Source organism: Gastrolobium bilobum, unplaced genomic scaffold (assembly GCF_033153095.1).
Source record: "Gastrolobium bilobum isolate Gb01-03AN ecotype WA unplaced genomic scaffold, APGP_CSIRO_Gbil_v1 utg3001, whole genome shotgun sequence".
NCBI lineage: Eukaryota > Viridiplantae > Streptophyta > Magnoliopsida > Fabales > Fabaceae > Gastrolobium > Gastrolobium bilobum.
The window spans coordinates 171,186-243,274 of NW_026898188.1; the positions used below are offsets into that span (position 1 = coordinate 171,186).

General features: G+C 32.3%; 3 protein-coding genes across 3 annotated transcripts; all 3 read right to left on the reverse strand.

Annotated features, from left to right (window-relative positions):
• Positions 1-20,623: 20,623 nt before the first annotated feature.
• Positions 20,624-21,480, reverse strand: LOC133313679 (calmodulin-like protein 3). Its single transcript, XM_061515077.1, has one exon. The coding sequence runs from the start codon at positions 21,432-21,434 to the stop codon at positions 20,793-20,795; it is 642 nt and encodes a 213-aa protein (XP_061371061.1). The 5' UTR covers positions 21,435-21,480; the 3' UTR covers positions 20,624-20,792.
• A 1,619-nt stretch (positions 21,481-23,099) lies between these two features.
• On the reverse strand, positions 23,100-33,096 carry LOC133313665 (brefeldin A-inhibited guanine nucleotide-exchange protein 2-like). Its single transcript, XM_061515060.1, has 11 exons — positions 31,682-33,096; positions 29,827-30,144; positions 29,273-29,618; positions 28,754-29,176; positions 28,373-28,665; positions 27,643-27,916; positions 26,554-27,059; positions 25,645-25,966; positions 25,135-25,516; positions 24,317-24,996; positions 23,100-23,986 (listed from the first exon to the last, which is right to left on the reverse strand). The coding sequence occupies exons 1-11, from the start codon at positions 32,887-32,889 to the stop codon at positions 23,375-23,377; spliced, it is 5,364 nt and encodes a 1,787-aa protein (XP_061371044.1). The 5' UTR covers positions 32,890-33,096; the 3' UTR covers positions 23,100-23,374.
• Positions 33,097-43,247: 10,151 nt separating this feature from the next.
• Positions 43,248-47,078, reverse strand: LOC133313678 (LOB domain-containing protein 18-like). Its single transcript, XM_061515076.1, has 2 exons — positions 46,737-47,078; positions 43,248-43,640 (listed from the first exon to the last, which is right to left on the reverse strand). The coding sequence occupies exons 1-2, from the start codon at positions 47,076-47,078 to the stop codon at positions 43,248-43,250; spliced, it is 735 nt and encodes a 244-aa protein (XP_061371060.1).
• Between the last annotated feature and the right edge of the window lie 25,011 nt (positions 47,079-72,089).

A 72,089-nucleotide genomic window follows, 5' to 3' on the forward strand; every position in this document is an offset into this window, starting at 1 on the left:
AAGAAGAATATAAGTGGAAAATAATTAATGCAAAACCCTAATTATGAGAGAGAAAATGAACCATATATAACCATTTTGTCCATTATCTCGTGAGTAAGATAATACTCCACCAAAGTGTACGATGATACACTATATTGGAAGTGAGAAATCCTTTACTATGATATCAATATTTCTCACTGTAAGAGAGCGAGTAGGGGAATAACTCTTAGATGACAAGCACCAACCCATGACTTTAGTCTGTTAGGCCGGTCGAAAACAAGAGTCTAGCTTAATATAGCTCATGTAATAAAAAACCGGTAAGTCAAGAATGTTTAGATATTTGCTTTTGTTAAATAAATAAGGTTTTAGCTAGGTATTTGAAAAAAGAATTTAATCTTCACATACTATATACATATATAGGGCTTGATAAGTGTCATGTGGCATAGCATAAGAAATCGATCTTGCACATACAATAAAATAGTGAGTTATCATTGTTCCTTTTTTTTTTTAACAGTGGAGCCCATAAATTTTGTCTTTATAGCATTATATATAATTTATTCAGTAATATTATTCTTATATTTTCCATATATGTATAATACAAAATGATTTGTAATGTGACTCCATATAAGCATTGGTACAGTCACCTAAAAACTACGTTATTTTGGGTGGGATAAAGGAAAGTTCACATTCAAAATTAATTGTAGAAAATGGAAATATTATATTTATTTATATCTCTGTATAATTATGATTTCTCATATTTAATGTTTTCGCACTATAAAATAACGTAGTTTTATATGACTGCACCAATCCTTAAGTGCAGTCACTGTGCATCCGCTAAACACTATATATATATATATATATATTCAGTCTAATTAAAAAGTTTAACCATCTAACTCACTTGCTTATTTAAAAATAAATTTATTAATGTGTTTAAAATGCCTCATTTATTAACTTATTTAGAAATGAACTTGTTGGGCAGGGGCCAAGTGTGAAACTCTTATGCTTTTAAAAAAAAACAAGTCGAACCTTGAATATATTAAAGCGAAATCTTATTTAAAAAATAGGTTAGATTTAAGATAATTGTCATATACCCTTTGAATTCGGAATTAATTTTATATTTGTGCAAATCCTTTTTCTCGCTCAGGTTGTAAGAATATTCGGAGACATAATTTGCGTTAAAAATATAATTAAGATAATGAAAAAAAAAAAATAGGCATGTCCAAATTTCACCACTAATTCAAAGCTTACACTTATATAAAACAACAGAGCCAGATAATTTTATGACAAGGGTCAAAAGGATAATCACTTCGTAAAAAAAAGACAAACGACATCTTAAAATTTAAGGGGCAATAATAATCTGGGACAAACATTGTTTCATTTTTAAAACAAATATTTCAAATTGTAAGGGGATTGCCCACTCTAAGCTCAGTCCTATACTCTTATTAATTACAATGAGTCGATATATTGTTTTTTTATACAGTTTCGGGTTTGTATCTCTCCACTCTTTTTAGGAATAGAAGCTCTCAAAATTTGAACCCACTATGCGTTGGAGAGGTTAATTCAGTGATCTAATTCGGTGGTCACTACACAAACAACTCTACTCTTGGATGTCAATATATTGATTTGAACTCTTCAATAAATGGGCATTCTTTATTGCTTTTATTTATTTCACAAATAACTTAAATCTCGACAAATTCTAACTGAATTCAATAAATAATAAATACTAATTAATTATATATAACATTACTCAAAATTTTGAGTAGGAGGAGTGCCTCTCTCTACCTATGCAGGATACTGCTTGGATGGACAAATATGAAGTGATTTTTTTTTCTTTCATGAGTTCAAATGGGAAAACTTTAAATATGAAAATCAATTTGTTATTTTAGAATTAATTTCTCTCATAATATGAACTTACTATCATCTATATCCATATACGTTATTAAAATTAGATATAACATTCCAATTTTGCTTCAACTTTTTTTAATAATTCAATTATTACACATCTCCGTCAATTTTGTCAGCCCAAAACATTAAGGCATTGGGTTCATGGGTCTTTCTACTTATATACTCTTCACTTAGCTTATTACCAACCAATGTGGGACTATCACACTTGAACATCTCAACAAATTTGTGTAATTTTTTTCCCCTTGTACATAATGTATCCTCTTCAATGATCAATGATGCATGTTAGACAGCGCAGCTAATATGAGTGGGATCGAGGGATCAGCCCCACCTGATATTAGACGCAGATGTCAGGCGCCAATATTGGATGTTATCCCCACGTTATGATATTCTCACGCTAGCTTTCAACTTATGGCATATGGATGCATTATAGCATTTTGCACTTAACACAAACCCCAACTCATTTGGAAGCCTTTCCTTTTTTCTCTTCTTCTTTTGGAGCTATGATTTCAAACTTTGAGACTGAGTAAAAAGATCCATGAGAGCAAGAATTATGATTAAAAAGAAGATTAAAAATCTGAGGGAAAAATCATGGAATTAGAGGTCCAAAAACTTTTTACTAAAGTATTTCTTTCCCATACAAAACTAGAAGTTTGCACTAACTCCTCACACACTAATAGAATGAATTATAAAAAAAAATTGCCTCTTAATTTTGGTGGATCATTTTCACCTTTGTGTTGGAACTCACTTAATCTCTCAAACTCTTCACTTAATTAATGGTGGTTTTCTTTCTCTTGGAGGATTTCTCACATGCTTGTGGATTGCTTCTATTTTGTTGATGCTTATCTTCCTTCCTTATTTATAGATGGCCAATAGGCCTTTCTAAATTTTTCTGCATTTAATTAGGGGGATTTCCATGTAATGGACTTGGAAAATCTTTTTTTCCCTATGCATAAACACTGAAACCATGCATTATTCTGATGTGTAGCCAACCTAATAAATTAAGGAGAAAATGCTCAAACAAAATATTATTAATTATACAAAAAAAGTTGATCTCTCCTCTCTATTATGATTAAAGGAATCAAAATGTTAATATCTCATCATCATATCTTATTTCGTGCAATTCTGAAACTAAAACATTTGAGAGTGGATTTTCCTATGTTATAATTTCAATTACAAGGTAATGTGAAACTTTTTTGTTTATATCTCCTTTATTAACATTAAATAGGTGAGATTTAATTTAAATTTATTAAAAAAGAAATAGACATAAAAAAATTATATGACTTGGTCATATAAAATTTTAGTACGAGAGGATGAATTTTCAAAACATTTATATTTATACTTCAAGTCACGTGTAATATTTTCTTCTAATTTAACAAGGAATTCATTGGGTCATGGACAACATATCTTTTCTGTCACTTCATAGCAACCTGGCGTGACTTAAGTCTCGTTGCTTTGAATTCAATTCTTGAACATTAATATATTAACCAACTGGTGCCCGCATCGTTTGTCTTATTTGTGTTTTACTGTATTACATTAATATATTAACCAACTAATGTTACAATAGTACATTTCCATATACATAAAATGTACAATATCATTATACCAAAAAAAAAATGTACAATATCAGCATGCCAAATTCATTTGGAATGAATTACTTAAATTATTTTAAATTTAAATAAAATCATGTCTAAATTACATGCATATATAATTATGAATGCAATAATTGCTTATCAATCAGGGTCCCATATAAGTTATATTATATACTTTTAACGTGATTTTTTTATTCCATTGCCCATATCATGCCACTACTTCAAACATATTGGCCCGGTCACCACACTTAATGTTATTATTTTTAGGATTAGCCTTACAACTAATTTTCTTTATATAACTGTTTTTTTTTTTTTTTTTATAACATCTTTATATAACTGTTTTGGATTGAGCACGTGTATGGTTCCGTCTTTTTTAAAGTAGATATTGTTTTGGTGTTTAATTTGTCTAATATTAGATAAACTATTTCATACACAAGTGCCTCATATATATTATCATAAAATACAGGGTTATTGAACTCGGATAGGTGATCAACTCGAAATATTGGATTAATGGATTATTGGTTCAACGGATGGGTTATTGGTTGAACAACTTAAATTGAATTAATAATAAATAAAATAAAAGAAGAAAAATGTCTAACATGATGAAGCGGCTAAGTGCTTAGCACCCCATTCTTTGTACTATAAGTCCCAATTGAACCTGATTTTTGGAGGGTTGAACGGTTCTTAATAGCTGTTGGATATATGCTCTTTTGGTCACTAAAGTCCTATAGGGCTTCAGTGAAACTTGAGCCCATGAGGCTTAGGGTTGAGTTCTGTCTAAGACCTAAGCGTATATATTCATAGTTTTCTCCTCTTGTGCCTACAAGGTGAACAGATCATCAGAAACAAACCCCAAGAGGCAGACGACGTTCATCATCTGAACGGTTGCCCACACAACCATCTCATCCTCCTCGAGAGACAGTCTAGAAGATCTGCCACAGTCCAGCTTCAAGGAGGTTGTTCGTGCTGCGGCGCTGAGGTGAGCTGTTCGTGAAGAGGAATCCTACAAGGGAAGATTCTACACGAGACCTGCGCACCGAGAGATAATTGTGAAACAAGGATGATTCGGTAAGCATACCAATGTACTAGGTCCTAAACCGCTTCCGCATAAATCTAAGATTTCCTACAATAGCGTGAATCAGACCGGTTAGTGATCTGATTCTCAGAACAACCGGTATAACCATATGATCCAATCCAATTTTTATATTAATAATAATAAAATGATATAGCACTCGATATTCTCTTTTTTGGGTAAACAACCCTCGATACTTTTTTCTTTTCTTTTTTGTATAACCTGGAGGTATTCACATTCAACCTCTTTTGGTCACCTTGTCCTCGGAGTATGACCCTGAAAGCTACCCTCTCATTGGAACAACAGGTGCATTGAGCTTCGCTACCGGAGAAAAAATGAGACTAATTCCTCATTCGATGAGGGAGGCACATCCTCTGGCCCCCAAAGATTTTTCAATAATTTGCTTGAGGCAGGGTTTCAACCCCTGACTCAAGCAAACCCTTGGGATACTTTAAAAACACATATATAATTAGCTTTTTTATTTGTAGGTTTTTAATTTATTTATTTTTTCTAGTTTTCCCCATTTATATCCTTGCCTGTTAAGAAACACAGCTTGAACTTTATGTGTAGATTGTAAAAAGAGTGCATCTAAAATGGAGTTCATCTTGTACCTAACTAGAAGCAATCTCTAAGGATTATCTAGAGCTGCTCCACCCTTGTTGCCATCTAGTTTTCTATGAAATGCACAATAATATGAGAATATCTTTGTTATGATCAATGAGGTCAAAAATAATTAAGTATATAACCATCATGAGTTAAGCTATGGTATTAATTTTTACTCTTCATTTAGCTACTTAAATCATAATCCATCAAGAAGTTAATGAATGTAGGACAAAAAAAAAAATTGTTTTTTCTAGTTCTCCTTGTATTTATTTTATGAGATATGTTATTCTACCTACTCGTAATTTGCCAACCCCTCTCAACACAGTTAGATTACAATTTCATCCAACGGTAAAAATTTGTGAGATAAAATAAACCATTTTATCCTTTTCCCTCACTACCTCTCACCCTTTCTCTCTCCTCCCACCCTTTCTCTCTATCAACGAAGACAGAGAAGCACACAAAATCGATTAATCAAAATCCCTTGTGAGTTTGAATTGGTTTTTTGTTTACTCTATTTTATTATGACTCTTCTAAAATAGTTTTGATAAATGTGGTTGATGCCTAAGATGCTAATAGTATATATGGCAATGATTTGAATACCAAATCGCTAGCTTTCTCTCTCTTCAATGGCGCTTCAACAACTAAAATTTTACCAATGTTAATACGCTTCAACAATAGTATGACTTAGAAAAGGGCCCAATAAATTTTTGTTGGAAACAATTCATGCATTTTGCTGACAAACAAAGGTTTATTTGGAAAGTTCTAGTAACAAACATAAAACCTTATTGTGAGTTTTAATTCATCCTTCGTCGATAGAGAGAAAGGGAGGGAGACAGTGAGAGAAGAGAAAAGAGTTTATTTTATCTCGTAAATCTCCACCATTAGATGAGATTATAATCTAACAGTGTTGAGAGGGGTAGACAAAAGTAGGCAAAATAAGAATTGGTAGAATAACCTATCTCTTATTTTATAGAGTTTAAGGAATGATAATTTGTTATTTTCCAATCTCCAAAGAAAGAAATACTAGCCTTTGTTGGGCAGTTGGGATAAGAAGAGATCAAAGAGTGCTCCAATATGGTTTAGGATTTTGGTAATCAAACTAAGAGATTTGTAGAAAATGACAAACAGATTTGGTTGTAAGGTCCCTAGTGGTGCGAATAACTCCAAATCAAGGTATCAAGTCATTCAAGGTTTTGAGTTTTGTTGTTTTCTTTCTTTTCTTTTTTCTTTTGTCGAATTTGAGCCTTTGTTTTTGTTCACAAATATGTTTTATCGAAGATTACCACACACAAAAATATATATGTTTTATCGTTCTCAAATTTGATGCTTTCTTTCTAGAGTTGTTCACTCTCTTTCTCTCTTTTTTTATCGTCATTTGAACCTTAAGGAGATATCATAAAAAATTGGCATCATTGACCTACAATTTAAGGGGAACGGAAAATTGATGCAAAGGTGGATTGTCGACAAGATCTTCGAGGCGCTACTTCGTTGAAAATCTCTCATTTATCCTTTCAGTATTTGGATCTTAGCATTGGTGGAGGAATTTTATTTTTTCTTTTGTTCTTTGTATTTCACAATATTGTTTTCAAATTTTGATCAATTATCTGTCTTCCATTTTTGTATCCTTATTACTTTCATTTTAATGCGTTTGCATTAGCTGTGTTCCTAGAATTTGTTTTCTCATTCTCGATTGAATTCTTTAGTTTTATAATAAGAATTGTTTTTCATCAAAATAAATTGACGTTATTATTAATTGGAACACAGATAAGAGCTCACTAGTCATAACACCATTTCATACATAGAATTACAATTTATAAGGATAATTGGGAATAAAAACTATAGATTAAATTACAATTTTGGCGAACACTTGCTATAAATTCAATTTTTTAAAAAAAAAAAATTGTGATATCAAATTAGCTCTCTAAAGAATTAAAGTGACATCAAAATTATTTTTCATTAAATTCTGTTTGACATTAATCTGAATCATTTTGATGTCACTTAAAATCTTTAAAAACTAATTTATTGTTAAATCTTTGAAGGATCAAATCGATGTTGAAATATATTTTTTGTGAGTCAAAATTGTTGATTTAGTCTAAATAAGGTAATTACTATTATTTTTTAATATTTATATATTTATTATTACTTAATTAGCTGCAAATCACTGTGTTCTAATTGACTAACGATCATAAGAATTGAAATCATAGATAAAGATTATATTAAATAAAAACTAAAAACGATCAAAGTATCTTCAAGTAACAGAAACAACATATTAGAAAATCAAAATTCAATTTTATCATTTTAAATATAACATTGATGTTGATGTTTAATGCCATATATGAGAATAGATATATATGTTGTACCGGGGATAAAAGAAAACTCACAATCGTCAGAAAACATAAACTATTGTTTATACAAAAGAATGTTACTAGATTTTGTTAGATATATTAATCTAGTAAAGATTTTTTTTTTCTTTTTGGGATGATTAGTCTCATGAATTTCACAAATAATGTCCACACCTAAGGAGAATTGTTTTATTACTTGCTTTTATTTTAAATGTAAGCATTCCTTAATATGCATAATATATTGATTGAAGGGATGCATGACATTGATAAACATAGCAGATTGTCCCTTTCTGTTCTTACTTTATGGGAGAAAACTACAATAGCGATTGTATAATATCAACTAAAAGCACAGGATGTCCCCTGAGGTTTGTACTATAGTTTTTTGTGAAATTCTAAATACGATTCCATGAGACTTTTATTTAATATTCTCTTTCTTTTTCTTTTATTCAAATATTCAGTCCGCTCAATTCATACCAAAATAAAAAATCATTTACCATTTATAAACTATTTTCTTTTATTGTTTTTAAAACATTAGGGACAAAATCAATAATACCTATAAAGACTTATATAGCATATTAAAAATTGACAACATTTAACTTGAAAGAACAAGGTTACTAGCAACAATTTTATTTACTTAAAAATATATCTAAGATCCTGAAATAATATAAAAAATAGTTAAGTATCTAAGTATAGTAGGCTTACTTAATATTCTCTTGAGTTTTACTTTAATCTACCTTATGTGACAATTTCTTTTGTGCTTAAATCCCTTGCGGTCACCATAACAATAAAGTAAGATGGAAAAAAGTGATTTTATAATTCAAATTAGAGAATATTTATATTTACAAACTCAAAGTTTACAAATTCTTATAATTACACTATGTATTATAAGTAATACATATTACTTAAACATGTAGTAATATGTATTACTAATTAATATGCATTACTCATAGTATATAGTATAATTTATAAGAGTTTGTAAATTTTAAGTTTATAAATATAACATATCCCTTCAAATTAACGAAACCTGCTTATAACATTCAAAAACACTTCAATTATTAATCTAATCATCTATTATGTTAATGATAATATATAAGTAATAAAAGACAAGAAATAATGTTGGAAGAGCCGGCCCCCAATATGAGTTCGGACCGTGCTTTAACCGAATTAAACAGGAAAAAAATTATATTATTACCAAATGGTGGTAACTCATTTGGTGCATGAGAGCTAAGCAGGTGGGAGTGAGAGCATGTGTTCGAATTTTCCCAGTACTACCTTTGGGAAGGGTTTAAAGCCTTAATCCTGAATCCGCCCCGAATCAGATTAGTTGTGAAGCAATGAATCGATTGGAATATTTCCAAAAAAAAAAATTATATTACTCCCACTTGGATGATATGGAAGATGGAATGCTTCATGCCTAGTTGTTTGATCCTATCATAAAGATTTGACTAATTTATGATGTATACACTATATGGCTGTGTGCCGATGTTGGTAGTTGAAATCATGCAATTGAATATCATTTCTAGCTTGTGCGGCTATCCAACAATTAACAAGAAACTTGGCCTTTTCGGGTGCCAAATAGGCAAATGAATCGGTCAATCCAATGGAAAAGGCAAGAATTCAAAATGATCACTTTCTTTTCTATGTTTTTTGCTTATGCAATTTTCTTAAGGAAAACGTTGCCTTATTGGGCGTGATTATTGAATAATGAAAATGTAACAATCAACTTAAATTACATAATGATTATTTAAGAACCTAGCTAGTAGATGCTCTAGCATGTAGGAGCACAATAAATGGGGGTTGTGTTTTTTTGACTGAGTGCATCGTCTACAGTGCTGTAGTTTGAATGGCAAACCAAGGCGTGTGGGCGTGAATGAATGCAATGTGCTAGTGAGTCTGTGTTTTTTTGTGTATGTGAGAGTGTGTGTGCGCGTGTGTAGAAGCAGCAAAAGAGAAGGGTATATGCTTGGGGTGTGTGTTGTGTTGTGTGTATGTGACAAAGACTAACACCAAATAGCACGAGTGGCCTTTACGTGCGCTTAGGGGCCCAATCAAATGCCACCTTTCTGCTTCTTGTATTGTCACTTCTCATTTTCTTATTGTAGATTGCTCATAGAGAATGAGACACTCTGTGAGAGTGTCAGTGTCATCACCATCCCTACTCTGTAATCTGTATAGTGTATTTAACAAAATGCACGTACTCCCCAATTTTCTTATGTAAACTAAAAGAGACCAGTAATTGAGAAATTTTATAATTTATTAAGAAATGAACTTTGATCAAAAATTTCGTTTATTGTTTTCATTTTTTTAGGTGAGACTTTTACAACGTTGTTGTGTGAATTTATTAGAGAGTTAAGAGTTTGTATATCAATATGATTATCTAAACTGAATTAATTAAGATTTTGTTTAGTTTATTATTTTAATATAATTAATTTTAAAAATTGATATTAAAAGAATTAATTTATGGTAAAATTGATATTAAAAGAATTAATTTATGGTTTAGAATAATATTTTAAAAATTAAGTCAAAGAAATCATTTACTTGAATTGATATTAAAAAAAAATTCGTTTCAAAATAGAATTACCAAAAACACATAGTATAATTTATTTATTTTTAAAAAATGTAGGAACAGAAGTAAGAATAAAATTATAATATAATACAAAAGCTAGTGACTCTTACACCCAAATATCTCCCTAATGTCTAATATTCACCGGTATGTGTGTGCGCTAAACTGCTAATCGTATGTGGATGCAGAAGTTAATATTATCAACGTTACTAATAATTGAAATCACCCGAAAGACCAAATCATGGTACTTTGCGATGACAGAGGTTGAGCCAATTCCAAGCATCTTAAACCGAAATAGCAATCAATCACAAGTTGATTAAGCTGGATTTTATTTTTATTTTTTTTCATGTAGAATGTAGTTATATATTTATTTATGGTTTTAATGTTTCTATAGTGAATGTAGATAAGTTATCTATATTTACTTTCAAAATTACATCGTTTTGGGTTGAAAAAAAAATATAATGAAAATGATTATTATAATCCTGAAATAAATTATAATTACAAAGATACCTTGATTTTCGTTTCAAAATAACGTCGTTTTGGGTTCAGTATAAATAACTTATCTACATTTACTGTAAGACGAACCCTTTATTTATTATTATTATTATTATTATTATTATAACTTTATAAAAACTTTATTACGCTATAAAATTTTTGGATGAAAATTCAAAATAGTATCAAGAAAATTAATGATTATTTATTTTAATGCTAACCACCTGGGCTTTTTCACCCTTTTACCCCTTATTAATTAATTAATAACCATTTTGCCCCTGATTCGAAACTATTTATCAATCTGCCCCTCTTTAGTCGACTACCTTGCATTTTTAATCGACTAAATGGCCAAAACAGACAAAAAATGGCTGCTGGGAGATTTAGTCGACTAAATCTCCCTATTTAGTCGACTAAATCTTCATATTTTACAAAAAAAAATAAGTCAGTATGATTTTAATCGATTAAGTAGAGAGATTTAGTCGATTAAATCTCCCAACAACCGTTTAGTCGATTAAAAATGCAAGGTAGTCGATTAAAGAGGGACAGATTGGTAGATAGTTTCGAATAAAGGGCAAAATGATTATTAATTAATTAATAAGGGGCAAAAGGGTGAAAAATCCTAACCACCTGAGTTTGGTTTGGGGCGACAATGTAACGTGTACCCTGCAAAGTTTTCATCACAGTTCTTTATTTAATTTGGTTTAAAGATCCACTTACGAGTTTTTCAAATTTTAAAATTATCGTATTACTTTTAAAATAATAAATTAAGTAATAAAAGTTATAAATAAATAATAAATTTTATAATTTTTGTTGGTCTGTAACTTTTATTACTCAAACTATATGTTCCGGGTTTATAATTCGGATGAGTCTACCTACACATAACCTGAAATCTCATATATCATTATTCGGATAAAATAAGTCTGTGAATTATGAACTCGTCTACTCAGAGCCTAAATCGTGAGCCCTTCTCAGAATATAAAATTGGAGCTCAAAGCATGGACCCCCAATCCACGATTCTTGCCTACTATATGATGATAAGACCACGATCATTATACCTACCAAGTTAATAACTACCTCATATTCATTAATGATAACCATTAATATAACATATATAAAATGGAAGATAAAGTTCAAAAGGAGTTCAGATAAGCCATAAGCACTACTAAACCGATTTAACCTTTAATATTTACAATGAACACTATAATATTTAGAGAAAAATTATATTTACAAATTTTTTCTTTAAAAACTCTTACCAATTACATTGATCGGTCTCACCAGTCATATTTAGTATAGTTTGTAAATTTGTAAGAAATTTTTTTTGTAAATATAACATTTTCCTAATATTTAACCTAAATCGTATACTTTTTTATTTTTTTATTTTTTTTTGAAAAGAACACGATGCTCGTTAAGTTGGCCCTTAATTTAATTACCCCCATCTCAAGTTGTCTTAATATTTTCTTTTGAAATTCTGGGATATTTTCTAGACAAATCTTGTCTCAAAACAACAAAATCTAGACATCTGAACGTGTCGTAAATATTTTAGAACAATAAATAAGATAGATTTTCATATATATGGGAAAAGTACTTATCCTTTTAAATGACACAATTTATATCCTTTCACTCTCACAAAGAGGTGGGACTCACACCTTTATTTTTTTTGTCAACTTTCTCTCCTCTTTTATCTATCTCTTTCTCTCTCTTAAAATGACACAACTTTACATCATTTAAAATGACACACACTTTTTCCATATTATATATAGATATCTTGAGTTAATGACGTTAAATTTCATTTTTATTTTAATATATATCTTTGACTAATGTGATATTTCGTGATTTGATGGTAGTGTTCAAAACTTTTACACTCATGATTAATTAAATTTAAATTATATCTAAAATATAACCCCATGAGTTTAAGTAAGTATTTTGATTCGTTTGTTTTATAGTAAAAATAATAATTAAAAATTTTAAGAAATAAATTAAAAAAATAACTTTAAAAAAAATGTCTGTGTTACTAAACATAGTCAAGAAATTGAGTTAGTTAAAAGACTATGTATATATACATATATATAAAAAAAAGAGTTAGTTAAAAGAATTAATGCAATCATTTTAATGATTGATGAGGGTTGTGTCAGCAAGTACGATAAAAAAGTCTTTTGATCTTGATCTTTGCTAGTTAGCTTTTAATATTTGGTAAATTATCTATAATTCTTATGATAAGTGTTGTGTTTCCCAAATAGAATATATAACCTATCTTCTTAAACTTTTTCTCATAAGACAAGTGATATCAGATTAACATCTATATCAATAATATCTATTAAAATGTTAGAATAAAGAAAATTGAAAATCTATCTCTTGATTATGGAAATATTAAAACTGTAAAGAAACATGGATCCTTATAGTTAAATTCTTTTAGTAGTTAATGCACGTACGGAGGGGATCTAACGAAGTTCAAAGGTGCAAATCTAGGTAGATATGATTATAGCTTTGACAAATATATTTATACAATTAGGGTATAAACGTCTAGTTCAATGCTAGGTTAATATACACACTATTAAATTAGGTTAGTATTCAGATCCATGTTTAATATTAATGTCTGCTATGCTACTAGATTTGTTCTATACGTGGAAATCTGTAGTATTTATTTTCAATGATGTTACTTTCCTTTTAGAAAATAATCAGTTGTACCTTTGTTTTCTTAATTAATTGATATATTGTGAATTTCTGAAAAGTATATAATTGCAATTTATGACTGAGCTTGATAATTCTGTTGACTTGCTGATCGAGCAATTATTCATTATATAACCGCGTGAATTTTATGAATGCTTATAAATATTTTCCTATGCTAACGCCTAATATACATTTTTTTATTATTCCCTTCTTCTTCTTTTTTGAATACATATTCCCTTCTTATTTTTTTTATTTTACACATATTTTGGTAGACTGATTTCGAATCTGTAACGGTAAAAGTGACACATATTGGTGCACTCTATTATTTAGTCAAAACTCAGTGATTAATAATTTTTACTAATGATTTGTTTAAAAAAAATAATAGGTTTAAAAGAACATATTTAGATTATAACGGTTTGAAATTAAAAAGAAAAGATTATAACATTATTTTTTATATATATACATTTAGATTATAACGTCTAATTTCAAGTTGGTTATAATAATCTAATTATTCTCAAATTCATTAAAACTGACACTGTTAATCTCAAGAAGACTAAATAAATTGTCCATGTGTACCACAATCTAGTGAACGCATGATATAAATATTATGCAAACACGCAGCTTTCAAATTTCTAAGGACAGCATATATACATGACCCTTCTTGTTCTAACCTTCTCTTGACGACAATGATGAGTTTATCATTTTAGAGAGCTATTTTCAACTCCATTAATCAAACAAAAAACAAAAAAAGATGAGAAGAAGATGATGAAGAAGAATAAAGAAACAATTTAAAGAGCTAGGGTTTGGTGATTGGTTGAAGAAGAATCTAATTTATTTAATGGTTTTTCCCGGAAGTACCGGTCCGTTTTCTTCTCCCTCTTCATGTTACTTTTCGTCCTTCTCATTATATTATCAATCTCTCTCTTCTTGATAAGAAGACAAGTTGAAAAGAACCTTACCATTAGAAAATTAGTGTGATAATACATCAAACCACCCCATCTCTTTCTCAAGAAACAAACAAACGATATATAAAATTAAATGGCAAGATTAAAATAATAACACAACAAAAAGCATCGCTTTCGAACTTCTAGTCAACGATTCCTTCACCAACTCACTTCCTAGGTTCTAAACACCAAATTTCTTCACCACCAATATATATTATACACAGTGGAAGACCCAATATTTTTTATTGTGGGGCGAAAATAAAATAAAGTTACAAGTATTTTATACAAATATTTTTGAAGGAGTGGTTAATTATTAACACTAATAATCTATTATTATTATTATTATTATTATAAAAATATCATTTTATATAGATATAAAAAAAAATTAAAAAAAAAAACCCAACTCTCGCCCCTCCCTTAGGTCTTCCCTGATTATACAACCCTCCACTTCTAATGTCTCATCAAGTTCATCTCCACCCATCAATTGGTTAATCATGCATGCCCCTTTAACGTCTATTCACTCTCAAACTTTGGCTTATTTTAACAGTCATATACTCACCACTTACCTCAAAAAGACAAATTAATCAAAGAATAGAACTGCACTATATATACTCAATGAACTTGCTTTGGCCAATTCACGCAGTTATTGAATTTGATTGACAAGGATATATAATTAGGTAATTTAGGCTGATGAATGAAATTACCTATCGCTTTGGTGGTTTGTATTGACTATGAAATAACTCTATATTATATTTCTAAGTTTTAATAAACGACACATAAACTATGTTAATTAGTTCAGTTGAGCTGAAGAACCTTTCATATGTGTGGACCACTACGGTCATGTATATTATATAATAATAATGAAAGGAAAAGAACTTACCATCTTGCATTTATAGGTATGATGTGAGAGGCATTTCATTAATTTTGGTTTTTATATTATTTGATTCATGTTTAGGGAATTTACATTAATAATATCTAGTTCAAAAAGTTTATTCTCTTGTTTAGTAAGAGTTCCACTATAACTGGTTATTGAAACAATCCCCAGCTTTTCATATATATATAGGCTTTTACACCAATGAAGCAACTTAAAGTTAAATATCAACAAAATTCCAACTTTATTATAACATTTGCCATCTACAGAGATAAATAAAAAGGCTTATATATGAAGAATAAGTATTCATAAAACTGAAATGAACTCTCTCTTTTTTTCTCTCTCTCTAACTTTCCTTCTTTCTCACTTTCTCCATTGCTTAATATCAATTATCTCTGAGTACTTGACAAATGTTGCTATAGCTTCAGTCATTGACCCTCATAGTCTATCATAAACCAAGTTCAAACAACGTTTGGTTCACGGATTTAGCTAAAATACAAACCGTGTGCGTGTATGTGTGTATGTGTTTTGAATTTTGTGAATGATATGAAGTCCTCGAGAAAGACATAGTCATCCCTTTGGAGATAAGAAGAAATGAATGAATGTGTCCATAGATAAAACCTGTGGCAAAGTCATGGTACTAGTGCAATAGCAATATATAATTAATTAATATGATGCTTATCTTAATCAACTCTTTAAACTAAACAAATTGGAACCCACTATCTAATCTAATTAAACAATTGCTAGTAAAGTTAATCCATAGAGTATGGACCACTTCCAAAGAAAAAAATTTAAACTATCAATTCCATGTGAATGGCACCTATTGCATCGAACCTAGCACGATGGTGCATGTTCTCACTCTTTCACAAGCCGCTTTCCACTCAAAGTGGGTTGAGATTGTTGCACTCACGTCTCTTGCCAATCCAAAGCTTTCAAACTTATGTTAATTAATTCAAATCCCATTGAGCACCCTATTATTTTAAGGGCTAAACAGCCGACCAAACTGAAGCTTTCATGTGACGGATTATGATAGATTTGGAACCTTTCTTGTCATCTATGCACCTGCTAGCTCCTTCAACCTTTTTTCAAATGAAATTTCACAAACAATTGGTAGCATAATGTCAACGATTTTGCTTCAATTTGATTGGTGAGTGCATGGTCCTTAGTGCCAATCTTAAAGTGTTCCCATTATGTACTTTGAATTTGAATACATTTGAGTTTATATATGGACTAAGGTCACATTTATTTACTGTTGGGTCAACATTATTAATGAGCCGTGAAGATCAAAACCTCACCCTCGTTTAAGATTTAAATTTGGTGAATCCTGTAGAATTTTGAGGTCAATTCCTGGGTCCTGCATGCTATACTAATGTGTCATATATAGAAATATACTTTCATGTGATAACAGAAATTTTTTTTTTTTTAAATAAAAATAAAAATGGATCCTCTCAGTGTAAGCCTTAATGTAATGGGTTCGCCTGTAATTTACAAAAAGGAGTGATATCTTATCTATTGTGAAACTTATAATTCATTGGATAAAAACATAAAGCAAAAAAAAAAAAAAAAAAAAAGAACTCCGTACTAGGTTTCTTGTACCTTAGTTTAGAAAAAGGAGTGGTGATAAAAACATTATTCATTTGAAAATGAATTTTTATATATAGATATGTACTCTTATTTATATATATAAATATTATTAATATAGGCTGATACACCTAGGGGAAGAAAAAAAAAGGAAACAGCGAGGGTTAAAGAACTTAGTTCCAACATATTTGGAAGTGCATGCATGCAATTATAGTTTAGAAACTTCTGTGGCAAATTTTAAAAGTTTTCTAGTAATAAATTTGAACTTTGCTGGAGCTTAGAGAGGTTACAATAAACATATTAAAATAAAAGAGCACTTCCATGACACATTGGTGTTTGATATCTATGAGATAAGGAATTGTCTTTAAAAAAAATGCACTTGAAAGAATGATAACTTAGAAACATGACTTGTGAGGGTTCTTTAATTTAATACATTGTTGTTTAAGTTATCAACGAAAAGCGTTTTTCTTTTCACTCATTATTTTTTTCGCCATTAAAATTTCTATTTGAAAGGAATGATTGTTGGCAGAAGCTAAACAATTCAATAGACTCATGTCTAAGATACTAGTCACACGTATCTGCTTTAGGTAATTACTTAAAAAGGATGAAGATTAATAAGCCACTTGAGATATATAAAAAAAAAAAAAACACATGTTAATATAGTATGTTTAATTGGTTTTCTTATTCTTTAATTTAGTATCTCATAGATTGTGGGGAAGATATAGTCCTTTAATATATAATTCTTGTCCTTCGCTGTCCTATCAAAGCAACTCAAAATGGTAAAATTAAGGGTTATTTTAGTTAGTTAGTTATTATTACAATAATATTGTATGAAATAAAGCTCTTGCATGTCAGGATTGAGATGTATCTGAATGTAACTATTATTTCATTTATATATATAGAAGAAACTGTAGTTAATCATATAAAGTTTTTTTTACTTGTGCACGGTGGTTTAGGCTTTCATATAAACAATTTACCCACTTCAGGGAATTCGAAAGAGATAGTTAATTAAGTTTTTTGACCAACCCATCACTTATCTATCATGGACATCGACAACGATTGTTGGTATGTTTACAGGTATATAGAGCAAACGTTTTGCTACAACCTTTCAAATATTCAAACCCTAGCTCCAACACATGTTTGTATTAAATTATATATATTCATAACAACTTATAATTAGAACTTTATAAAAAAATTAAAAATATAAAAATATCTTTCTTTCAAAATATTAAACATGCACATAATTTTTTTTTAAAATTTATCTAAGAGTTTAAAATATAAATTTATATTTTTTAAAAATGGAATTTTAATAAAATTGTTATAATTCATTAAAATATTCAGAATTAATTGAAAAATAAAATAAAATAAAATTTGAATTAATTTAATTGAGGGACTAGCATCACTAATAATGCTAAAGACTTTTCCAAATAGGCCCACGGCCCTTCTACTTATCTCCTACCTTCAGTATCAATGATCCATTTGTCCAAATGATGACTGTCAGTTGGGTTAATTTTTTAAATGAACAACATGGAATTTAAGTTGTAGGCCCAATGAAAGTAAGTCATCTAAAATGAAATAAAAAAAACAAGGTTGGCCCATATTTTGATATGTATAATGCTTTGAGTTTATCTAGTTTTTAAAATTTAATTTATCAATTTTTTGTTTGTGGAGACAATTCATCAATTTTAATAGTGCATATGTTTTGTAGACGTGTTATAAGGGGGCGTTTGGTACGCGGAATTTTGAGGGATTCCCGGAAAACTGAATTTTTCTAAATTTTAAATTTTCAGGTATCATCGTAAACTGAACGTGAAAATCATATTTTTGAAAATTGAGATTCCCCGACAAATAAAAATTTCTCCTGTACGAAACGCCCCCTAAGAGTTAAATTTTTAGGCGTTTCCTTTCTAGGGTCAGTTTGTTTATTTATTTTTTCGGGAAAAAATTATAAAAAAAAAATGTTTGAATTTTTTTTTCATAATTATTAGATGAGTTTTTTTTTTTGGAAGTTTTATGATTTTTCTCAAAAGATAGAAATAGTAACATCTGAAAAAAAATCTATAAAGATATCATAAAAAGTACCCTTTTTTCAGTTTTTCCAAACGCACAACTAAACTTGATGGATGTCAATCAACACAAGGACTGTTATTTGCTAAAATTTCCTGATGTATAAAGTTAAATCTTATCCGTCTAAATTTAGGCCCCCTTTTTTTCTTTTGAAAAATCTTCGTTTTAAATTATCCTTTTAATTTTTCACTGATGTCAAAAAATATCCCTATTTGACAATTAATGTTAAGAATAAAGAAGATACAAAACTAAAGATACTGCACACTAATACACTGAAAAAAATAATAGTATGAACAATGTATATGTTAGCAATTCTTTTAATTATTTGTGTGTTAAAGATTATATCGATGTAATAGTAATCTAGAAAGACAGTGTTATAGACCAAAGTTTTACAATGGAGTTATGATGAGTAAGTCTCCTGCAAAAGGCCGAAAATCCGAGTGTGTGTTGTGAGGAGAACATCTTTTATATAACTGTAATAGATAACTCTTTCATTGAGTAATTAATATTTAGATAAAAAAAAAATATTTTTCTCTCTTATATATACAAATATCACAGCTATTCATTTCTATTGGCAAACAAATGGTGCGAAAATAATTATTATTAGATAGTTTCGTGTGTGAGGGCACTATGACTTTGTGTGACAGGTGTATTCCGACAAAATAATAACTTAATGAGTATGTAAATATGACTCCTCATTGAAAAAAAATTTCACATATATAAGAAAGTAAGTCATAGTTGTTTTCCTGTTGTGGCCCCACTATTATATAATATGCGCCCCAAATAATATATACAATGGAGAAAAAATACCGAATCTTAGTATTAATTTTTATCTTATATTTTTAGATAATAAATTATGTTGGTCCACTAAATATCTCAAGTCCAGTCTCTATTAATCGGATAGGAATAAAATTCTGCTAAAAAGAAAGTGTCTTGAAATGCGTTGTTTGTAATGATCTGTAATGAAGACGATAGGTTTCACTATGAAAAGGATGTTCTTTTACTCGGAATAAGACCAAAGATTAAATGATTGACATCAGGGCTCAAAAATAAATAAATAAATAAAAGTTATTGTTACAGTGAATGAACAATTTTTAAGCAAATAATAGAATACATTCACGAAAGAGAAGAAAAAGACAACCCTGATAAAAACTCATTCTCATTTCTTTGCAATTGAACTATTAGTGAGGGCTCCACTAAACCCCATGTTACCTTGGCATTCCGTGAAAAGTGTGGTACCTAACTAATATGACTTATTCTTACTCTATCAAGAAAAAAGGACAAAAAGATAACTATCACCATAGCTCAGGTTAATCTTCCTTTGTTAGATCAAATCATAGAGTATAGAGACAGTAAGCTTGCAAGCGACATAAATCATTTTTTTTTTTTTTCATACCGTCTCTTAATTATTTCTTTGAAGCTAGTCGGTCTTTAATAATTCCCACAAACTTCAAATTTTTAGAGCCAGCTATAGAATTAAAGCTCATCGTCTTTTTAGAAAATGTATTTGGTGAAAATCGAATCTAGATTTTTTTTCACCTAATGAGCTACACCATTGGCTAGAGACAAAAAGTCTAAACCCATTTGATTGCATCCACTTGATCATAATGAATCCCAAGAAAAGAGTGGACCCTGAACAGTGATAAGAAATGTGTTTTTGATTTCCTTTGTATCTGTGTACTGAATGTCACACTATATCTTTTCCTTGCTCAAAGGGTATTACTATCTATCTGACCATAATTTTGCTTAGAAAATCGTCTCCTAAACAGAATATAAAACAATTCTCCTCCTCTACTTAACCAGAAGGAAATAGTGTTGTTTAATCTCTCATCTCCTCCCATTTGAGACTCCTATGGAGTATGAACAGATAACATGTGAGTGAAGTGATCATAAAAAGGATAAAAGTATTATTTACATTCATAACCCGAATAGATTTTCTCATGTTTTATTTTAATATGACCATATAAGACAGTTATGCATAGAATAACAGTCACTAAAATATTGACCGGGAATTAATCTATGAATGACTATGATTTTTCACATAACACAATAATATTAACAATAATGTTAACGCATGAGAGAATCAATTCAAAAAAAACACAAACCCATATCAAACTCTAGTTGGCAAGTCCTGTTTTCATCATGGATCGAAATTCTTCAAAATCCACAAACCCATCTCCATTCTTATCAACCCCTTTGATCATACGCTTGCATTCTCTGAGACTACAATTATCACATCCTAGATTGAGAAGAACTCTCCTTAGTTCCTTAGCAGAGATTAGGCCATTCTTGTCAGTGTCAAAAACAAGAAAAGCATCCATGAGGTAGTCATCATCATCATCTTTCTCCTTGCCACAGACAACTTTTCCTTCTTCTTTTATGCCATTCATGACAACCATGAACTCGTCCAAGTCTACAAACCCATCTCCATTGAAGTCCAAAGCTCTTACCATGCCTTCAGCTTCTTTAGCAGCTGTGCACTTATTGTATCCTAGGCATGAAAGTACTTCACTGAGCTCATTTGTTGATATCTTTCCATCCCCATTAGTGTCAATAAGCTTGAAAACTTGTTGAAACTGGCTAGCCACCTCCATGTGAACGAAAGAAGAGATTGACAAGTCAGAACTTGAAGAGAATCTTTTGTTGGGTCGTCTTCTCCAGCACCATACATTCATTATGTGCATGCTTCTTTGCTGGTTGAGGAGGAAATTGATCTCCCTATGAAGAAAGGTGAAGCAAGAAGTGAAAGGTTGCAACATAATTGAGTGAGACTTAAGAACAGTGGTGGTAGAGTTTGACTATACAAATGATATAGGATCAGAGAATATAAAAGGAAATTGGTTGCGTATGGAGTTGATATTTGTATGAGGATATGAGCTGTGTGTGTAGCTTTATGAGAAGCCCTTTTTGTCACCTAGTAATAATTCTCCAAGCTTTACGAGGTCTCAACTTTCAAGACTCTGCACAAGGGTGAACCTTTTTGTCATTTTCAGTCTTCCTTATAGCAAGATCTTGAAGTTCTGTCCATTAAATCACATACACAAGCAGATAAGGATGAGTTTAGAGTGACCGAATCCTTTGGAAGATTGAACAAAGTGCCACTCTTTGATAAATTTTTTACCAAATGTCACACGAACAGAATTTTTTATAAGACCGTCATGCGTCGAAATTCGCTATCACTGATAGCAAACTTCATCACTAATAATTTTGTGACATGTAACACACTTTTTGCAGGAAAAGTTGACTAGATCAAATTTGGTAACAAATTTAGTCCGCTACGTGACACACGAATAATGTCACGTGTCACGAAATTATTAGCGACAAAGTTTGCTACCAATGGTAGCAAATTTTAACCGTGCTGTTCCTGTGACATTTGTATAAAAAAATTTAACACTTTAATTACTGTTTCGAATCCTTTTAAGTTTGATTAAAGTCTTGATTGGTGGGTGGTGGAAAAGTCATAAAAATCACCCATACAATGTGCTGGCATATTTCACTTTCACAGGCCTGCAATTATTTTCGTTCTCTACCTGTTGTGGTCTCCGCAGGACTGCAACTGGATCAACGACAAAGCAATTTATCTTGGTGGCTGTATTTGGATTTTTTTTTATTTTTTTTTTGTCCCTAACTATTTCAACGAGACTAATTCTTTGTGGCATAGAGGTTTTTGTCACTAACCTTAAATTGTTTTGCTCAGAAACCTCTTGCTTCGCCCAAAATTCCACCCATAAACCTTTGGGTCCCATCAGTTTGCTCTTATTTCTCTTGGTGGCTGTATTTGGATTTTGTGAACAAGAGCCATCTTAATGGGGAACTCGTGTTCCATTATTAATCAACGTAAAGGTCAATTTATACAATAGAGTTGGATACCAAAGGTGTTTTAACAGTGGATCTATCTAACTGCATTAGTCTCCTATTTTCTGACTTATAACTTCTTTGTTGGATTATATAGCTCTACAATCAATTTATAGCCACCAACGAAGCAGACAATAACATAATCGAACCCTGGTAATGCTACTTTTACATACAATGAAAGCAAACTATAAAGACTGCAGTCAAAATACCAAGCCAAATTAACGATTAACCATTTTAAACAGGTAAACATCAGCCAAAACTCAATTGAACTTACCAGTTTAACTCGTTAAATCAACCGATTATAAAATTATTACTCAGTATTTTTCATGTGTTATAAAAGTTTTTACATATTTTATAGTATATCATGTAACCAACCAGTTGAAGTTGAACCATAAATATCCCCAATCTGGTTTTAACAACATTGCAAACGAGGTATAGTGATCACTCCATAAAATTAAAAGTAACCGTTTTGGGTTGGAATCAAGCATCTTTCCACACGAAAGCTTAAAAGTACAAAATAAGCCATTTAATTGCAGAAACTAATGTATAATAATTTAGAAAAACCACATCTCTTGGTAAAATGAGTAAAATATAAAAAATACAACATTAAGCCTCTTGGTAATTCATATCAATTCTGACTGGAAAAGCTAGGCTTCTAAAATACAGACTTAGGACGGTGTAGCTAACACAAATCACTACTAACTTTTCATACACCTGTAAAGTATATTATTGACAAGTAATCCAAGGCAAAAGGCAAAGGAGAGCGGAGGAAATTATAAACAAAAAGACTTGAAACAAAAATATCCTACATCTCAAAATGCAGGGTTAGTCTTTACCTAAATGATCAACATGATTGTAGCAAAACAGGACCAACTGATAAACTAAGCATATCACTGAGAGCAACCTGGACTTCGCTTGACCCATGTTCACAACTTACCAAGCTTGAGAGAAGAGGGAAAAAATGAGACAGGTTCTTCTCAAAAGATATATCTCCCAAACTACAAATAGCCTGAAGAGTAGCCACAACAAGAGGTGAACGTGCAGCCAATTCTCTCCGCTTCCCGGAGCCTAAAGGAATTAACCAATGCGGCTTTCTACCATGAGAAGATTCAGATTTTTGTCCAGAACCTGCAACTTCAATATAAAGCTCCAAAACCTCCTGACAAAGCCGAACAAGATGAGATTCAACCTCAGCCTCATCATAACTAGGAGGCCTGTCGACAATAAGGTTCTGTAAAAATGTAAGGCATATTTGGTACGACTCATTCTCAAGGCGTAACAGCGGAGGGTCTTGCATTTGGGTCATTGAACCAAACTCTTGAAGCTTTGAACGTAATATAGTATTGCTGTTAATCGTGTGAGCATGTAATGCTATATCATGCAAAGCATCAAACAGGACTAGCATGGTTTTTGGTGAAAGATGAGAACGATACATGTTATAGATCTCCATCACCGCCTGCCAATTTCAGTAAGAGAGTTGACGTCATTTATCAAAAACCATGTGCATCTATTTTGGCTGGGACATGCATAATAATTCACATAGCTATTGAAAGGAAAATATATATTTCCTTCCATCTGGTGCACAATGCCAAGACTATCCACAATTTTAGTAGCGCTAAAATATTAAGAATCTAACGGTAACATCAATAATAAAAGATCGTGATCAAGCAGTCTCTGACTCCCTGAATAGACTAAATGCCACTTAAGCGACAACTCTTGGGCTCCTTTAAATTTTCTTCCTACGAGGCATTTTAACAAATTTTGGAGGGAAAGAATAAGAATTTACCTGAATCAATAAAAGCTGAACAGCAGCTCGGCATTTTGCATCAGTTAAATAAGCATGAAGACGACGAATCATCAGGCTTTCCAAACTATCCCGTGAGCCAGACTCAGTAAGATCTCTGTCATCTTCAGCTGTTGAAGCATATTCAGGATTTCTAGTCACACTGTCTTCACTTTCGAGGAATGAAAAGTTAGGGAGTGTTGCAGTTGCTGCTTCTTTTAGTGATGAAACCACTTCTAACCACTTTTCATCAGAAAATAGCTCTCCAGCATTACTCATCAAACGAACAAATGCAGCAATACCAATGCCCGCAAGGCTTTGATGAGGGCGCTTTATAAAGCTTACCAGGAGCATCAGGACTTTTCTTAAAAGTGGATTGACAGTGTTGTAAAAGTTCACAAAAAGATCTACAACCAATTGGAGGGCCAATGTGCATGTCTCATAAAGCCAAGCATCTTGATCAAGCTCACCATCAATCTCAACTTCATTGACCGGTGAACTACTCCCTGAAGGATCAATAGCATGTCGAACATAATCAAATATTGGAAATAGGACAGACTCAAATATTCTTTCCCATAAAGGCAGTGAAAAGAGATGGCCATGGTTGCGTAAGGTTTCAAACAGAACTTCCAAGGCACTCTTCCTAATCTCAGGCCTTGGGTCAAAGCTAAGCTCAGATAGACCTGCAGAAAACAGATAACAAATAAGTACATCTGCAACATGCTAACCAATTACAAATCATTCGACAAAGTTAAGAAACATAAATTCATTACTTTTAGCCTAATTCACGTGTATAGTTAAACTTAATATAATGTCCTCACCTGCCAATAAAGGAAACCAGAAATAGAGATGATCATCCTTGTCGGTCACCTCTCCATTATCTTGTTTCCCCTCTTTTCCTGTTCGAGGTGAAGGTGAGGAAATCTTTCCAGAAACTTCCTTATCCTTATTCCTTGATGATGAGCCAAGGTCTCCTTCTGCTAGTTTTGTTGCACAGAACCGAAGAAAAGCAATGGCATTTAGGCTAATCTCTTTGTTAAATCTACTATTGGTGAATGCAATTAGACAATTCACACAGTCTGTGAAGGTGGTGGTTTCAGTCTCAGTTATGTATGGAAAGTAATCTCGAATAATCTTCTCAGTAATTTCGAAAGCCAAGAGTACAATGTTTTTGTGGTCATCGTACGCTGCTGTTGTGAATACCTGAAATCAAAGTCTATGAGCAATAAGTGGAAGTGGGGGACCCAAAAAAATAAACCTCAACAGACAAAATCAAAACTGAATGTGTTAATTGGAGCTCTCTACAGACAACAAGAGTCAATCAGATTTACCATGAACATGCTCTTCCATCCCGATTTGACATTGTTGACACGAGATAGAACCATTTGGGAGACACATCTGATAATTAGTTCTCTAATTTCAACAGCATTACTCTTCCGCATAACAATGACAAAGGGCTTCATAAATTCATTTTGAAAATTATAATTAGCCAACTCTTCCCGCTCCAGAAATTTCATTGACAACTGACGCAAGGAATCCATAGCAAAAATTGCAATTGAAAGGTTTGCAGAACAGCCAATGGTTACAAAGAAATCAGAGAGAACATGCCAGATGCTTGACCACACAAGCCTTATACGGTTCATATTATAGTGCCTGTTACACAATAAACATTTCAAATAATATAATTTAGACAGCAGCGTATGAACATCAATCAATCATGAAACATAAATAATATGCTTGATGCTCAGCCCCAACTTCTGTCTTTCCAATCAATTACACTTACACCTTCCCACCTTGATCTTTGGGTGCACTTGTAATGTTTCCCTCATCAATAAAATAAAAGTAAGCACTTTTGTCCATTGTTTTAGCATCAGAAATGGGGAGTTAAAGTAACAAGCGGCCTCTTCACATTCAACCCCGTATAATATTTACCATAATTGGACAGGAAAAATAGTTCCATCAACCAATTTGCCCAAACTAAAAGAATTGGGCATGAGATTTGGGGATTTAGAAAGGGCAATCAACAAAACAAGGGAAAACCAGGGTGGCAAAGTGCTAATTTTATAAACAAGAAAGCATATATTGTAATGGCCTGAAAGATCAGGGCGCCAAGTGCCATTAACTTTGCTGCTTTTGTAATAACCCACGAACCCCAAGAGCCATGAGAAAAAACTTAAAAAAAGTTTCAGAGGGACATCATAGAGGTAGCATGCTAGAAGTAGTAGGTGAGTAATACATACGCAATCTCAACCATCTTTGTAAGGCTGAAAACTCGTGGATCAGATGGAGATCTCAGTTCCTCCATGGAGACTTTACATAGAGCCTTAACAAAATCTATTATGGCCTCACTGTTCAACTTCTGACTCCGAGTGAATATGCGGTTCATTTCAGAGCTTCCAACTTGTTCCAACATATTCAGATTAGAAACTAGATTGTTCACCTGCTCTGATGTGACTGCTCCAGAAACATTACTGCCAATTCCAGCACTATCATATGAGCCCCGCATTAATGTGGCAGCTGCATACTGCATCCTCCCAGGTCCTTTCTTCTTCAAAACAGGAAGAATGGTTGACTTTGCTTGCTTTGTTTTTTCTGAATCATTCTGAGGAAAGGCAAAGAATGTGGCATCTGGTGGAGCCCCCTCTCCGAGAAGATGTAGATGCTCAAACCGGGAAACACAAGTCAAGATATGCTCCCATGCTTCTTGTAAGTAATTTCCATCCTCATCAGCAATAGTAACTATTGCCTATCAACAATGCAGGTGGCAAATCCAATGTCATATCAAGTTTGTTAATGGAAAATCCAAAGTCATATGAAGTTATCAACAAAAGCTTAACGTTGGGTTTAGGTACCAAGAATACATTACCACAAACATATAAGATACAACATATAACGACTATAATATGTCTTCAGATATTGTTCCAAGAATTATTTTCAGCAAATGCAGCAAAACTCCACAGAAAAAACTACATTAATTTGGTAATTATCACATTTGCAGAAGGGAAGTCCAAACTCTTTTTTGTTTTTATTGGTATGTATGTAGCAATGAAAGCACTTGCAGAGAGTTTAGAATTAGATACAATTAAAACATAGACGATAACAAAAATTGAAGACAACATCCATTACAGAAAACAAGTAAACACAGACTTGAAATGATAAAAGATGCCATGGGAGTGCAATGAATACACTAAAACAATTGTGCATTTGAAAGGGGGCACTAACACCGTTAGTAGGAAGTAACATAACACACAAGAATTGCTAATTGTTAATGACTTTGGTTTATTACATTGTTCATAAGCCTGCTAGAAGTGAAGTTCAATTTCACCAACCTTAATTGCATCTACATTTTTCTGCTTAATATCCGCAGGAGAATGTAATGAGGTAAACTTTGCTAATGAAGTCACAAAAGCATCTCTATGAGTCTTCATGTACATCACAGAAGTAACATGAATAGCATAGCGGAAGCCTTCAAGACACAGAGATATTACAACCTCATCATCACTTTGATCAAGAGGAACACTGAAGGCAGCTAACATCGGTGCCCAACACACCTCAATCATGAATCTGAGGATTACAACATCTGTTGCTGCATAATAGACGGACCTACAAATTGCAAGCAAATATATATCAAGAAAAAAAAATCTAGGAACTGATTTTTCCCAAAAATTATGAAAGAAACTGCAATATAAAAGAATAAATTTCTATAAACAGAAGAATAAATCAACTTCAAAAAATTCCAAACAGGTGTATATTTCTTCTAGTCCCAAACAAGTGTATATTTGGTTTTAAAAGATTAATGAAAAATGAAGGGGGGGAAAAAACTACATTGAGCATTACAGATTGATACACACCACGCTTCAGACAAACACGGATCATGTAAAAAGCAGATAAATACTACTAGGTAGGATCCATAAACAGCCTGAAGTAGAATGAACAATTGTAACAAAAGATTCTTCATGCCAAAAGCAGCACCAGATTAAATGTTGTGATCATCTTGAGAAAAAATTTGAAAAGTAAATAATCTCTTCTAGAGAAAGGGAAAAATAAGGGCAAACATACTCGGTTCTGCGAGCTTTTTCTTTGAATTGTTGTTGCATATGGCGGATATAATCATCACTGGTCTCCATATGACTGTCTTCCTCACGCTTACGGATCACAATATTCAATATACTATCCAAACCTAAAAGTCTATTATGGTTCACAGCCTGTCTTTGTTGGGGAGCCATTTCATTTTCTTTCATTTTGATCTCATTTCTGGATATTCTCTCAAACAAGGACCTCAAGTATTCCTCAGGCAGATCTTTTCCATCATCAATGCCACGATTATTTCTTATGAAATCATCAGCAGACATCTGCATCATTCAACAACCAAAAAGAAAATAAGCCATCTTGTCTATCGTAATTATTTGAACATCAGTTTAGAAAGTTATCTGAGCATACCTTGTTCTTCACCATAGGATTGTGAGCATCCGTATTGAGCATTATCACAGAATAAGCAAGGACATATGCTGTGTCAGCGCTAGAAAAGACCTTTGCATTACATTTGCAATAACGTTCAGCAAACTTTTCCATGATCCGATCAATTTTCTGTGCCTCACCGGGCAGTCTAAAGCCTTGAAGAAAGACCCTGATTGCCTCATCAAACTCCATCCCTTGAAAGTTGAAGGAATCCACATAGGCATGCATTACCTTCAAGGATAATTCTTCCCTTTCTCCCAGATAATCACCAATCAAAGTCTTGTTCAATCCAGATGCATCTTTAAGAAAAGCAGCTATATCCTCTGGTGAATCACCCACTTTGTTGGCATTGATGAGGAACTCAATTCCTTTCTTAGGCTTTCTATTAAAAAGTGATATACCTTCCTGCCATAAACTTGCATATGCATTAGCTTCATTAATAAACAGCTAAAGCAAGAACAAAGATATACTAGCTTCTCAAAACCTTAATAATTTGCTTACCTGAAGTTCCAGTTTATAAGCCCGACGTTGCTCAATAGTTGAAACATCAGATGCATCATTAGAGATTTCAGAATGAGAGTCAGACCCTTCAACTGAGTCTTCTCCATTCCCATTTACCATGGTGAAACCTCCAGCTTCAGAGCTGGTATCCGGAGCCTCAACTTTCTTGGCTGAATGAGGATCTGGAATGCGCAATTGTCTGTTCATCCAGTCTCCCATTGATTTTAGAACAGCAACCAAGCTTTTCATGGCTTCAAGTTTTAGTGTTGCTTCTTGAGGTGGCAAAAGTGTGGTAGCTACACCAGGAGGGACACCTTGAGCAGTTTTAAGAAGTCCATTTACCATCCTAGGAGGAACATAACAATTATATATAAAATATACAGAGTATAATAAGTGACAATCAAGACAACCACAGCCACCCCAGCATGAATCGTGTGTGGAAACAATCCAAGAACATGAAGATGCTATAAAACTTAAGATCCATAAAACATGAAATTACACATTATTCCTAAAGTAAGTCAAATAAAATAAGTACCAAAAAACACATAGCACACCTCTCAAATATGTTTGATGAATTGACATCACAGTCATAGTTGATAAATATGTCAACCAATATCTGTGAATCAACACAAAGCTTCTCTAGAAATCGAAGCACTATCATCTTCTGCTGAAAATTAGGTTGAGAAACATTTTCTAGGACCCTGAGAACAATCATAGGGAAAAACACGCCAATTTCTGCTTTCAATCCAGCTCTAAATCTTGATACCAGACTGATGAAGATGGAGCATGATAGCTGAAAAACAATCAAAAGAGTTGAAGCACTATTCTTCAACAATGATAAACACAAGTACTGCTTGATGGCACCTAAAAACCTGCTCAATCAGAATCAAATGCAACCATCAGTAGTATTTTTTATCATCCAGGAGAGTTATATAATTAAATAGACAAGAGAATAATGCCTCAGAATAATGCTTAATATGCTGGAAGTTCCAAAATCAAGACATACATAGCATAAACTATTGAGCAGGGAAACAAAATCATGGCAAATTTATATAACATCATTATCAAAAATTGCAATAAATCGTTAGGTAAAAGCAAAACCAAGATTACCAGAAGCTAGTTTCCACAGTAGGTATTTCAAGTAGCTTGTAAATTTCCAACAGATACATTCTTCATATTAAATATGTCAATTAATCCCAAATACCTAGGAAAGACAAACAATCTTGATTACAATATATGCTTAACTGCCTCACTGCAGTTGGAGATTGAAAATAAATATTTATTACAATGTCAGTGCACACTAATTGCATCTACCTGAAAGCTCCGTAAATTCCACATTACTTGTTTCTAAAGGCACAAGTAGAAGGGAAATGGACAACAGTCTAAAAACAATTTTATCTACAGCTGAATCCAGGAATTGCATAAAATGGAAAACACCGAATTTAAAAAACAACGCCCCCATTTTTACTTCAAGAATGACATTCGTATTCACTCCAATTGGGATAAAAAAACTAAAAGAGAATACCAGTGGCAACTCTTTTATCTGAATCAAAAGGGAAAAAGAAAAAAACTGAACAAAAATTTTCACCATGGAACAGAATCTTAAATATCATAATGTAGCTTGTGTTGAGATCCATATTATAATCTCTAAAGATGTCTACAGCAACAAAGAGCACTATTACACTGTAATGCAAACACCAAATCACTTCAATTTTTATACTGGAGAATGACCACCACCACCCTTACTGATGACCATGAACTTTAGATATAGCTGAACACCTGGCAAACATAATATTTTTTCCCCAAAATTAACTCTCAAAAGAGAAGCTCCATTCTAGTAGAAACCATAAAATGTCCTGCTTAATGGAATTGCTGAAACTAGAAGGATTTTATAGTTAAGAATATCCTCAGAGCTAGTGAAGACTAATATAATCTTGTAATCCCCAAAAAGCATTTCTCAGACACAACACTATGATACTGACATACTTCTCTTTAGAATATCTCATAGATGATAATATATATATATAGATATAGATATCTGTTGACGATGATGTAATTAATTTCATTCTTACTTCTTACACCAATAAAAATGGTTTTCATAGGATGAGTACTTTATAAAATCCACCATTAGATTGAATAGAAAGTATAATCCCCACATATCATCCTCAGAAAGTCAACAGATCCTAAATTCCTAAACATATATTGTGCAAGTGATACGTATGAGTTATTGACCTGACAGAACTTCCAGACAATGTAGTCATGTTTAGCAACTTCACTACTATGTTTAATGTAGAAACTACACCTTCTTGTTTACCAGCAAAATTAAAGAAAGACATATCATCTCCCTAGCTGACAAAAAAGCCAACGTTTAAACTAAGTCCTAAAAGCAACTACAGTAAAATGAGATACCTTTCACTAGTCCTGAAGACAGCTCCAGCGTTCTCCAGCAAAATCTTCAACAACTCTAAAGCCACAATCTTCCCCTTCATCAACTGCGGATCCGTAGACGCCTCCTTAGGAGGAGTCTTCATAGACAATTTACAAAGCGCCCTGAACACCAAGAAAGCATCCCTCCTCAACTTGTTTCCAATCTGAACTTCCAAATCATCATCCCTCTCTAAAATCTCCCCATCCACCAGCTCCCCTTTCCTTCCCTCTAACGCTGTCTTATACATACTGATCTCCCAATACTTGGCATCCAACATGTCCTTATCAGTAGAATCCAACAAATCCGTGGGGTTTGTGGTCTCCACCGTGGTGGTCTCAAATGCACCATCATGCCCACCTAACAAAGAAACCTTACCACTAGGGGTCACGGGGTTCAAAACCCCATCAATGTCCTGCATGATCTTCGTTATAAACCCTTGCACAAACTGCGTCATGGAATTATCCACATCAGATTTTTCAACAGGCTCCATCAACTCAGCCACTACAATCGGCTGAATCGGCACAGTGGATGAATCCGCTTCCATTCTCCTAAACACGATCACTAACATCTGAATCAACGACGCCTTCGCCGTCGTCTGATTCACCACATTTTTACTCACGAGATATATATCGTAACACGTTCTCACAATCAGAAGCAAGCAATCACCGTGAATTCGCAGCGAAATGGACGTTACCGCGGACAAGAGAGTCTTAAGCACCAGCAATTCCATCGCATCGTCGCCCAAATCGTGGCATTTGCAAACCGATTCGATCAAATTCGAGAGCAATTTCGCCTCGGCGGCTGCGCCGCTGGGATCCACCTCGCCACGGAGGTAGCCGTGGGCGATGAGCTTCTGGATGGCGTCGACGGCGGGATCAGCGATCTTCAAGATACCGGAACTGGCGGCATTGATGAGAGGGCTGAGAATCGATTCACACTCGGCGAGGGAGTACTCGACCGGACCTCCGTCGTGGAGCGGACCGGGCGCTGTGTTTTCCGACTCGGTATCGGAGGGAGAACCGGGAGGTAACTGCTGATTCTGCGGCCAGGTGAGATTGAGCCTCTCGACGATGGATTTGCACTCGTGAGCGAGCTTCGCGTGCTTTCGCCATGAAGCGTTCTTGATGATCTTCTCGAGTGCCGGAACGACGACCTGACTCAGGCGGGAATCGGCTTCCGAAGAAGCCATTCCCGAGTTCGGAACGAGTTTTAACTCGGCGACGCCGCGAAGCCTGTGATCTTCTGGAGAGAGAGAATGAGAGCAATTTTCTGCTAGGATCTTGTCACCATGAGCTGCGAGAGTGAGTTGGTGGAGCTCGAGGATGGTTCGAAAATGGCAGCGGGTCGACTCAGTGAGTTGAGAGAGAAGGAAGAAGCTAGCGAGTGAGCAGGGTTCCGGGATCTGAATCGCGAAGAAGGTTACTGGATTTTGAGTCCTGAGAATCGCGTTTTTGGGTTTGCTTACTTTAAACCTGAATTGACGTAAGAGCCCTTTCGTTCGTTATGAATGGATTATGTTACTAGATGTAATAAAGTGGATAATGTAGGGGTAGTCATGGATTTTAAAATAACGCAGATCGCCGGAGAAATGGAAACGTCATGTTCTTTATTTTTTATTTTCGAATAATATTTTAAAATATATATATGCAGATAATATGTTGTTGCATCGTGAATAAATGCAAATATAATATTTTATGAAAAAATTGTGTGTCATGTTAAAGGAGAAAAAGTTGTGTCATTTTAAGAGAGAGAAAAAGATAGATAGAGGAGGAGAGAGAGTTGACAAAAAAAATAAAAGTGTGGGTCTCACTTCTTTGTGAGAGAGGGAAAGGATATAAGTTGTGTCATTTAAAAGGATAAAAAATTTTCCCATATTTTATAGGATAGGATATTGTAACAATCAATTAGTGTTATTATCAATGTTACTACCAATTAATTTTATCGTTAGATCAATTATGTTGATTCAACGATTATATTTCTTTTCATCTTTGTATGGTTATGATTTCTCATATTTAATGTGAGATAACCATATAAATATGAAAATAAATATAAAATATTAAATATAGAAAATCATAACTATACAAAGAAATAAATAAATATAACCGCTGGATCCATATAATCGATCTAACGATGAAATTGATTAGTAATAACATTGATAGTAACACTAATTAATTGTTACGATATCTTTTCCAATATTTTATTAAGCATACAAGGAATAGATCATATAATATTGTTATTTTTTCTCGTTCATTAATTATTTGATTGATTTAACTTATAAGAATTATTGGCCTTGTACAAAAGAATAGATAACTTACCCAATAGGTGCAGCTCAGTTGGTAACTTGGCGCTGAGTTAGTGGGGTTGGACATGTGTTCGATTCCTGCTGAATGCATTCTTGGGGAGGGGGCTGAACCTTTAGCCATCACTGATCCCCCGCACTCCGGATTAGTCCCATAACCGGCTCAAAGAGTCGAAGCTCGTGGGGATACCGGAGGGAGCCAACTCGCCTCAAAGAGGTAATTAGGGTTGGGTAACTCCAAAAAAAAAAATAGATAACTCTGCTAAAATCATTTTTTCTATTTCAAAAATTTGAACAGACTTTTATTTAATGAGAATAAATTATTTACCACTTCAATCAATGATGGTTTACAATAACATATAATTTTATTAAAATTAATTAAGTTGCATTTTGTTATAAGATGGGTTAGTAATGATGGCCTTAACTCTGTTTTAAAACACAATAATATTTTAATTTTAAAAATAAAATAAAATTAGGCTTAACATCGTTACAAAAAAGTGGATACAATGTAATAGTTTGATAACACAAATATAGGGACACGTGGAAGCACAAAAGAATAGTTACAAACAAAAGCTACATGATTCTTTACAATTACATTGAAAATTTGAAATGAGTGAAAGTAAGTAAATTCCGTTTCTAAAGTTAGAGATATGTTACATAGTAAAAAACTTTAAAATGATGTTATCAAAAAAAAAAAAAAAAACTTTAAAATGAGTTTTCTTCATGAAAGCATGCATGTTACGAGAGTAGACCCCAGAGTTTTCTTTTTTTCTTTTTTTAAACAAAAGGCCTAAAGGAAAGAACAAAAACTACACTACTCCAATAGAGTAAACCTAAAGTTTTAGCTTTTCGTATTTGCAATGATTGCTAAATCTATCATGCATAATAAACAAGAGAGTCACGATTGGGCACTTTTTATCTTCTACCATTGAAGCATACACAATCGTGGCATTGAGCCTCTAGTTTTGCATAATTTTTGGGTTTTTATATAAGGGTATTATTTTTTTTTGTTATATGAGTGAGAAATCCTATGATACATACACAAAGCGCAATGTGGATTTTATTTTGTATTTTTCTCTCTCCTCTATTTAGTGGAACTCATATTGCATTTTGTTTGTGTATGAGAGAATTTCTTTCTCATTAATATTAGAAAAATAATACTCGTTATCTAATGTATCCGGGGTTCATCTTAGAATGACCCAAATTTGACAGTTCTTTTATAATTGATCTTTGAGAAAGATTGGTGCATGTTTTTTTTTTTAAGATTTCGAGGTCATTTTTATAAAAAAAAATAATTATTTTCTATTTAATTATTATATTTTATTTTCGTATGAATAGTTTCATAAATGAATCTTAATTTATATAGTTATTTTTTATTAAATAAAAATACTATTATAAGTTACAATTACTTGAATCATAATTCTTTTATGTTTAGCCAATTCATATATGTTTCAGCATTATTATCTTATCAGAATCAGTTTTATTAGGCTGACCACGATGAACTTCCTCTACAATTGACTTGATGAAGCTTTAACTCATGTCTTCACTGAAATAAGGTGAGAGTGTCCCTGCAAGAAACTTCGACGCTAAAGTCAAATTTTGTGCAAGCAGGTTTATTCATATAGAAGAATATGTATATCTTGTATTTAGCACACTTATATTTATAGTGAAGGGATGCCAAGCTTTGGGGATGCCCCTGCAAGTGGTGAGGCAATAAAGTGTCCCTATTGGTTCTTGTGTATGTGGCTTGAGATGGTTTTTGTAGAAGAATTATACAAGTAACATGACAAAAGTATAGGACAACCTTTGTTGATTTCAGGAACCTTTTAGAAGATGTCTTCCTTCATGGTGAAGGGCTTTAATATATCATTCCAGATCATTATCGTTCATAAAATCATAATTACATAGCTTGGGCTAGAAATATCAAGCAGCATATAGTTGATCGTAATCACTAAAAAATTAAAATTTGATATACATCTTGTTTTTTGGCCTTTTGAGCATAGGTGCCTACAAGTCAGTTGTGTCTACATGTTGGATGTTTGTTTGCTTTTGGGTTTACTTTTATTAATTCTCAGACTATATTCTTAGTGAGTGAATTTAATTTAAGTTTTAATTATTCAAGTTTAATTTTTCTAATGCTTAGGATTTGATTTTCTAATTATAGAATACAATGGAAACAATAAATGAAAAATAAAAGAAAATTATCCCACCAACACCTAGAGAGGTCAGCTCTCTCCCAGTACTCAAAAATATCCAAATTTCTCGATATATTATGGAATCTCGTACCTAGCAAAGTGAGGGATCTTGCTGACAGTGGTGATTGTAACTTGTTAAGGAAAAATGAGGGTTTAAGGGAAGAGGAGCAGGAAGAAGGGATTGGCCCAGAGTGAGGGATCTTACTGACGGTGAGTTTGCTACTTCTAAGGAAGAAATGAGGTTTTTTTTTTTAATTCTTAGAGTATATTCTTAGACAATGAATTTGGTTTGGCGAGATTAAGGTTTAATTATTCAATTTTAAGTTTTCCAATGCTCAAGACTAAGAGTATACTCTAAGAATTAAGAATATCCTCCTTAGAAATAGCAAAATCATTGATAAAAATATCCATATTCAATTCATCTATGTTTTGGTTTAATATAAATGAAGGCTTTGGCTTCCGTATTATTTGATAAAAATGAGGGTTTTGGCTTTCATATTATCTCGAAAGATACGTTGGTAAATTTGTGAAGGAGGTATATGAATAGCAAATATTTTGGTTCAAATGGAATATTGCCGCCAAGTATGAAGTCTTATAAGGCAAATGAGCCTCTGCATAGGTCTAATTCTCTTAGAATATGTAGAGGGAAGTTGTTGCTCCTCTTGGTTTTTGGCTTTGTTTCTATAGGGAGTATTTGGTTTATCTTGAGTTTCAATAGTAAGTATTTGATGAGCAAGACAAAAGAAACAGCTTGTGGAGATAGAGAAAAAATCTTGCTACAACGTTACAATGTCAGTGGGAAGCAACTTCGCACTTTGACTTCCTCATTTCCTGGATCAGATCAGGTGACCTTCACTCTAGGCCATTCTTTCAATTTTATTGATTCTTAGCTTCATATTTTGATCGTTATGCCAACTATTCTTTCCGTTGAGTGTTGTTTTCATTTAACAAACTAATTCTTGTTGTTATAACTTTGTGATGAAGTAAAAAATGTTAAATAATGAGAACCAAGAGATTGCCTTAAATGAAAGTGTATAAACTATGCACTTATGATGCTTTTTCCACAGGGTTTCTCTATGATTACTATATGTTGTACTTTGATTGCTAAAAAAATTAAGAGATTTAATCATTCTCAATATAATGAACTCTAATTTAATATATAAGAATGGATTAATAATTTTTTTTAAAAAAAGTTTTTAGACATTGGGACGGGTTGAGTCAACCTAAAATGTTTTCCAATATTCTAATCCTAACCTAAAACTATACATATTCGATTATATAGAATTCAATCTCGACCTAATTAATTTTGAGTCAAGTCAGGTTATCGAGCTTAACTTATGCAAATTTCATTCTCTTGCATAAACTTTCCTTCTCTTGTGCAAGAGTGAAATATTTCATATATTCCATATATGAAATTGTGGTTTTGTAAATATACAACAGCGAAAAAGCATGCTCTTCTAGAATAATTGATATCGAAAGCGTATAGAAAATGTGGCTAAACTGAAATTTGAGAATTCATAAAAGAGTAACCCACCGGTTCTCAATTTCTATTAACAAAATAATAAAATTCAACTCCTAGAATAAGGATCATAAACACCCTTTTATAGACTACTTACAAATTGATCCAATATTCAAAAATCTAAAATCCTAAAAGTATAGAAAATTCCTAACATAAATATAATGCTAACTAACTTCCAAAAATAAATAAATAATTGCAATCTAATCATTCAAAACACGTCCCCCATCTTAGATCTCAAATCGTGTCAAATGTGTGTTTTTTTCAAACAAGTCATAATCATATCTACTACTATATTGGAACTTGGATTTGATCATAATTTGGTATATTTCAAATCACTCCTTCTTTAAATAATTGGGCCAAACTTATTGAGCCACAATTCAGGTTGACGTTGAGCTTCTTGAATCAATGGTTATGTCATGTGCACTGAGTCAATTGTAAATGCATCAATAATTATTTGAAACCAACGTTCAAGATTCTAAAAATTGATTTGAAGATGCTGAAAATATTATTTCAAACATTAAGCAAAGCCATGTATTCACTTTATTATAATCATAAGCTATCAATATATCCACGAGTGTACAATATCTCTTGGGCTCAATAATTATCAGATAACATACCTTAAACAGCAGTTACGTCCCAATGTAAAGATTCTAATATGAAGTTCCACGTGTAATCAATTACTTAGCCTTAGTTAAGTTTGTTTGTTAAAATAGTTTTTCCCTCCTTTTTCTTATATTAGCTAATGTGTAACAGTTCATTTATATAAAGGATTGTGACTTCAATGTAAACTTAGTTCTTTGTATAATCTCTTCTAATAATAAGAGAAACAATGTTACTTTCTCTCTGATAAGATGGTATCAGATTTGCAAAATTTTCTTTACTAATCTTCAAGATTTCAAGTTCTTCCGATGTTCTTTCTCATGGCGAATTATGCTGATTTTTTCACCAATTCAGGAAATCCTTACTCAATATCTCACACTAACACAGGTAACCCAAAATATCCTCCCACTTCTATTTTGTCTTATAATTCATGTTCACCCTCATATACCTAGTTTTGTTGTAATGTCACTGCCAATCTGGAACCAAAAACTTATACTCAAGCTGCCAAATTGCCACAATGGCAATAGGCTATGAAAACTGAGCTTGATGCTCTTGAATTAAATCACACACGGTCAATTGTTGAATTACCTGCAGGGAAGAAACCCATCAGTTGCAAATGGGTTTACAAAATAAAGTATCATTCGGATGGAAGTATAGAAAGATACAAGGCCAGGCTTGTGGCCAAAGGGTACACCCAACTTGAAGGGATTGATTATTTTGACACTTTTAGTCTAGTTGCAAAACAAACAACAATTTCAGTTTTGTTATCCATTGCAGCTTCTAAAAACTGATTTCTTGAACAATTAGATGTAAACAATGCTTTCTTACATGGTGACTTGAACGAGGAGGTTTCTATGGAGCTTCCGTCGGGTCTCTCAAGCTTCAAATCTAATCAAGTGTATAAATTGCAGAAAAGCTTGTATGGATTAAAACAGGAAAGCAGACAATGGAATGCAAAATTGTCTTCGACTCATATATCCCTTGGGTATGTTCAATCATCAGCAAATCACTCATTTTTCACCCTTAACAATGCATCTTCATTCACTGCCTTACTAGTGTATGTAGATGACATTGTCTTAGCTTGAAACAACGGTGACAAAATAAAAAGAATCAAACCCTATCTAGACAACAAATTTCAAATTCTTGGATCCCTACGATTTTTTCTTGGTCTTGAAATATCACGAGCCAAAGTTGGCATCATGTTAAACCAGCGCAAATATGCACTAGAAATTTTTTCTGATTGTGAGCAGCTTGCAGCTAAACCAGCCACTACACCAATGGATCCTAACACAAATTTGAATCGTGATCAAGGAACTCATCTTTCTGATTTTCCTTCGTATCGAAGATTGATTGGCAGACTTTTATACTTGACCACAACTTCTCCTGATCTCTCCTTATCTGTTCAACAACTAAGCCAGTACGTTTCTCAACCTACTGACTTACATCAAACAACAGCTATTTGTATTCTTCGCTATCTCAAGGTTTCACTAGCAGCTGGTCTCTTTTTCTCTTCAGCATCATCAATTCAGCCCCCTGGTTTTGCTAATTCAGACTGGGCATGTTGCTTAGACACCTGAAAATCAGTAACAAGTTATTGTGTTTCTATGGGCTCCTCTTTGATTTCTTGGATATCGAAGAAACAAACAACAGTTTCAAAGTCCTCAACTGAAGCTGAATATCGGGCATTAGCAAGTCTCTCTTGTGAAATACAATGGCTACATTATCTACTGAAGGATTTTCAAATACTTCACACCAAAGTTGCGTCTGTGTATTGTGATAATGCTTCAGCTATATATCTAGCTCATAACCATTCATTTCATTGGAGAACAAAACATATTGAAATAGATTGTCACGTTACACGTGAACGGATAAAATCTCGACTTATTCATCTTCTACCCGCGACTTCTACCAATAAACTAGCTGATTTTTTTACTAAGGCTTTACATGTGAACGTCTAAACTACATTTATCACCAAGCTCGGCCTTCGGGATATCCACTGGCCAGCTTGTGGGGGGTATCGGATAACATACCTTCAATAGCAGCTGTGTCTCCATGTAAAGATTCTAATGTGAAGTTCCACGTGTAATCAGTTACTTAATCTTAGTTAAGTTTGTTTGTTAAAACAGTTTTTTCCTCCTTTTTCTTATCTTAGCTAATGTGTAACAGTTCCTTTATATAAAGGACTGTGACTTCAATGTAAAGTTAGTTCTTTGTATAATCTCTTCTGGTAATAAGAGAAACAATGTTACTTTCTCTCTGATAAGAATAATCAAGTGCCCAACCCAAGACTACGCAGTACACTAGAATTACCTATCTCTTAGCTAACCCAACATCCTTTAATGAGATTCTCTAGCTATTTTTACCAAAAAAAATACTTTTACGATGTAATTCTTTTATTTATTTATTTTAAAAAGTTATTAATTGCAAGAATTGGTATTTAACTTCATGTTAAATTGCATCAAAATCAGGTCTTTACATGAGAATTTTCACAAATGTTTTTCCCAATTGTTTTATGTTTCTACCTAACAAAAAAAACCCCTAAATATTACAAATTGGAAGAAAACCTTGTTAAAAATTAGAACTTTTGGTACAGTTAAAATCTGTATAATTTGTCTATTGAAAATCACATAAGAAATGCTTGATAAAAAAACCTTAAAAATGTGTTGGAACATTGCTTGGAAGGTCCTCCTATGGTGTTGGAAATGGGTCAATCCGCCACAGGAAGAAGATAGAGATTATACCTCTTTGATCCACAACACCCAGTTACATTCTTTGAAAGAGAGAGATAGTGCGGCGTCCACAGATGAAGTTTTTCAATGTTGCTTGTTTTAATTTGTTGCACTCCATTCTTCAAATGTGATTTTTTGGAAAAAAATTTCATACTTTTTTTCTACAATAAATATTAATATTTTTTAAAAAAATGTTAATGTTGTTTCGCGATGCATAAAAAATGATTAAGACATGATATATTGAGATGCATATGATCAAATAATTGAAGTGATCCTTCTATTTGGAACTAAATATTTATAACATTAATTATTATTGGCAATAATATAATATAGGCTTCCGATAAGGCCATGATAAAAATGGACTAAAGTCAATATAAATTAGGTAAGATTCCGTCTTCATTCACATAAATATTATGGGTTCGTTTTTTCTGCAGTTACTGCAGATAAGTTATCTGCAATAAGTCTAATATGACGTCATTTTGGGACGGAAATCATAATGTTTTTGTAATTTTAATTTATTTTAGGGATATTATAATCTTTGTAATTATAATTTTTTAATTTTTCAATATCAAAACAACATCATTTTGTAAATAGATGTAGATAATTTATCTGCAGTAACTGCAGAAATATTTTTCTCAAATATTATAATCCCTCTATAACTTGGCCCTTACATATGGAGTTATGAATACAGAGTGTGAATTGTAGCACTTTCAGGTGAAGCATGTCAAATGCTTGAAATCTTGAATTATGTTTTTAAGTATAAAACTTGTGTTTTAATTTCATATATTTCACACACTTTTTATTTGAATATAATGATAGAACTTTCGAATCAATAATCTCATCAAACTATTAAAGCCTTCCACTATTAACCTACTCCTACTCTTTATATTTCACGCATTTTTGCTTACACTTGTTATTAAGTCTAAACATTATTTTTATTAAGGTTTATTTTTTTAAATTATTATAAATAACTTTGTTTAATGTTCACCGAAACAACGTCGTTTTGGAGCAGAAACTATTGTAGGTTTGTAATTTTAATTTATTTTAGGATTATAATAGTCTTCATCATTTTAATTTTATAATTTTTTAACTTCAAAACGACATCGTTTTGGTGAACATTAGACAAAGCTGTCTAAAATAACATTAGATACTTTTTTTTCTTCTTATTAACTCAAATTTGAGTAGTTTTGAAGTTTACCACATAGCTATTGACCAATTATAAAGCTCTCTAACCTAACTGTATGTTAGTAGTTATGCAATATATTCTCACCCGATCTATGTTTAAATTTCCATTACTCATGTCATTTGTACTCCCCTATTAAAATTAAAAATAGGGTTGAAATAAATGTAATTAGGTGAATGATGTTTTGTAATTCTAATGTGTAACATGAGTCCTCGGGAGTACTAATTAAAAAGTTATCCCCAATTTAGGCATACGGAGCAACACCAGCCCAACCCTATTAATCTTGGCTTTGTGGTATATTTATTTGCCAATACCCTTGTTTTTTAATTTTAGTCATTCAGTTGAACAATCATTTCAACTATTATACCTTGCGTCAGTTTGCAATGACTCAAACATTTTCAAGAGAAAAGTTATAAAGTAACTAAAACAGTTGAGTTTTGGAGAATATCTTCTGTGCTATAGCATCTTTATGTGTTTTACATTATATCAAATTATTCTCTTTCATAATTTTAAAATAAATTATTTATTATTAATTTAATAAAAATAAAATACATATCACAATATAAGTGGAAGATACACCAATTTTACAGTGCATCCGTAGCACCAAAGAAATTTCCTGAGTGTGTACGAAAACCATATAAAGAACCAATTAAAAGAGAGTGTGTACAGAAAGTTGAGTGTCTTGTAGCATTTCCCTTATACCTTTTGATGTGCAAGATTTGTGATTTAAAAACAATTTGGAATGTAAATGAATATCAGAGAGAATAAATTAACTTTCTCATTGCAATTTCGCTACATGCTCAAATTAGACAAAATAAATAATCGAATTCAAGAGCCACATATTAGTTCACTAGTATTCAAAATTTAAGGAATAAAGAAAGGAGGGGTAAAAAAAAAAGATTAAAGAACGCTTATTATAATTACTTTCTCAATATGAAACATTAAAAATTTAAGATCTCTTCCTAGTCTTCCATATATCAACTGAAGGAAAAGATTAGTTGATTAAGTCAAATAAGATTGAATCATTTGGCAAGAGAGTGAGATGATGAGGCATTAGAGCATGCTACATGAGCAACAGGAGCAGATCCTTGTCTATTCAAAAGCTCACGAGCCAATGCTTGAAGATCACCACCACTACTGCTAGTGGTTGTTGATGGACCACTACCCAAAAATTGATGTGGGTCTATGGGCCTCTGCTGCATGGCCCATGAAGAAGTTTGGGCCATGGGATCAAAAAGTGAAGATAAGTCATATGTAGCTGGCACGGTGGAGGAAGAGGCTGGTGGAAGGTCAGCTATTGAGATCACTGGTGGGGCCATGGTTATTTGGGGCGGAGAAGGTGGTGGTGGATGGGGTAACTCTAGTGTGGCAAGGTGACCTTGTAAGTAGGAGAGTTCTGCTTGTAAACTTACCACCTGTAGAACAAAGAAGCCAAAAGGGTCATGAACAAAAAAAATGTATGCATTGTAATTAGTAAAGTTTTATTATACTAAACAATTCTCATTAAACCTCGACCGAGGATGGTAGAGTGAATGTAATCATTGTATGCAGCCTTATTTTTACATATATGTAAAGATGTTATTTTTCGAATTCAAACATGTGACCTTTCAATCACAAAAAAAATAACTTTACCACTACTCTGGATTCGCCATCAGTATTATTTGTAAAATTTTGTTATATTGAAAAAAAAAACTTATAAAACAAGTGAGGGAATTTATGTGGGGCTTTAGAGCCTGTTTGGATCCTCTCTTTTTTACGCTAGAAGCTACTTATAAGCTAAAGCTAAAAAAAGAGCTTAAAACAAGCTAAAAGCTGTTTGGTAATCTCATAAATTTTTTAGCTTAAAAGCACATATTTTAAGAAAATTATCTCTCTCTCTATCTTATAACTCTTCATTTTTTTAAAAAGCACACAATTCAAGAAAAGCAGATAAGAGCTTAAAAAAAGCTCATCCTAAGAGCTTTTAGCTTTCAGCTTTTTTCTTCATTATAAAAATAAGAGGTTTTCATTATAAGAGCTTTTCTCAAAACTTATTTGTCTAACTTATACTTATAAATAGTTTCTAACTTAAAAAAGAGAAAATTCAAACAGACATTTAGTCACCGATAGAATTATAATTAAAGACACGTTTATGTTAATAAAAAGTGAGAACTTCAAGCTGGTTCATGACTAAGGAACACCTTATATCATGAAAGGTGGATATAATTAAAAAAAGTTTGGGGCCAAGGGGATTCTTTGTGCACATTCCCGTGGATCCTATTTTTAATAGGACCTTGAACAACACAAAAATGTTGAGTTTCATAAAGTGAATGGACTTAATTAGAATGACAAGTATGAAAGCGTGACTTTAAAAGAAACTTCTCGAGGTTATAAAACATTGTGGGAACCAAGTCATTTTGGGGAAATAAGCAAATTAGTATGATTAGACTAATGAAGAAAAAAAATTGATCGTTTGAAATAATACTAATTTGAAAATGATTAATTTATTTAAAAAACAGAGTTCCATTTTAGATAAACCACATTTTTCATGAGAAATAAACTTATTCGAGCCGAAAACATTTATATCACGGTAGAAATAACTCTCTTAATTTTTTTTTTTATATTCACAAGAACTTAAATCCAAAATCTTATTATAGCAGAATTAAATATTTACCACTTGAACCAACTTTTTTTTATTTTAAAATCAGAAATTTCTGACAATGACCAATTATGAGGACATAGGGATTAGCTAATTAGTGATTGTATAATATAATGAAAATATTTTACTGATTTCTAAGATAGGGAGATGACTATTACTTAAACAGTCACATGACAGTATATTATAACATTATATATTCATGCGTGTGTTCGCAATATATAATTCTTTTACAATTCTTTTACAATTCTTATTTGTTTATAATCTTTTTGTTTTATTTGAACTTATGCTCACATAACTTTGAACACATAGGAATAGCAACAAAAGCTAAGGACAATTCACATATATAATCACCACTTTAGATCTCATACATGTTCATAATTAATAAATTCGTAAAAATGACAAAAAATAAAGAAAAAGAAAAGATTGCTTGTTTAATGGTGTCTTCTCTTTCTCACACCCCATCTCTATTTTCCAAAAACAAAAGAAAAAGAAAAAGGGTGGGGTTAATTACTATGAATTTTTTTAATAAAGGTCTATTTTTTTATAAAGGTCTATTTTATAAGAAGAATAGGGACAGAAAAACGTACTACTCCTGTGAAAATTGGCAAAACCCAAGAAACTAACCGACCATCTTCCCTAAAACAAGCGAAAACCAAGACATTTAATGGTTCAAGTCATAGACTATTAGAGTCTACCCATTTGTGTAACCGCCGACCACATGATTTCTTAATCAATTAAGCATTGTGGATTTCAGTAAAAAAAAGCATAGAAACTGTCCCCTAATGCTCCATGGCTCTTTGCATGCCCTACCCTTGTTTCCTCTTTCCCCAAAGGCCCAAACCCAACTTTTGTTCCTCTTTTAGAGGGCACAAAGCCCTTGATCAAGAATGGAAGGTACCTCTCATTAAAAACTATAAAACATGTTAAATAAAGAAATGAACGGATTCCATAAAGTTTCATCACAGGCTATAAATATATAAATCCATCAACTTCATCCTCGATAAGCCCAAAAAGGAAAATAAGAATAAATAAAAAAATTAATTATTCTTCTCCCGTTTTTCTTTCCCAACTGGCTCGACTCGGCTGGCTGAGTTTTACACACTCAAAAGCAGGACAGAATGGACTGATTTATTTTTTAGCGGGCTGAAGAGGAGGAGAGATGGGTTAGTGTAAAACATGTTCGGGCCGACAGACGAATTCATTCTGCCCACCAAACAAGACAGGGTAGGTCGAGTTTTTCAATCCACTTTCAAAAGCAGGCGAGAGTGGGCTACCTCATTTTTTGACGGGTTAACAGCGTCCGGCCCGCCCATTTTCCCACTTCTACCCTTGATAGTTTAGTGTTACAAAATTAGCATCAAAATTCAAAACCATTCAAATTTGAAGTGGGGGTTTAATTAATCATCTTTTCGATGCTTGGCTAAAAAATAAAACGGGGGTTACATTATACTTATATATGTGGTCTTTTCGGTTTCTGCCAAGTACTGACATGTAAATTAAATAGTAAATTAAAGTATATACCATTTACAAAAAAAAAAAGTATATACCGTCCACACCTACAATCTATAACCTTATAATTCTAAATGTCTAGAAATAATCCATAGTATGGTTCTTATTCTTAATTAAGTCAAGAAAAGAAAAAGAAAACCACATTCTAAGATTCACCTAGCTAGCTTCTATCGCTGGCAAAAAAAAAAAAAAAATTATCAGGGAGAAGATCCTGATAAGACAGCCAAACAAGCAAATAAATAATTAATAAACATGCCAAGATGTAACAACATCTTCATCCTTATCTAGAATCACATGATCGTTAAGGTATTCTATTCCAAAAAAAAACACTAATCAATCAATTATTAATTAATTAATTAATTACCTGTTGCTGAAGAGCGAAGATATGAGCAACGCAACCATACACGGGGTCTCTCAGCCGTGCCTGAGCTTCATAACAAATGGTGACCACCGCATCAAGCCTCTTATGAACCGGAATGTTCAGAAGAAGCTTAGAAACGTTGCTGGCACCGAAAACTTTGTGAACCGCCGCAAAGTGTGTGGCACCTTGTTCTGAATCGAAGTATGGTGCAAAGATACAACCCTGCACGCACTTCCTCCTCAAAAACTTGCACGCGCCACAAGGGCCACCACCACCGACGCCGTTACCACCGCCGGTGTTGCTTCCACCACCAGCACTTCCGCTACAACTAGAGTTTATACTCATCTTTAATGGGTTATATATTGTTCTTTTTTTGTTTTTGATTAGTGATATAATTAAGATTGTAACTTTTTATAGGAAGGTGTTGAGGGGCATGTGATTAGGTTAAGAAAGTAGTGTTTGTGGGGTTCATAGAATTTGAAGGAGAAAGAGGAAGAGAAGAAGAAGAAGAAGAAGAAGAAAGGGAATGGTGGTGTTTGTAGTAATTTAGGGTTTGGTGGGGTTAGTATTTTAATGATGGATTTTAAAAAGGTTAGAAGAAGTCTTTAAAGCCACGCGAGGGAGCAAAGACTTAACCCCCACATTTTTAGTTGCTTGCGTGAAGCAAACATGCGATAAGTCCCCTTATTACTATTATCTTCAACTTGTTATCTTTCATTTCATTCAATGAAAACTCACTCGTGCTCTTAAACACACTCTCTTAATTATAGCTAGTTGTGTATTCATTCATGTAATGGGAATGAATGAAGGAAAGCTTTTGATTTGGAGAAGAGTAGTACTGTTGTGATGTAAATGTTGAAAGAGGTTGTTTTTGTTGCAGACTCCAAAAGGAAGGTTTAAAATAAGAAATTGTGAAAACGTGTCAAGGGAAGTGACTAATATTTGCCTCTGCGTGTTTTAAGCTGCGTGGAGGCAAAAAGACGCCAACTATACTTTTTCACTTCTTTCAATCACATAAGGGTTGAAAATGACACACTTTTTCTCTTCCTCTTCTTTGCAAAATGCCAAAACGCTTCGCCTATGAGTTTTGGACTTACGTTAGAAAATGATTTGAGCCTCCCCAAGTTCTCTTAAATTGGATAATTAATTTGTGTTTTTAAAATATTTGGAGTTGGTAATAAAATAGTGGATGCTGAATAAAGAGTGAATGTGTGTGTGAGAGGGAGAGGAGTTGCATCCCAGCTAATGTAGTTATTAGACTTTGTTCCTTACCAGAAAAGAAACATTTACATTTTATGTTTAGTGTATTTTAAAATAAAATAAAATTGGATATATAATTGAAATAATTTAATTTAATTTTATTAAAAAAGTTAAACTCTAAGAGAATAGAACTAAATAAATTGTTACATGTATAAAAAATAAATAATTTTTTTTAAACATACTCTAATTATCTCTTTGAAGCAAGTAGGCTCCTCCCATATCCCTACAAGGTTTGATTTTTTGAGTTGATTATAAGACTAATCCAGAGTACAGTGTGAGTTAGAAATAAAGAGTTTAAACCCAAAAATAATATATATATATATATATATATATATATATATATATATAAATGGGGATCGAACCAAAATCTTTTATTTTTCACTGCTCAACTCTTATGCACCAACTGAATTATCACTAAAATATTATTTTATTTAGGGAAAACTTCAAAAAAAATCCCTATAAATTTTTTCAAGTATCACTTACCCCCTCGTAAATTTTTTGAATAATTTGTATCATTATTTAAATTTTTTTTATCACTTACTCCTTGACTTAAAGTTTTTTATTACTTATCTCCCTAAATGAGGAGAGGTAAATGATAAAAAAAAACTTTAAGTTAGGAGGTAAATGATTCAAAATTTTGGGAAGGGAGTAAAAGATTATAAGGGAAGTTACAGGGTTTTTTTTTGAAGTTTTTCCTTTTATCTATGTGAAGAATTCTACCAAAGACTGACACTCGACCATGCTAGTTAAAATCAAAATTTTATCTAAAATCAGGAGGATGAAACATAAAATCGTAAAATGTAAAATTCTAACATAAAAAAATTCGTAAAAAATCGTAAATGCATTTGAAATTTTGATGAAATTATTTTGATTAAAAAAAATCGTAAAATCGTAGATTTAAATCAAAATTTGCATTCGAGCACATGGCCCACTCAAAATGTAATTATTATTATTTATGTTGGTTATTTTAACTTGTTTTGTATCGCGAGTTTTGGTCAAGTGGCACAAATTATTTCATTGAATTACTTTCATTTTTTAAAATATTTTTTTGGTGGTAGGTTAAATTATTAATTATCCCGCTTAACTTATTATTTTTGTTTAATTGTAAGCGGGTATTCCATTTAACCCATCACTTTTTTATTTAATTTTTGAACGTTTATCGATTTATCCGCCATAAATAATGCCCATTTAATATTTCTGTGTCTTGCGAGAAGAAAATTTTGTACAACAGTATTTTTAATAAAACATACATTTTATGAGTATAAGTAAATTTCAGAATTAAATGAACTCAATAGAGACACAATGACATTTAAATTATAAATGTTGCACAATTAATTTAAAATATGAGTAAATACATTTTTTTTTTTTTTGATAACAAGTAAATACATTTTTTGTTCCTAGCAAATTTTACGATACCTGCTTTAGTCCCTAGCAAATAAAAAGGTTCATCGTCCCTAAAAAATTCAAAATAGACTCATTTAGTTGAAATTGTGGTCCCTCACAAATTCAAAAAAGATCCATATTAGTCTCTGAAAAGACTAAAATGGTTCTATTTTGAATTTTTTAGGGACCACGATGGGTCTTTTTATTTGCTAGGGACTAAAGCGGTCATCGTGAAATTTGCTAAGGACCAAAAAAAATATTTACTATTAAAATATTGTTGAGAGTTGAAACTGACGATATAAAATTTTGAGTAAACACCATTTTTACTCTCTGTCAATATCTACGAAGTCCTTTTTAGTCCCTGGGAATAAAAAAGGATCAAATTGGTCCCTGAAATTACAAAAAAGGGCCATGTTAGTCCTTATGTCAACTCCCAAATATGTAGAGTGGCCCTTTTCTTGTACTTTCAGGGACCAATTTGGTCCTTTTTTATTGCCAGGGACTGAAAATGACTTCGTAGATGTTGCCAGAGACTAAAAAGGGTGTTTACTCTAAAATTATTATTATATTTCTTTATATGTTACATACTGTTCTTAAATGATTACGTCACGCATAATAATTACTTTTGTAGGTATTACTTAATCACTAATGTTAAATTTTACTTAATAATTTAAAGGTATTGTAGAGGAAATATTTTTGTTAACAAAAAAATTATACCAATTTGCATTCCAAATGTACAGTTTCCTTTATTATAAGTTATATCAGCGAGACAGCGACTCAACTCAGTTCAAAAATAAAAAATAAAAAATAGTGAAGCAACTAATCAGTTCCAAAACTATAGTTACCAATTTAAATTCGATGTATATTAAAATAATATTTTAATTTAATTACAATATTAATGTAAAAAATTGTATCAACATGTAATGATTATTTTTGTATTACTAAATAAATTTGACATTTTATATATTGTTATACGTATTAAATGGTATGATAATATATTATAATAATAAAAGAACGAGTTTTTATTTTAGTTATTAAATAACAAAATCCTTTTAAGAATCATCTGAAATTGATAATTTATTTCCATTTTTTTTTTTTGGTAAAGATTTATTTCCATCTTTAAATGAAAAGAGGTAATGTAAACTTTTTCTGTAAAAAAGTAACATATCCCAACCCCAAAGTTAAATGATAACTATTCAATGAAAATATTTTACTATAATTATTCTTTTTTGGGTAAATCACAAATATTTTTCAAAGAAGATAATTATGTTCAAGCCGAAAATATTTATATTATAGTAGGATTAATTTTTTCAAAAAAAACAAAATTTACAAAAACTTATATTCTAAACTTTACTTAAGTAAAATCAACCATATATCATTTGAAACAATCTTTTTTAATTATTTTACCACAATTCTTGAAAATACTACCAAAAACACATACGTGATCGATTTATTTAAGGGTTGTAATAATAATAAATATATAAGAAGGAATGAAAAAGGTCAACTTTTTGGGCTCGGCGTTCAAAGGCAATATGAGGCCCCACTAGATGTGAGGCGCCACGTGTAACGGGTGACTGTGAACGTAACGGCTGGGTAAGAGGTTCAAGACTTCAAGTCGATGACTTCAAAATAAAATAATAAAAAAACCTGTTAGATAAAGCGTGTTTTGTAAAAATAATTTTTAAAACTATCTGTTTTTTTTTTAGAATTAAATTTAAAAAATATATTTGAGTTATTTTTGTTTTATGTTTTGATTTTTAATTTTTAAAACAAAATATAAATATAAAAAATATATATTTCATTAATATTCTATAAGATAATTTTAAAAACAAAATAATCAGAACAGAATCAAACAAACTCATTGTCTCTTTACCTCTGTTTTGATGATTAAATGAATGAAAGAAAAAGAACGGCTTAATTACATATTATAAAGCAGAAATATATATATATATAATATAAATAATAATTTGAAGTTATTTAGTTACAAATCATAAAACTTAGTCATTAGTGTAAACAATATGTTATTACACATAACATTTATTATTTTTTTATTTTCTGAAATGATTTTAACTAACTAGGTAAGATAGTAATGTCTCACGATACAGTCTCCCATAAAAAATTCCTCTAGTGTTAGAAAAACAAAATTTAAATATATGAAAAGATTTTATTTTATTTTTTTTGGATAGAATATGAAAATATTTTTGTAACAGTGAATCATCGCGTCGTCCGGTTTGTCACTGCTGTGAAGAGGAAGCGGTGACAGAGGCTTTAATGAATCTTATCATTTACAAAGACACGTGTTATGTGTATGACTCTGACGACCATTAATTCTGCTACATTCGTAAGGTCGAACAGTACTGTGATGTTCATGTTCACGAGAGATCCATATCCATATATGTATACATCACACATTTATTATAAGAGTAAATATTTTTTTTTGTACTCCATAAATTTTATGATATTTAGTTCTTATTAAATAAAAAGGTTATTTGTAGTTTTTAAAAAATTTAAAGTAGATCTGTTTTAGTCACTTGGAAGGACTAATATGGATTTTTTTAAATTTGTAAGGAACCATAATTTTAATTAAATGAGTCCATTTTAAATTTCTTAAGAAGCACGAATAATCTCTTTATTTACTAGGAACTAAATCGAGCATCATAAAATTTACCGAGGGATTAAAAATTTAACACAAATACATTTACCTACACATATTTATACATATATCACTTTAAATTTACGCAACTTTCATTATATGATTAGATATGTGACGTGATATATATACTTTTAGATATGCAATTAGTAATTTTTAATTTTTAGTTTCCAATTTATTTTATTTTATTTTTTTCTTTTTGTTATTGCTCTATTTTATTATATAGATTAGTTAAGTTTATAATGATAGTTAAAGATGAATTTATATAAAAATAACCATAGAAGGTAAGTGATTAAAAAATAATTAGATATATATTACTTCACTTTAAATTATATTTTCAATTAAAATTAACACTAAAAAATTAAAAGAATCCAAATTCACATTTACAAACTGTTACCAAACTGTTCACCTAATAACTAGTTGGTTGAGATTCAAGCTTCATGAAACCCATGAATATTCTAGTGAATCAAGAAACATCGTTGTGTCATTTGATTGGACGAGAGCAAAGAAGGGGGGGAATTTTTTTTCAGGATAATATATAATTTATATTTCCAAAAATGATTTTTATGTAAGATATAGAATTACTTATGTTAGAGTCTTTATAATAAATATAAAATTTGTTTATTAACCTTCATTTAACTATTTGTGTTTTTGGAAAAAATTATTTTTATTAGTATAAAATCTGCACGACAACGTTTCTAAAATTCTATATTTTTAGTTTGGGAAATAAAAATAATTAAAAATAATATTTGATAAAATCAATTTCTTTTTTCAAAGAATGAACCAGTTGTATGAGAATATAAATTTTCAAAAATAAGAATTCTTTTTCTTTTTAATTCCCTAAGACGTAATTAGATATAAATATTATATAATGTGTTATCTGTATTAAATACCTATTTTTCTTTGGGCATAGAAATAAATTATATTTTCAATCATATTTTTTCCCAAAATAATTTCTTATTAAAGAAATATAAAATTATTAATGTAGTCTCACCCAACAGTTTAAACTTTTGTATTGAATTGATTTTTTATATGTTATCAGAGTATTTGTCACAAAGTGATCATGAGTTCGATCCTCATCTGCACATTCAGTTAATAAATAATTATGTATTGTGGAATTTCTGAGCATAAGTAGACTGAGCTTGATGCATCATCCATCCTTCAAGTTCAATGAGATCTCGTGTGAGGAAACATGTTAGAGAAATATAAAACAATTAATGTAGTCTCACCCAACCACTCAAATTTTTGTGTTGAATTGATTATTTACATTTTTAAGTATGAAAAAAAAAAAAATTATTTATGCAAAAATCGTTATTTATTTATTTCTTGTTATTTACATTTTTAATCAAGCACACCCATAAGCAAAAATAACATTCTCTTGTTATTATTTTTTTTTTTTTTTGGAGTTACCCAACTCTAATTATCTCTTTGAGACGAGTTGGCTCCCTCCGGTATTCCCACGAGCTTCGACTCTTTGAGCCGGCTATGAGACTAATCCGGAGTGCGGGGGAACAGTGATGACTAAAGGTTCAGCCCCCTCCCCAAGAATGCATTCAGCGGGAATCGAACACATATCCAACCCCACTAACTCAGCGCCAAATTATCAACTGAGCTGCACCCGTTAGGTCTTCTTATTTATTTCTTTCTATTAGTTATTTTAATATTACAGACCGTAATAATGGTATTGTTACAAATTCACGGTAGGTGAAAAGACATAATTTAAAATGATTTAGCAAAATATGCTTACGTTACGTCCATATAGGGGATAGTAAACAACATAATAACATCCACTTTTTCACTGGATAACTCTTCGTATATACCTCTCTTTATAAAGAGTCACAATTGGGATATTTTTCACTTTTCTACATGAAACAGTTTACTCGCACTCAAACATACCAATAGTAACCAATAGAGATTTCACCGCTAAGAAATTATAAATACTTAGCATCTTGAGCCCTAGTCAACATGCCAAAGTTTTATAAGATGAGAAGAGGGGAGTTAATTGTTGTCATTTTCATGTTATGTCAGTCTATATACTTTGGACAAATTTTAATCAAAACTATATCAGAGTTTATTTGCACAAATATTTAATGTTATTAATAATTCTCATCAGGCAATATTATACTGATTTGGTTATTGAGTATAGTTTACCTTCTACAACTATTTGTGTCTTTTTTTCAATTTTATCAAATTTATGCAGAATCGGAACCGGACCATGGACCGATTCGACCTGATGGAGCTTGTCAGCAACATTTACCATATTATTACTAAAAAACACCAATTATTATATTTTACATATTTTTGTATAAATCCAATTGAATTGGTTGAATTAGTAATTCATTAACCAAATACCCCAACCGAGCCAATAACAGATCTGAATTCAATAAAAATGATTTTTCCAACTGACTGCTCTCTACTTTCTTTTTTCTTTTTTAAACATTTTTTTTATTTTATTATTAAAAGAAATTAGCTTTCTTCTTGTCATTTCCATTCCAGTGATTAAGATATTATGTATTAGCTTCATCCAGACACACAATCAATTCTTGAAAGTACAGTAGCCCCCAATTAATTATAAATTAACTTCAGTAAAGCTTAAACATTTAAACATAAAGTAACCAATATTAATTATCTTAAAAAGTCATTGTCAAGTAGGTAGTTCAAGCAACATTGTCCCCAAAATATTTGCAAAATTAATAAATAAATCAAACAAAAAAAAAAAAGACCCTCTTGAGCGTTACAGCACATGATACAAGATCCACAATTTAATTCTTTGAATTGCACATAAATTCTTGTCTGGGTAGTGTCCTGTGATTAGGCCTACCTAAGCTTCTACTGACAGCAAAAATGCACCATGAAGAGGTTGATAATCTATTCTAATTTAGGACCCCACAAGTTCCCCCCCACCCGTGCGGTCAACACCTGGGGATGATTAAAAAATAAATGCAATTTAATTATGATTACTTTCAGGGATTTCAGTTTGAATAATTGTGTTTTGAACCATAGCATGTCACCTGAACTAGAGGCAAATTAGCTGCTTAAGTACAATTATATATTCATGTAGCTAAGAAACTATAGGGAAAGAAAAAGGAATATGATGTTACAGAGGACTCTTGAAATTAAAGGGGTCAAAGAAAGGGCCTGGACCATATCAATCATGACATCAATGAATCACTTTTATACCTTCTTAATTCATTTATAGTCAAAGTATCTATAAATCTAGTGGCTCTAGATTCTTATTATATATATTATGATCCTTTCCATCCCTTTTGTGATTTCTAGTAGTTATGCTTCTATTGCATGCAAGAGCCATTTTACTCTCATGAGATATCTTTTCCTTGTCGATGAATTATGTGGGTTTGTTATTTTTACATAAACTAAGTGGAAATCAAACAATCATGAACATGGCAATTGGCACCTTTCCTCATAACATGGATACTTTTAAAAGATACAAAAAAAAGTGGTAAAACCTATTTGACCAAAAGCAACCCCATGAACTAGTTAATATGGCCTTTTTCAAACAGGAAAAGAATTTGACTCTTCTTTTACGCTCAGAGGATTTTATTGAGCCTAACTAAAGTAATCAACATGCTTAAAGATGAACTTTTCACAATGAAAGGCAAAGGGTAAGTAACATTGTTTTCTTATTTGATGGCTCAAACCATTCAGGTTTTTTCATAATATATAATGACTTTGGTTTTATGTTTTACTTTAAAGAGATAAAGATATTAATTATCTATGACCTTATAGTTTAATGATTCAACTTTTTTTTCTATTATTTGGTTAAAATAAGTTTAGTGGACGGAAGATAAACCTTAATTATTTCAAGGTCTTAAACATGATACAAGCCTTATTGAAGGTTTATATATCCCTGGTACTTATATTGCCTATATATTAGAAATGTTAGTGACAGGTTGCGATTATCAAATTTAACCATAGAGAAGAAAAATCAAAAGAAAATTATCTCCAACTGATCACTTTCAAGTTCTTAACAAGTCACTCAAAATTCAAGTGTTACGACATGAACAATAACCAAACACGCTTGAGCACGAAACTAGGTTATATTAGTAGTTGAAGCATATGAGACTTACAACCAACCACTATTGACGAGATAACAATATATAGTCGATCTCTACCTCCCACAAGATACATAACATTAATGGGCTACAATTTTTTTCCAAAAGTTCAATCAACATGTGATTGATGAGACAATTCATCAAATACAATATAATTTTAGATGTGAAATAGCGTCTTTGTAGAAAATGTAAGGAGGAAGTTGTGTACAAATCGACTCTTACCTTCGCAAGTTGAGGAATCTTGTGAATCAAGGTTTGTCCTTTGCTCTTAAATCCATATATCTTAATATAACACAATGATATCATCAAGATCTTTCATAATATGAAATACTTAAATAAAACAACAATCATTGATTCAAGTGATAAGTAACTTGTTCTATAAAACAACAACTTAAAACTTAGTTGCCCACATGTAACTAGAAGAAAGCATACTAACAAGAAGCTTGCTCCTACTTATGTATGGCAACATGCATTGATGAACTCTAAAATTTAAAAAGCAATGCCTAATTAACAGCCCGTATCAACACATACAATAAACTACTTGACGCGCGTGCACTTGAAGTATCTATTTACCCTTTATATTTGGCTACGCATAAACAACGAGCTTCATAAAATAATCGACCACATAATCTTTATAAAATAATCAATATTAACAATTTGGGCTGAAAACAATCTATATGCGCAAAACTTTATGATCTTTATGGGACAACCATAAGAATATGAGCCTCTTCTTATGATAGCATGGGTTAATAACCTACCCATTATGGAAAACCCATAACAAGGCCCAAAGCTTAACACAAATCACATAGATTTAAGTACTTATAACAACCTAATAACAAAAATAAATCAAAGGATATTCCATAATATTTAACATTTAATTAAAGGTTTAACATTTCTATTTTTTCTGCATAAATTTTTTTTCTGTCACACTCACATAAAAGTGAGTGGATCCATTCACTTCTTCTCTCTCTCTTTTTCAAAATGGGATTCACTCACTATTATGTAAGTATGACAAAGAAAAAATTTCTGCAGCAAAAATATAAATATTTTTTTTCTTTAATTAATCCAAATTTTCCTAAAATGTGACTATGCTAACCCATTTAAGATTAAAATTTCAACATAAACAACCTCGGTGACCTTTTTAAGAGAAGCCATATAACAATGAATCTAAAATTTGCCATCGTATTCCAAGCGTAGAGCTGTATACCGTATAAATATGTTTTATTAAAATGTAAAAAGTCAATATTAAGAATACTAAAACTTGTAATTAATAGTAAAAATTCTATATTATGGGATATGTTATATTTACAGAATTTTTATTTACAAATTCTTACAAACTACACTATGTACTATGGGTAATACATACTCTATGTACTATAATTTGTAAGAATTTGTAAATAAAATTTTTGTAAATATAACTTTGCTCAGATACTATAGTTGAATTTATAATGTAGCTAGACGAAGAGGGTTTGCAATTCTATTACTTAATCTGATTAGGGACTTAATTAACGTTTGGCGATCATGTGGTATGCCGGAAGGAATGGAACCACCTATTCTTTGTTTGAACTGAGTTGACAAAATGCTCCCTAACTCTCTATTATTTTAGAGTTTTACTAGTCTCCTATCACATAAGATAGTTATTTTATATTGTAGAGAGAAAATAGATGAGTATTACCATTGCATAAAAATAAAAAAAAAGTGAGGTACGAAAATCAAAGTGAAATAATATGAGAGAAGTTATCTTAAACGAAATGAGAGTAATATTTTCCATTATTTTATGTAATTAATGAACTTTTTAAGACCTCTAAATTAAAATGTTACCATTCTTATTGCTAGGGACATGTGTACATTCCTTCATGCATAGGTCATGCTTCTCCAAAAAAATTTTTTTAAAAAAAACCATCTTTTAAAGTTGTTTTAACGAAAGCTTTGTTTTGGCCTATTAAAAAATTTCAACTTTTTATTCTTAAACTATCAAAATTAAATATTTACCCCAAATCAAACTGTTAGGTTACCTTGGTTATATTTTGCATTATTTTTTTATATTATCCATCGATTCATCGACTATTCGACTTGTCTGATTCGAGTATAATAGGATCACATGGACGGCAAAGCTCTTTCTACAAAAATTTTAACACAGTTGCGTTTCCAAGTATTCAAACTCGATATAACTGATTAAGATGGAACAATTTCTTATCAATTGATCCACATGTTTAGTGGTATATTTTGCATAGTTTGGGTCAATAGGTTTCATATTAGTCTCAAATAAATATTATGCTAATGATTTAAATTCATAATTTTCGAACATGCCCTATAGCCTTAATACATTATTATGTTCTAGGTTTCATCAACGAATATTTTCAATATATTAAAAATAATTGGGTTAAGATATGATGTCATGTCCACTTGCTATAATTGGAGTTGCTTAGCCTATTAGTGTGGTTCCCCCGCAATGAACTCTCTTGACCTGCCTGACAGTGCTATCAAAGTCAGGTTCAATCGAGTTAGCCTGGTGTTTGGCTAAAGGCGAGTTGAGCACTTAGGCCTGGAGTACATATATATTAAGAGGAGCATACTAATGTGGGATTTCACATTTTAGGAGAAAATTGTTGAGATATCTAAATGTGATGGAATCTTATACATTGATTGATAATAGGTTAAGTGAAGTCAATATAATTGCGAGGATCCATGAACCCTATCACACAACCCAAATCTGAGTCCTTGACCAACGCATGGGCTAAACTGAATCTTACTATCAATTAACCTGGCAAGCATAACTTTTACCAAGATATACTCAAATTTATAAAATTGACAATTAACCTGCTTGCAGAAGTAATGGAGCAACTCTAAAATTTAAACCTATAAGTCTTCTACAAAATTATAAAATATAAACATTTTTCACAAGGAACGATGCGTCGGACTCACCGTAACCAAGCAGACTCCCACGATCAAACCGAAAGAATAAAATTAGAAGTTAACAAATGTGTTGGTATAATTTAACTCATTGGTAATGGTCTCTTGCTACCTGACCCGCCGACGATACTGCATGAATTGAGAGTGGTAACTAAATGAAAACACCACATCATTACCATAGGGATTTCATATTCATTTCTTGTATATGGATTGGATAGAAAGTGAAAACGCAACCAAGTATTACGCACGTTCTCAGAGACTCCAGCACATCACCATGTTCCGAGTTCCCATCTCCAACCGCGCGCAGTGTTCACCTATTAACCTTCCCATTCTTTATTGTTAGAGGTAGCAAACGATAAGTATACAAAATAAATTAGAAAATATTTTATTTATGACAAAAGTTATTTATATATGAAGATAAAAATGAGTTCTTAAAGACAGTTAGGTTGAATATTAACATATACTTAAGCTTGAGATAAAAAAATTAATGGAATGTAAATTGAATAATGCTATAAAATTAATAACATAAGATTTTTTAAATTTTATTATTTATTTATTTTTAAATAAATTGACCCACCAACTCGCCATAAATTGGAATAAGTTGATATTTTTAATTCTTTTAAGAGATAAGCCAACTCTTCTGCTCCATTTTTGGCATGTTGGCATAGACTACGGACGTGCTAACTTATTTTTGCCACCTCTACTTTTTGCTACACTAGCATTAGAAAAATATTTTTACTACTCCCGCACTACTGAATATTTAGTATATCATTATTAAAATTATATAGAGAGAGAAAAAAAAATATTTCTTAAGTCACTTGAGGTAATCTTATCTCCCCAATCCCGAAATTACATCGTTTTGGGTGTTAGAAGAATTAATGAAGGATATTTCAGTATTTTATTATTATTATTTACTATATGAATTATACTGAAACATCCTTCATTAATTCTCTTAACACCCAAAATAACGTAGTTTTGGGGTCGCTGGAGATAAGGTTATATATATATATATATATATATATATATATATATTTATGGGAAAACATTTTCTCTTTTTAAAGGAGAAAATTTTTCTCCTGCCAAAGACACATAGTATAAGTGGGGCCTACAAAATAGTGGAGAGAAAAAAAAAATTAAAGTGGGACCCACTTATGCTATGAGTCTTTGGTAGGAGAAAAGTTTTCTCCTCTAAAAGGAGAAAATGTTTTCCCTATATATATATATGAAAAAAAAATATTTCTCCAACCACTTGAGATAAGCTCATCTCAAGCTACCCTTTTAACTATGTACTAGGGATAATACATAGTTATAATGTTAAAATTACTTTTTTTTCTCTCCGCGTTAGCAGATAGGTTCTGAAAAATGACTGAGTAAATAGAAGAAAAAAAAAGCAACTTTAAAGTGAGAATTATGTACTACCCGTAGTACATAGTTAAAAAGGGTAGCTTAAGATAAACTTATCTCAAGTGGCTGAAGAAATGTTAACCTATACATGAGAAATATTTCTCAAATAGCTTGAGATATATTTATCTCCATCTACCCAAAAATTATGTCGTTTTGTTTATTTATTTTCTTATATTAATTGTTTCACCGTTAAATGGTTATGATTTCTTCTTTTTTCTCTCTTCCTTTATCACCATTGATCCATCTTTATACGGTTATATTTATAAAGTTATCTCAAGCAACTTGAGAAACGATAAACCCTATAAATATATATATATATATATATATATATATATATATATATATATATAGGATTATTATTTGTTATGTCACTGAATGGTCAAGTCATGATTAAACTACGTCATTTTTTATTTATTTTCTTATATTAATTGATTCACATTTGAATGAATATGATTCTTTTTCTCTCTCTTTCCTTTTATTACCATTTATTCGACTTGACACTCATAAAACCCTATATATAATGGGTTTTCGTTTTATCCTTTAACATAACACAACAAACTTTCCTACACTCACAACATTTTGTGGGGCCCACACTTTTTATAACAAAAAAATAAATAAAAAATTAAGGCACGCAAAACGAATCTCTATAACATTACACAATCACTTTTCCTACAACATAACTCTTATAAAACCCATATATAATATGGGTTTTATAATTATCAAGTTAAATGAGAATTGAAATCTTATGTTGTAGAGATAAAAAATATGTGGGATCCATATGTTAGAAAAAATTAAGTGCATGACCCACGTCAGCATGGAAATCGAAGGGTGTGTAGGAAAATTTCAATTCTCCTGTTGAATGAGAATTATAAAACCCATATAATATATATGGGAAAAAAGTATCTAATGTTACTTTAGGTAATTTTGTCTAATGTTCGCCGAAACGACTATTATAACCCTGAAATAAATTAGAATGATAAAGACTATTATAACCCTGAAATAAATTAAAATTACAAATACGCCATGATTTCTGCCCCAAAACGACGTCATTTCGGCGAACATTAGATAAAGTTGTTTAAAGTAACTTTAGAAAAAACGAAACCAATATATATATATATATATATATATATAGGAAAAACATTTTCTCATGTTGCATGAGAATTTAATTCTTATGTTGCATAAGAATTTAATTCTCATGTTGTGACCCTTCGATTTGCGTGCAAAACTTTTCTTTTTTTTTTCTTTTTTTAATAAATGTGGGACTCACCATTAGTTGAGTCACAACATGATATATATATATATATAGAGAGAAAAAAAAAACATTTTCTCATGTTGCATGAGAATTTAATTCTCATGTTATGATTCTATAATTTGTGTGCAAAGCTTTTCTTTTCTTTTTCTCTTTTTAATAAATGTGGAGTTCACCACTAGTTGAGTCCCAACATGAGAATTCAATTCTCATGCAACATGAGAAAATCAAATCTCATATATATATATATATATATATATAATTTTGTTTATTTTATCCCTATTTTATGATTAATATTACATTTTTTTTAATAAAGAACTAGCTATTTCAATAATGCAATATATTCTTCATTAACACACTATTGGTACTTTGGTAGAGTTCCTTTTGTCCGTGTTGTTACTTGATGTGTTAAAATCACATCACGCATGATTTTTTGTGCTTCCTAGTCACTTCACTTGCACACATTTAGTCCTCTCCCTCACTCCTCGGTATGGGTTCCATTCACCTCTCGAACGTCCCTTTTGGCCTTATGTCTCCGCTTGTCTCTTTTTCATTTATGTCGTTTAAATCTTATTTGGTAGATTATTGAAGGAGAATGTTACTTTCATTTTATATTAGAGTAATTTTTTTATATTACATAGAGAAATCACATGAAGTTTATTATTAAAGGATAAAAAAAAAAGTGGATGATATTTTTGAAGTGGTATAATATAAAATAATTATCTCATGTAAAATAAGAATAATATTTTTCATTATTTAATTATTAAGGTCAGTTTAGTTTAGTTTTTTTTTTTCAGTGCAATAGTATAACTTTTTAAAGAATTTGATTTGAGATATATATTTTAAAGGACAAGACAAAGTATCGGTAATTAAAAATTGATAAATTAGATAGAGATATCATCTTTTGTTATATATTTTATCATGATCTCAGTTGTTGATTTCTTAATTAATAATTGTAAGTTTACACTTTATCCTCTAGAATACTCTCCCCAGTTTAGGAGTCTCAAATATTATTTTATTTTCTAAAGTTTACACTTTATCCTCTAAAATACTCTCCCCAGTTTAGGAGTCTCAAATATTATTTTATTTTCTAAGTTACACTTTATGTCAAATGTTGCTAAGTGAGTAAAAAAAAGTACACACTAAAAGTTGCATAATTATAAAAATTAATAGACTTTTTTATTATTCAATTTATGATTCCAAAAAAAGTAATATGATTCTCCTTACAGAACTTAATCCCTTAAATATTTTTACAATTATACACTTTCAACATACTTTTTTTTAACTTAATATAATTAATTGATCAATAACATGCTAGTGATCGAATAATTTATGTGTTACAAAATAAGGTCAAAAATGTAGAGGAAAAGAGGAAGACATATAGAAGGAATTTGAAATATGGTTTCTAAAAGCCTAGTTCTTGAGGAACTAGCTGTACTATTTGTTTCTTATTCTTTGTCCATAAGATACATATTTGAATAGAAGAAGAGGAGGTTACATCATATACATAATAGGTAGGTTGATGCATCAGCGGCAGACCCAAACAATTTTATTTATGTTTGCACATTTAAGGATGGAGGTTTGGAGGCAATGCCTCCGAAAATTTTTTAAAAAAATGTTTTAAATGTATTAAAAAATAAAAAGAATATAAACAAAAAAAGAAAAAAAAACTGAAACTTACTACAAAAATAAAGTACCTTTTGAGTCCTCAACAAAAACCACGAGACCCAATTTAATCCCTTAGAAAAAAATTGACTCGTGATCCCTCTGAATTTCAAAATAGACCCATGTTAGTCTTTTTGAGGGACTAATGTAGGTCTTCTTTGAATTTCAGAGGAACCACAATTTCGACTAACCGGGTCTATTTTGGAATTCAGAGAGACCGAGAGTCGACTTTTTTTTTCCTAAGAGATTAAATTGGGCCCTGTAATTTTAATTTTTGTTGAGGACACAAAATATACTCTCTCTCTTTTTTCCCCAAAAAATTGTGTGTGCACTTGCACACACTTGCACCAATACAGGTTTGCCCTGTGATGCACCATTATTTGGGAATACAAAAGGTTGTGACCATAAAGCATACAATGTCACATAATAATTCCTAAGTTGTAACCACAAAGCAATTAAAATAGTCATCCACCATGTAAAACATGTGTGTTTTACACTTTTAAAACAATATGTGCTTTTATTATAAATGTTTTGTATGCTAAGTTATTTTCTAGTTTTTGTAGCATTTTGCTCACTCATTAGATGAGAGATTAAAATTCTTTTATATATAGATGAATTTTGAGATCGAGTATAATACTACATGCTTAATTAAAGATCTCGAACCATTTCCACTCACAACAAGTACACATTAATTGGTATTTGAAAGTGCTTCTGCTTTCTTTAAAAGAAACTTCAAGGCTGCATGGTCAGAAAAGACAATCACCTTAGTGTTTAACAGATATGACCGAAATTTATCAAGTGCAAAAACTATAGCAAGAAGTTATTTTTTGTAGTGGTATAATTGGATTGGGTATGATCCAAAGTCTTGGATGCATAAGATATGACATGAGGGGCTTTGTTGACCCGTTGAGCAAGAACAGCACCAACAACATAGTTGGAGGCATCGCACAATAACTCGAAAGGAAGAGACCAATCTGGTGCTTGGATCACTGGAGCTACGGTCAAGCAGCGCTTTAAACAATCAAAAGTTGTCTTGCACGCATCATCAAACATGAAATCTTTGTCTTTCTGTAGAAGGTTGGACAGGGGTAGGGCAATTTTGTTAAAATCCTGAATAAAGCGCCTTTAAAATCCTGCATGGCCAAGAAAAGAACGAACTTTTCGTACAGATGCAAGGTAAGGCAAAGAAATAATAATATATACTTGAGTAGGATCTACCTCAATACCTTTTCTAGACACTATGTGTCCCAAAACTATCCCTGACTCAACCATGAAATGACATTTTTCAAAATTCAAAACAATATTGGTTTAAATGCACTTATTCAAAATTCTACCCAAACTACCCAAGTGTGTATCAAGAGAAGACCCATACACAGTAAAGTCAACGATAAAGACCTCCACGTAATCCTCTAAAAATTCAGAAAAGATGCTTACCATGCATCGCTGAAATGTACCGGGTGCATTGCAGACTCCAAAGGACATCCTTTTGTATGCTTATGTTCCAAAGGGGCAAGTGAAAGTCGTCTTCTCTTGATCTTCAGGTGCAATATGAATCTAGATATAACCCGAGTATCCATCTAGGAAACAATAGTGCGATTTTCCAGCTAACTGCTCCAGCATCTGATCAATGAATGGCAAGGGGTAGTGGTCCCTTCAAGTTTCCTAATTAAGTCTACAGTAATCTATGCAGACTCTCCAATTGTTCTGAGCTCTTGCTGATACTCACTCATTTTTCTGGTTATCTACCATAGTTACTCTAGACTTTTTAGTGACCACCTAAATTGGCCTGACCCACTTGCTGTCTGAAATAGGATAGATGATGCCAGCTTGCCAGAGTTTAGTTACTTCCTTCTTTACCAAATACAGAATGAGTAGATTTAGGCATTTCTGAGGTCCAGAAGGGCAGATCCCCATAATATTAGCTAAAGTCCAGAAGGATGAATACTACCCTTATTGGCTAACTAAACAACAATACCAGTAGCACGGAAAGGACCAAGACCCAAAGACATATAGAAAGACTCTGAATAACATTTATATAAGCACCTAAGTCTTATATGCAATCATCAAATCTAGAATTTCCAATAATACAAGGAATAGTAAACATCTCTGGATCTTGGCATTTCTTAGGAATGGGCTGGATGAGTGCTAATACATTTTGGCTCAAGTTCACTTGATTATCCCCCTTCAGCCTCCTCTTGATGGTATATAACTCCTTCAAAAACTTTGTATATTTGCGAATTTATTGAATTGAATCTAAGAGAGGAATGTTCACTTTAAGTTTTCTGAAAGTGTTGAGGATCTCTTTCTCATGAGCTTTTCCTACTAGCTTCTTAGATAGACTGGCTCTCTGAGGGAAAGGTAGAACTATAGGGGCTTCAAACTTATCATCATTTTGCTTTAATACCTCCTTATTCACAGAACAAATGTTCCCTTTTTGTGATGTCTCAACAACAATCTCAATAGAATTTTCCAGTTGCTTACTAGGCCGTAAAGAAATAGCACCAACATTCCTTTTTGGATTTAAAACTGTTTGTGAAGGAAGGGAATTTCTTTGGGGCTGGTTCTGATTCACTTACGAAGCTAACTACTTAATCTGCGTTTGCAGATTCTGAATTGATGACTTAGTCCTCTGTTGAAATTGCAGATTGCTTGTCGCCATCTGTTTTACCAAATTCTCTAAGGTTGGACTTCTACTGGCTTGCTGCTGCATTGATAGTTGTTGCACTTGCTGAGGAGGTGCAGCTTGTTAGAAGTTCTGCCTCTACTGTGATGGTACAAACTATTGTCTCTGCTGGAAGGGAATGTTCTGCTGATTTTGATTCTAATTCTGATTCCACTTCAGATTAGGATGATTTTTTGAAGCCAGATTGTAGGTGTTTGAAAAAATATTATACTACTGCTATTGTTGCTGTGTTTACTGATATTATGGCTTGCCAAGAAAGATTGCAGCTACTAATTGATCTACTGATGGATCAATTGGAAAACTGCTATCTTGTAAATATGGACAAGCATCAGTGGGGTGAAGATCGCAGCAAATTTTGCATGGATTGCTTGTCTGTGGAGCAGAAGCTTGCACCGTTTGTGTGATGTTGTGCAATTGTGTACCCCTTTTATCAATCACACATTACGCAAGTGCACATGTCAACAAGTAATAAAGTGGATGTGTGAGTGCAGATATCGTTCCCACGAAGAAAACTATAAAGTTGGGATCAATGTGAAGCAATCAAGGTAACAAAGATAATTTGGAAGAGGTTGATGACTAATTAAACAATAAAACTAATAATTAACTAAAAGAATGCAGTAATAAAATAGGTTTTCCAAGTATTAAAGATAGATTGAGATCGATTTCCCTATTATTGCAACTTCACCAGAATGCAGTAACCATGCTACAACAATTATCCATTCAGTAACCAGAACACTAATGCATGCAAGGGCTCTCACCAACTCTACATGTATACTAAGTCCCACATCTCTATGGCCAACATAGTTATGAATCATTAAGTGCAAGTTCCATTTAATTTTGTGGTGTGAATGATATCTCTACCCACTCTTAACTAATTAAATTAGTTAAACCACAATGCTTAATAACTTTTCGAGTTCACCTATATCTCTATAGCCCAAACCCTAAGTATCTTGCAGCTCTCTCTCGATAAGTCAACAAGAATAAAGACAAAGTAAGCACTAGATTAAACAACTAAAAGGACAATCATATAGCAAAGTTTAGGCAAATTGATTACATCACAACAAGGGTACTCTATCACCCAATCATAACAATTTAGCCCACACTTGGGTGGGAAGAAACAACAAAGAAAGAATAAGATTCCATTAAACTAAAGTAAAGAAAACAGGGACGTTGCTGTAGCACTGCTCCCGCAGCTACCGTAGGCTCCACCACTATCAACCTTGCTTCAGCCGCTGGAATAATGCAGGGATCCACCGAATTTGATGATCTCTCTACCAAACCCTAGCCTCACCCTTTGATTCCTTGGATCTCTCTCAACGAACCCTCAAATTCTCTCTATGTGTTTCCCCCACTTTCTCTCTCTAGGATCTGATTGAATGTCTAAAGCACGTGCAGCGTTCCTAGCATCCTTTCTGTGTGTAGGGTTCGTTCCTTTATATACTTGATATTCTGGGCCTCAAACAGCTCTTCAGGTTCATGTAAATCTTCATTTAAATCTGTCGTGTGAGTGGATAAAGATGACACTCTGTTTTGCTATAATGCTGACAGAGCATTCTTGTCAATAGAATTGATGAGCAGAATATTTGGCATTATTTGTGCAGATTTGTAATTATATCCTTAATTAATTAGCCAGCTGTAGGTTATGATTTGTAATTATATCCTTAATTAATTAGCCAGTTGTAGGTTATGATTATGTAATTATATCCTTAATTAATTAGCTAGCTGTAGGTTATGATTGTATAGTTATGATTGTGTAATTATATCACACTATTTAAATGAGAATTCTCCAAAGGAGAACATAAGGTTTTATCCCAATTTCTCTGAGTTTAACATGGTATCAGTCTAGGTTTCGTTACTAAATTTTTCGCTGTGCTCACAGTCTCTGAGTTCCCAGTTCTAGTCTTTTGCGCGTACTGTTCACGTCGCGATTCTTGTTTTTTTTTTCCTCTTGCGATTTTTCTCAGCATCATGTCTACTGAAAAATATGATGTTCTTTTTGTTCGTCTTAATGGAAAGAACTACTCCACCTGGGCATTTCAGTTCCAGATCTTTGTCAAAGGCAAGGAGCTTTGGGGTCATGTTGACGGAACTAATTCCGCTCCTGACAAAACTACGCACCAAGCGGCACATGCCCAATGGAAGGCCAAAGATGCACAGGTAATGACTTGGATCATAGGCTCTGTTGAGCCTAGTATTGTCCTCAATCTTAGACCCTTCACAACGGCAGCAAAGATGTGGGACTATTTGAAGAAAATTTATAACCAAACAAACACTGCTCGCAGGTTCCAGCTTGAACATGAAATTTATCTTTTTCAACAGGATAGTCTCTCAATTTCTGAATTCTATTCTCATTTCATGAATCTTTGGGCTGAATATACTGACATTGTCTATAAAGATTTGTCGACTGAAGGACAAACTGCAGTCCAAAATGTTCATGACACCACAAAACGAGATCAATTTCTTATGAAATTGAGATCTACTTTTGAGGGCATTCGCACCAACCTAATGAACAGGGCTCCTGTTCCCTCCTTGGATGAATGTCTAAATGAATTGCTTCGTGGAGAACAACGTCTCCTTACTCAGGCAAACATGGAACACCAGAAATCTGCCTCCCTTCCTATAGCGTATGCAGTACAAGCCAAACCACGAGGTCGAGACATGAGTATTGTCCAATGTTTCTGCTGCAAAGGCCATGGACATTTTGCTTCAACCTGTCCTAAAAAGTTCTGTAATTACTGCAAAAAAGAAGGTCACATCATCAAAGAATGTCAAATCAGACCACCACAGAGAAATGCAACAGCCTTCACTGCCACTGTTGGCTCTTCTACTACTCCTGTTTCTGTGGATCAGAATTCGCCTGTTTCTGTGCCAACTTTAACCCCTGAAATGGTTCAACAAATGATTGTTTCTGCATTTTCTGCTTTGGGTCTTTCAGGTAAAGTTTCTTTATCCAGCTCTCCTTGGTACTTTGACTCTGGCGCATCCAATCATATGACCAACAATGTTGCTTCTCTTACCAATGTTACAAATTACTCTGGTAATTTACAAATACACACTACGGATGGAAACAATTTACCTATCACAGCAATTGGTGATATTTCTTCATCTCTTACCAATGTTTATGTTTCCCCTGATCTCACCAGTAACCTTATTTAGTTGGTCAATTAGTTGACAGTGATTGCAAAGTTGAATTCTCAAAGTCTGGTTGTCATGTGCAGGATCAACACTCAGGGAAGGTGATCGCGAAGGAGCCTAAAGTTGGACGTCTTTTTCCTCTTTATTCATTGTTGTCACCATGTTCTTTTCAGCCTTTTATTTCTTGTAATTCTGTAACTGTTAATTTTCAATTATGGCATAAGCGTCTTGGTCACCCAAATTCGAATGTACTTCATGCCTTAATGAAATCTGGAGTTCTTGGCAATAAACATTTCCCATCTTTTAGTGCTGTTCAATTTGATTGCAATTCTTGTAAACTTGGTAAAAGTAAAATTTTACCATTTCCAGTTCATCAATCAAATGTAAATCAACCTTTTGACATAATTCACAGTGATTTATGGGGCATCACACCTGTAATATCTCATGCACATTACAAATATTTTATCACTTTTATTGATGACTATAGTCGTTTCACATGGGTCTATTTTTTGCGATCTAAAGCTGAAGCTTTCTCTGCATTCCAATTTTTTCATTCCTATGTTCAAACTCAGTTTGCATCAAAAATTAAAACTCTGCGTTCTCACAATGGGGGGGAATACACATCTCATTTGTTTCAAGAGTTCTTGCATAAAAAAGGTATATTATCTCAAAGGTCGTGTCCTTCCACACCCCAACAAAATGGGATAGCTGAAAGAAAAAACCGTCATCTTCTTGATGTTGTCCGTACCTTAATGTTGGACTCTTTAGTACCCTCCCGTTTTTGGTGTGAAGCTCTCTCAACTGCTGTCCACCTTATTAATCGGCTGCCTTCTCCAGTCTTGCACAATGATTCCCCTTTCTTAAGGTTATTTGGTAAGCAACCCAATTATTCAACTCTTCGCACCTTTGGTTGTGTCTGTTATGTTCATCTTCAGCCACCAGAACGCACCAAACTCACAGCTCAATCTGTTAAATGTGATTTTCTTGGTTACTCAGCCCATCAAAACGGTTTTTTATGCTATGATCCTCACTTACATAGGATTCGGGTTTCTAGAAATGTCATCTTTCAAGAAGATACATATTTTTTTGCAACTAACCAAGACACTCAATCTTCTAGATCCAAATCTGTCTTGCCATTGTTTCCTAACAGTTTTGCAGAAGACCAAGCTCGTCCTCCTGTCATTGTCTACCAAAGACGTCCGACTGTTCCACCAATTCAGACTTCAATCCCTTCAAGGCCCCCTTCTGATCATTCTCTGGCTGCTGATCCAGTGCATGCACTAGAACCTGCCCCTTTACGTCGCAGTACTCGCATTCGTAAACCACCGGAAAAGTATGGTGTTTCTGAATCTTTATCTTTGACAGCAACTTTAGCATCTATTCTTATTCCTTCTTCATATAAACAGGCAATGGAGCATAAATGTTGGCAGGATGCTATAGAGACTGAACTTCTTGCACTAGAGGAAAATCAAACATGGGACATTGTTCCATGTCCTTCATCGGTTAAACCTCTTGGCAGTAAATTTGTATTCACTATAAAGTTGTGTTCAGATGGATCCATCGATCGATACAAGGCTAGATTGGTTGTTCTTGAAAATAAGCAAGAATATGGCCTAGACTATGAAGAGACCTTTGCGCCGGTGGCCAAGATGACTACTGTGCGGACTATTATTGCCATTGCTGCATCTGAATCTTGGCCAATTCACCAGCTAGATGTCAAAAATGCCTTCCTTCATGGTGACCTCAAAGAAGAAGTTTACATCAAAATTCCTACGGGTATGCCCTCACTATTACCTAATACTGTTTGTAAGCTAAAACGTTCTTTGTATGGATTAAAACAGGCACCAAGAGTGTGGTTTGAAAAGTTTAGCACAACATTACTTGGTTTTTCCTTCATCCAAAGTAGCTATGATCCATCTCTTTTTCTACAAAGGACCTCCAAAGGAATTGTGATTCTCCTTGTTTATGTGGATGACATTATCGTCACCGACTCAGATCAAGAGGCTATCACTACAATCAAACAATTGATGCATACAACTTTCCACATGAAAGATCTTGGACAGCTCACTTATTTCTTGGGATTAGAAGTACAATTCCAACAAAAGGCATCTTTGTCACTCATCACAAATATACTCAGGATCTAATTCAGCTAACTGGTCTCACCACTGCAACTATGGTTGACACTCCCATGGAAGTTAATGTAAAGTTAAGACGGGATGAAGGTGACCTTCTACAAGACCCAACTTTATATCGAAAGTTGGTAGGAAGTCTCATCTACCTCACCATCACAAGACCTGATATCTCTTTTGTTGTCCACACAGTCATCAAATTCATGCAAAGTCCTAGACACTTGCATCTTACAGCAGTACAACGAATCATTAAATATTTGTTGGCTACTCCCAGCCGTGGTATCTTCTTTCCGACAAATGCAACAATACAACTTCAAGCATACAACAATGCTGATTGGGTTAGATGTCCCAACACAAGGAAGTCTACTACTGGCTGGTGTATGTTTTTAGGAGATGCCCCTATCTCATGGAAATGCAAGAAACAAGAATCTGTCTCTAAATCCTCCACTGAAGCAGAATATCGGTCCATGTCTGCAGCATGCTCTGAGATTATTTGGTTACGAGGCCTTCTTTCAGAACTTGGTTATTCACAAGCAACACCAACTCCGTTGTATGTTGATAATACAAGTGCCATACAGATTGCAGCAAATCCTGTATACCATGAAAGAACAAAGCACATAGAGGTCGATTGTCATTCAATCAGGGAAGCTTATGACCGTAGAATTATCACTCTACCTCATGTCTCAACATCTGTTCAACTAGCTGACATCCTCACCAAGTCTTTGACACGTCAACGACATAATTTCCTCGTCAGCAAATTGATGCTTGTAGATTCACCAGCATCAATTTGAGGGGGAATGTCAATAGAATTG

Coding starts and splice junctions, on each gene's coding strand:
- LOC133313679 (XM_061515077.1), bottom strand. CDS start 21,434: ATGTTGCAACCTTTCACTTCTTGCTTCACCTTTCTTCATAGGGAGATC.
- LOC133313665 (XM_061515060.1), bottom strand. CDS start 32,889: ATGGCTTCTTCGGAAGCCGATTCCCGCCTGAGTCAGGTCGTCGTTCCG. Junction 30,145..31,681: donor GTCTTCAGGACTAGTGAAAG/GTATCTCATTTT, acceptor CTGATTGAGCAG/GTTTTTAGGTGCCATCAAGC. Junction 25,967..26,553: donor ACAAAGATGGTTGAGATTGC/GTATGTATTACT, acceptor ATTGTGTAACAG/GCACTATAATATGAACCGTA.
- LOC133313678 (XM_061515076.1), bottom strand. CDS start 47,078: ATGAGTATAAACTCTAGTTGTAGCGGAAGTGCTGGTGGTGGAAGCAAC. Junction 43,641..46,736: donor TCTTCGCTCTTCAGCAACAG/GTAATTAATTAA, acceptor TTTGTTCTACAG/GTGGTAAGTTTACAAGCAGA.